Source organism: Cupressus sempervirens, chromosome 3 (genome assembly GCF_028749045.1).
Source record: "Cupressus sempervirens isolate cs-2001-9-10 chromosome 3, ASM2874904v1, whole genome shotgun sequence".
NCBI lineage: Eukaryota > Viridiplantae > Streptophyta > Pinopsida > Cupressales > Cupressaceae > Cupressus > Cupressus sempervirens.
Window position 1 is genome coordinate 137,213,534 of NC_143120.1, and position 72,089 is coordinate 137,285,622.

The 72,089-nt window shown below is 35.3% G+C and overlaps 1 protein-coding gene across 4 annotated transcripts; it reads right to left on the minus strand.

Annotated features, from left to right (window-relative positions):
* Nucleotides 1-11,806: 11,806 nt before the first annotated feature.
* Nucleotides 11,807-51,976, minus strand: LOC149565134 (uncharacterized). 4 transcript variants are annotated; one of them, XM_089818681.1, is made up of 14 exons: nucleotides 51,145-51,976; nucleotides 48,944-49,201; nucleotides 48,438-48,680; nucleotides 47,926-48,129; nucleotides 45,981-47,578; nucleotides 27,472-27,545; nucleotides 27,240-27,321; nucleotides 27,012-27,143; nucleotides 26,816-26,910; nucleotides 13,492-13,652; nucleotides 12,752-13,335; nucleotides 12,607-12,678; nucleotides 12,438-12,513; nucleotides 11,807-12,292 (listed from the first exon to the last, which is right to left on the minus strand). In XM_089818681.1, exons 1-11 carry the CDS (start codon nucleotides 51,583-51,585, stop codon nucleotides 13,081-13,083), a joined length of 3,543 nt encoding a protein of 1,180 aa, XP_089674807.1. In that variant the 5' UTR covers nucleotides 51,586-51,976; the 3' UTR covers nucleotides 11,807-12,292; nucleotides 12,438-12,513; nucleotides 12,607-12,678; nucleotides 12,752-13,080. The 4 variants fall into 4 exon arrangements, with proteins under 4 accessions (XP_089674807.1, XP_089674808.1, XP_089674806.1 ...); XM_089818682.1 differs by lacking the exon at nucleotides 12,438-12,513 and having other exon boundaries at nucleotides 13,492-13,589; XM_089818680.1 differs by lacking the exon at nucleotides 12,438-12,513.
* Nucleotides 51,977-72,089: the final 20,113 nt, after the last annotated feature.

Sequence of the window (72,089 nt, forward strand, 5' to 3'; positions counted from 1 at the left end):
GCACACATAGTTATTCTCCCTCTACATGTTGACACTAAACAAATCACTCCTAAGGATTATAAATAAAGGAGGTCATGATGGGTAGACCCACGGTAGACACTGTTAAAGTGATTATTACTACGGGGATGAAAGAGGTGTTTAGACATATGGACCAAGATGAGTCTGTGTTGATTGCATTGCAAAAACAAAACAAGCTTTTAAGAGGATATTTGCATGGATTTGTGGGCTTTATAGACCTGGATAATCCAGAGTTCACTCTTTCTAGGACATTAGAGAGGGAAAAAGGGGGAATGTACAATTAGACCCATTTTTGGAGGCATGTCAGCAATGGTGTGACAATTTTGAGGAGAAAGGTGTACAAATAATACAGGGGAACTTGAACATGTTGCACCATATTCAATCGAGAGTGGATAAGTTGGTATCCATAGTGAACAAGGATTTTGGATAAATGGATGAGGTACATACCTAGGCTAAAGACCTACATGCGCTCAAATCAATAAAAGGCCAAAGGTATCATACGCTTATGGAAGTATTCACCATTGAGGAGCTTGATAAGTTGGACGACTGGATAGAGAATATATCCACCAGCAATAAAGTCATGGAGAGTCTACATGCATATATTCAAAAAATAAGAGACCAAACTCAAGAGAAAATTTTGGAAGCAAAAAACCATTACAATGTTGGTTGCCTTGAGATTTTTTAAGATGAGTCAAAGACTAACTTCAATACGATGCAATCAATAGTCCAACAATTTTGAGGAACCTTTGAAGATGCTTCATCAGATGAAGATATTAGGCAAGCATTCAAGACTAAAGAGGTATTGTTGTAGCTAGACACTAAACTCGAGGATTTTGCGAAAATTCGAATAGAAGTCAGCAACTATTGCAAATTAGTAAAGGATAAATATGGAGCTTTGGATTTTCCAGAAGCTACCCAAGTGACAGAGATAAAAGAAAATTTTAAGAGCAAACATCCAGACATTGTTTTGGTATAAAGGGGAATAAAACCCAAATGCTGGAAATTGAGTTTTGACACTTTGGAAAAATTTAGATTTTTGGAACCTGTCATGCAGGTGCGCATGCGCGCTATTCACAGAGGTGTGTCAATAGTTTTGAAAAAGAAGTAGTGCACTAACAATTAACTATCATTTTCCTAATTTAGAGCATTCCATGCACCAAAAACACATTGTGATAGTAGTTCAATTCCCAAAAATGCTTAGAGAAGGCCGAGCTTCTATTTTTAGAGCTTCCAAAGACTCCCAAATTATCTTACAACTTCTTTCTTCTTATCTACTTCTTCTTTTATGGTTTTAATTCATGTAAAGGCTCATGCACACATTAATTGATATAAACAAGGGTGGAGACCTACTTCGAACCATTTAGAGAGTCAATTGATACATTATTAGATTTATTTTATTAGTTTTTAGCATGAGTTGCATTTTAAGAACTCTCTTTCCTGACACAATTGGAGGAGATGATTTCTTATAAATACATGGATGTAATATGTACTCTAGGCCGTTATTTTGATGCAATAATATATGTTATTGGTGCTCTTATTCTGAGTGTAGTTATTTTTGTTGTAGTGTGTTATTTTTGTAAATGTATGTTCATGAGTAATAATGGAGCCAATTGTTTTATTGTGTTGTTATGATTGTACAACCTTTTAGTTCTAGTGTTTGTCTCATGTTAACAAATTTTGCTGACTTACCGAGTTGGAGAAAATATCACTTATTGTTCCTGCATAGCTTCTTGTCTCGCATGAGAACACTTTCTATGGCCTTATGATTTGATGAGAAGTGAAACATCTTTTGGTTATTATTGAGTTCCCATCGAGGATTGCATCAGTATAATTGAGGAAGTGTTGCTCCTATTTTCATTGGTTTCCTGCCCAATATTTTTGACAATTTAACTTGCAGATGTGTTGTTACCATGGTTTATGTTCATTAGGATTTTCCCTTTTAAGGTATTTTCTTTAATCTCTCATCATCTTATTTTTGTTATTTTCTTTCCTAACACTTGTTTAAAATAGGAATTCATATAATTGCATCAATAAAATGCATTCATCATAAAATAGAAAATGCCAAAAATATCTCTTTTGTGGTTACTTTTCAAATAGCAAATCGAACATTTTATCTGAAATCGTTTGAACCAGCAAAGGTCTCCTCGTGAACATACACATTTATCTTCAATTGAGCGGATTCGAATAGGTCGCAAGATTACTCAGAACCTTGGAGTTGATCCTAGATTAGCTTTTCAAGAGAGGAGTTTGAAAGGATTCATGTCGTTAAGCATCGTGCAAAATGATAGATCAACATTTTACAATTAACAAATATACTAAACTTCCAAAAGAGGTTGCATAGAGAATGAGGGTTGTAATTAGTCGCTTACAATACATATGCCCAAAGGTCTATCAAAAGCACACAACCAACAACCCATCAATTAGGGTGGAAAGAGGCCATCGATATCACACAACTAGGACATACAAGAAAGGGGATTTTGAAAGTCTCCTAAACCTTGGCATTCCTTAGCAAAAAGATACCCAAGATCTTCCAATAAAAACTAGTATCATCCCTATAGTATGATGTAGGAGCATCTTGGGTCTTGGAACAATCTTGCATTAACCAAAAACATATCTTGTTTTCTATACCCACCTATTGTTCATGAAGTTGTTGTTGTTGCTTTTTGTATCATTGCATGCAAAGTTAATATCTTGTCGAGGACTTATTTTCTTATCTTCATCCTAAGTGCACAAGCCCTAGTCTTTTGTATATCTTGAGTTTTATCATTTTTTGTGGTCTTTGTTTCATGTGTTTCTCTTCCTGCAAAGTGTGTTGTTTCTTTTGGTGTGGTTTTCCAAGTCATGTTAGTGTGTTATGAGGTAGGAGCAGACTCTTTGAATGTGTGTGGATCTGCCTTCGAGTGTGCATCGCTTTATATTTTTGTTTTCTTTGGTTTGGTTTACCTTTCCAAGGTTAGACCTATAATATAGTTAAATGCTTGACTAGCTGACTTGTGGCTTAGCTAGCTATATAAGAAGCTTGGTTAGAGGTAATTCATCATTAGTAGTAGGAGGATATCAAAGAAGAAGATAGGAATGCGAGTTTGGATTCTTATTTCATAATTTCATTGTATATGGCCTTAACCCGGAAGGCCTCACAATCGGGTATATTGTTCAATTTCTTCTAATAATTACTCTAGTATAGCGTCTAGTTGTCAAGCCTTATGTTCAATGTGTTTCTTACAAATAACATCCAAGTAAAAGCCTAGAATCTTGTTCTATGTACATTGGTTTGTATGTTGCTTCTGTGTGTATCTCCAAGCAGAGGATGTTTGTAGGCCTAAATTGAGCTTACTCTGCTTAAGTTTTCCAGTTCCCTATGTCATAGTAAATCCATTCCATCTTAATGAAATTATTATCCACCTCAATAGATAAGAAGCTAACCTCTATAGGAATTTGAAGTGAAGGGATTGACAGAAGAGAGAGCCAATCATTGTTCCAACCTTTCTAGTAACTATAGTAAGAAGAGCACATGAAGTTATGAGCATCCTCTTTCACAAAGTATGTCTCCACCTCCATAGGGAAAACTTCCACCTCTATAAGAACCATGGAAGAGAAAGAAGAAAAAGGCATGTGGAAAATCCTCATGAAAGCCATCCGAACACAACCTAAAACAACGGTGTTAAGAACCCCAAAATTTTGCACTAAACCATAACCAAAAACAACCAAAGCCAAGGTCATGATCTTAAAAATTATCAATAGTTAGCTGACTACCGAGAAAAACAAGACCACTATCCATACCAACATAAATGTACAAAAGAAAAGGCAAAAAGATCAAAACTTAACACCTAGTTCAAAGAAGTCTCCATTATTAACATTGGGAGTCATCACTAAGCAAGACCCAACAAGTCATATGAAAGATTTATCCCTTCCCCAAAATAATTGAAGGGAAAAAGGTAACCCTTCCACTTCACAAAACATAGTAACTTCACAATACATAGGCACTAAATAGCACAAAATATATCAAAGGCCAAAGGGGCATAAAAACATATGCCCAAAAACGGCCTTCCACTAAAAATCTCAGAGAGACCAATAGGGATTTATCCACACACTACAAAGAATCTTGAAGTAGGAAAGAAAACATATCTCTCAAACGATAGACCAAGAAAGAAACCCTAATGTTTACACATTCAAAATCTCTCCCTGTCAAGAAGGCCACTACAACTTTGGCACATTGTGAGATCCCTTAATCATCATCAAAGGATACCAACAAATTAGGTCTTTGACTAAACAGAGAATATCATAGTCAAACAACAAGAGTCCACTTCCAACATGTTTCCCAAAAAAACACAAGGTTGGCCAATAGACCACTAGCAAGCGCCAAACTTAATCCCACAACAAAACCCCTAATAGCTTCTCCAAGGGCCTATTTGGAAATGGGAATACAAGTGGAATATGCATATGTATATTCTTAAAATTTTGAATTCTTTGTTTGGATGCACCAAATCGGAATTGGAATAGGAATAAAATTGGAATATGTATTCCAATTTTGGCCCATAAATGAGCATTTGTTATTCCACCTAAATAGGTGGAATTGGAATACGTATTCCTATTCCAATTTTTTTAATTTTAGAAAACATAAATTGTTGAGTACGTGAATTCTACATCAAATTATGGGTGAACCAAACAAGAATAGGAATACGTAACCCTATTTTCTATTCAAGAATAAGTATTGTAGATTAAGTTTTTATATTCCCATAGCCAAACAGGCCCCAAGCTATTTGAAAACCACAAACAACAACCTAATAGCAAGCCTAACAAACTCCAAAGAATATAGAGAAAAGGCCCACTAAGGATGCCAAAGGACCAATCTGAAGACAACCAAGTTGAGATACGTCAAAATGTCCACAAGAACAAAGGCACACCAAAGGGAACAGAGGAGGTTGTTGGTTCCAACCCCACGAACTACAAAAATCCTTGATATGAGAATTAACGCACATAAGTCATCCACACATCCCAAAAAGGCCTACGAAAAACAAGATCACAACCCTCAAGGAATCTTAGCTCCCACAAAGAGAAGTATCCAAACTCAAACTGCTCAAATTACTTAAAGCTCCAATAGTAATGACCCGCTATAGGTCTACAATCAAAACCTCACTCCAACAAAACAAAACAACTACTCCAAAAACTAGGATGATGGCTCAAGTATAAGGGAGAGGCCATATCAAGGAAAGCCTTAAGGGGTAAACAAAACCCTACAAATAGCCACTCATAAGAAAGGGTGGGTCAAATGACCAACTAGCCCCAAACTCAAAGCTCCAACAATCACACAAACGTAAAGGCATAGCTTGTTCATAAAAGGGAGATCATCATTAATAACAAGTCCCCATAAGGTGCACAACAAGACACATGGGGAAGATGCTAGTGATCCAAATAGCAATAGGGACCAAAAAAAGAAGCCTCAAGCTCACTATAAAAAGTATTGCTCCAAACAAGGTATGCTAGAGATGAAGCACAACAAAAATGAGTCAAACTTGCATAAATCCACTCATATCATCATCTTCATCCCCATCCTCCCCTATGCAACATCAATAATTGAAAAAATTATGCGGTTCCTATTCACACTAATCATCGTGTTCAAGCTCGCAAACTTAGTACAATTTTTTTTTAATAAGTAGCAAGTGGGTGATGGCCTGTGTTACAAAGCACATACAAATCCAAGGCCCACTGAATAGGCCAACAACGGCACAAAGGTCACACAAAGTACAAAGGGTGTTGACAAAAAATAAAACTAAAGCAAGAAGGCAAAAATGTAATATCCCCACTTTTAGGATTAGACAGGGACAAGTAATAACTACAAAAATAATTGGTAAAATCCTAACAAGTCCAAATTAAGGATAAAAATGGTAAAACCCTAATAAGTCCAAATTGTTTTATCATTAATTTCATGTGTCATGTATTTATTATATGAATCTTAAGAAGTTATTTAAATCTCTCTAATTCTCTAAGCTTAACATTCATAATGAATGTTCTCCACCAAGCATGCTTTGATCATATCATGACATTCATACAAAATGCCCTCTACCAAGTGTACTTAGATCATGCCAAGACATTCACAATGAATGCCCCCCACCAAATATACTTGGAATATCATGACATTTACAATGAATTGCCTCCACCAAGTGTACTTCGATCGTATCATAACATTCACAAAGAATGCCCTTCATCAAGTTATACTTGGATCATATCATCACATTCACACTAAATGTCCTCCACCAAGTTATACTTTGATCATATCATCAAATTCACAACGAATGTCCATTATACTTGGATCATAAAGATTAGATCCATTCAATATGATCTAAAACATTATATTATTTATTTATTCCATAAAAGTATATGTTTCATATAGAAATATACATAAATAACATATATATTCAATAAATATATTCATTAATATATATAACATATATGTTATTTCTCATCATTACATAAATCACCATTTTCTATATTCATTAAACATAGTTATTCAGCCTTATATAAAAATTAAATATTTTATTCATATAAAAATAAGATAACAAACTTGATTTAGAATATAGAAAATATTTCTTTGGAACTTACCTTTTTATACTCCCACTTATGATACTATTGCATTCATTCAACTCGCTTTTTCAATTAAACTGACCAATCAGATAATAAAATTTTAAAAGTTAAATTAACTTTAAATGTTTACATTTTTTCTTCTTCTTTCAAAATTTTATAATTCACAATTTCCATCAATCCTATTGGCCTATGTAATTTTGGTAGAGATAAAAATCAATTTGCCTCAACTAAAAATACAAAATATATGTCATATCATGTCATTAATGACACTTTACGTCATGCATTAATAACAATTTTATATCATTCAATTTTTTGTGATCGGTAATTTTATCTCATTCATAATAACAGCGTATCTTTCTATAATTTGACTAATTACATTTTTTATTGAAAATATTATTTTAACTACATTTTTACAATATTAGAATAGAATATAATTAAGTTAATAAATATCGTTTATTAACATATTATTTAACGTGACAAATTTTTTAACTAATAGAAAATAAATTATATTAATAATAATCAATGAGTTTTTAATATAGATAGTATCAATTTTATATTAAATGATCTAACATAATTTTCACATTTTTTTAGAACTTGTTTAATTTTTTAAATTTTAAAAAGATTTAAAATTAATAATGCTACTTATTAGAAAAATAAGATGGTTCTTTAAAGGCTTGCTCACATGCACATCATGCTAAATTATCACAATCCAACTAACATTAATTATTGAAGACAACGACAAAGTTGAAGATGGGAGAATAATTTCAATAATAGTAAAACGTATGACTTGTTTAAATATAAAAGTTCTAAGAAGCCCCCAAAACAAAACACACACAATTTTCTCCAGTCAAATCACAAAGGCCATACGTTTTTGAAAATCCAAATGCATTGCACTATTAGCGACGTACTAGTTTAATTTATCTTCATTTACTCAAGGCTACCTTTTATAACTTCATAGAAATGGTATTAACTCTTTATGAATTTCTCTAATACTTTTAATAAACTCCAATGTGTGCCATTCATTTAAAAAACTGATTTTTATCCTCCATGATAATTGTAAATATGCATTAGCAATATTAAAACTTGAATAATAACTGATTTTTTCCTTCCTTTTTTTCCGTGTGTGTGTACACACACACACACACAAAAACGATGTGACTATTTCTAGTAGAATATAAAGGTAATTAATAATATTTAGATCATTTTAGTCAATTTTATTTAATTTGAAGTACTATATAATACGAGAGTTAGATATATTTATTTTGATGTTTACTTATTAATTATAGATATTATCAAATAATATCTCGAAAATTGTTATTGGCTAATATTATTTATTCACAATAATCATAAGGAATTAAATATATATTAGAACAATATATGTTTTTATGTGTCAATATAGGGTTATGACAATCCTTCCCTCCCAAAATTACTTGTCCTTGAACAATTCTAATTTTTACATGAAAATTTTATTTTCTGTAGTTATTAGAAAGCAATTTCAATATTAACTATGTGCTTATGTGATTTTCTTAAGGCAATCTCATAATGGATACAATAGCATGTGTTGATATATATGAAAACACAAATCATACATGTTAAATTTATTTTTATTGAATTGTTCCTTGGTTTATCTTTTCACCTTGCAGGATAGCAGGATCATGCTCTGATACCACTGTAGTGTCCCCAATAATAGGATTGAACATGGGCAAGTAATAACTTCAAAAATAATTGGTAAAACCAAAACAAGTCTAAGCTATTTTATCCTTAATTGCATGTGTCAAGTATTTATTATATGGATCTTAAGAAGTTACTTAAATCTCTCTCTAATTATCCAACGAATTTTCTCCACCAAGCACACTTCAATCACATCATGACATTCATACAAAATACCCTCCACCAAGTGTACTTGGATCGTATCATGACATTCACAACAAATGCCCTCCACCTAGTTAGATCATATCATGACATTCATAACAAATGCCCTCCACCTAGTTAGATCATATCATGACATTCACAACAACTCCACCCAGTTATACTTTGATCATAAAAATTAGATCTATTTCATATCCAAAATATATATTATGATCTAAAACATTATATTAATTATTTATTCCATAAAAATATGTGTTTCCTATACAAATATACATAAATAACATATATATTCAATAAATAAATTCATAAATATAGATATAACATATATATTCAATAAATGTATTCATAAATATAACATATTCAATAAATATGTGTTGTCTTATCATAACAGAAATCACCATTTTCTATATTCAATAAACATAGTTCTTCACCTTTACATAAAAATGAAATATTATATTTCATATAAAAATAAAATAACAAACTTGATCTAGGTATTAGAAAATATCCATACCTTTAGAACTTGCAATTTTATACTACCGCTAATATTTAATTTATATACCTTCACTCAAGACTCCCTATTATAACTTTTTAGAAATGGTTTTCGCTCATGCATTCTCTTAAGTGCTATTAACAAACTCCCACGTGTGCACTTTTTCTTTTTCTTTTCTTTTAAATGATTTTTTTAGTTCCTCCATGGTAACTTAATATGTATTTCCTCCATGGTAACTTAATATGTATTTGGTAGGGCTTGGCTGTTTACCAATCCAAAAAAAAATACTTAATATGCATTTACAATATTAAAATTTGAATAATAACTAATATATATCCCTTAATTATTTTGAAACAATGCCACCGTTTTTATTAGATTTTAAAGGTAATTAATAATCCTTTAATATTTAGATTATTTTAGTCAATTTTATTTAATTTGAAGTACTATGCGATATCTTAGTTAGATTAATTTATTTTGATGTTTATGTATTAATGAAAGATATTATCATTTAGATAATATTTTCAATATTATTATTGGGTAATATTATTTATTCAAGACACTGATAAGGATTTAAATATATATTTAGAAGAATATATATTTTTATGTGTCAATGTAGGGTTATGACAACACGAATACAAAGCAAGCCAAATATCACACCATAAGGCAAGGCAAGTGACAACATAAAGAAGACCCACAAAAAAGGGTCAAACTCACTCCATAAGAGAAGGGAGGCATCACTCCCTAACTCGCTTTTGAACAACTGTCCAAGCGATGATAGTCTTTAGGTTCCCTAACAAAGGAGACACCAAAAGGGTAAATTGACAACACTGCTGCCCGATTGTTGAAGAAGTCATGCCATGTTGACAAGACCACGGTGCAAGGCCATCGAAGAAGAGGGATCAGAAGTGCTCGCCAGGGTCGAGGACCAACACAAATAGGGTCAGTGGCAACAGAAGGAAGACCTAGAAGAGCAGGGGACGCAGCCATTGCAACCGGGTCATGAACAACAATAGGTGCCACAACCAGAGCATCCACAAGGGTAACATCTTCATCGGCAATATGGGAACCACTAGAGGACTCCGAGAGGGAGTCGTCAGCATCAACAATCAAGTGGTTGGAACAAGCATATCCTTCCACTAAGTAGTAGTTCCTTTGAAGGTCACAATCTAAAGCTAAATGACCGATAGCAAAGCAACGACAACTGTAGAAGGAGAAGCCCTCGTAGTCTAGCACTTGTGTACATAGTCAATCCCTAGCCATGAGCACCGCATCACCAAGAAGTGGCTAAGACAAGTTCAAGTCAAACAAACTATGGGTGAAAGTAGTAAGGCCCAATGCTACCATTACATCATCAGCCTTCAAAAACCGCCCAACTGAGTTCCCAACAGCCTCATAGCAAGACATCTCCCAAAAATGCACTCGAAGATTAGGAAGGCGAACCCATACCGAACACACACTTAAGTAGTTCAATAAGAGGGTTGAAAGAAAGTGTCCACGGTTTGGCATAAAGGAAATGATCCCCCAAACCCACATCTTGCTCACATAAGATCTTGATCTTCAAAAGAAGAAAAGATAGTAATAATGAAAACCTTAGCACGAAGGTAAGGTAAAAATCATCAAAGACAAAGGGTTTCCAACTATTAGTTACCCAACAGTGAAGATCCGACAGAGAAAGCCAAAGACCTGCAAAAATCCCCACCAACCCATGTTGTTGGTAGCAGTCAATATTCTCCACCACGTCAGGGCCACAAACCACCACGGGTGAGGTCTTGACTCTTGGCACTGGAAATGGGATGAGCTTTTATCCTTTAAGGGTCAGTAGAAGCAGACTTAGCAGTATGAGCATAACTCTAGTTAAATCCGGCAGAAGATTTTGGGAGGCGAGGCCCTCCCAACTTAACATTAGGCCCAAGGCCACCACCAGCAGCCATCTAAGAACCCCTGCAGAAGGAACGACGGAGTCCCTAGGGGCATGGACCAAAGGGGTAGTAAAAACGTCTAGAATGCCAGGGCAGGGCGGGGGCAATGAGCCCACCTTGCCACCACTGAACAAAGCCATAGTGCAACCAGCATTGAAGCAGCCTTGCAAGAAATGGGGGCAGAAGCCCTAATCGCAGCGGCAGCGACAGTGGCAACAGATATTATTGTATTAAGTTTGATGTTATGTATTAAGTTTTTGTAAGATTTATGATTAATGTTTCATCAATCTTCTGGTATGAATATTTAACATTTTTCTATATTTTTTAAAAAGTTTCTTGTTCTTATTAATTGTCCCCTGTTGTCCTCTAAAAACATGGCCCAAAGAAATACATCTACACCGGAAACGTGTCCATCTTACCATCTCTGTCCTCAAAACTAGAGAGACAACTGGGATGTCCTACCTTAATTAGAAAAAAAAATTCTCATAGTATCATCCATCAAGGAAAATTTTGATGGGAGCAACAATAGTGTTGACATGAGATACAATGTTCTTGTCTATTGCCACACCTTTGAAACACAATACATCAATTTTCCTGGAGAAATAGACCATTTTATGCTTTACTGGATTTAGAGTTCATTTTGTGTTTTATCACCATATATGGTACCAAAATCAAATAGAACATACTCCCGAATGGTAGATGGTAGTAGGAAAGCATACGTTTAAAATTAGTTGCTAAGCCCTTATTTGAAGTCCAATTGTTTTTGTTTTTCTAGGTACGGCTAGCTGTGGGAAGTTTTATAGTCTGAAAAAAACAAAGTTGGAATTGGATTTTGAAACTTCGATAGAAGGTAATATAACTCACAAATATCCAACCAATCAAACCATGGGTTTGTTACTCTGCTGTCTCTCAATCTGACACAAAGCTATAGCATAAATTTATGATTATTTGCAATTTAATTTCTACAAGAGTAAAGCAAAATACTGGTCCAGTTTAGAGGAATGATGAACCATCATACAAAATCAGACTTATCCTTGATTAGACTCCCTCCATCTGATGCTGTTTACTTACTATTTATAACTAAATAAAATCAAAGAAAAAAGTAATGAAATACAGCTAAAAGAATTATCTACAGCCACTGAAAATTTACAGGCTACTGACAACTAGGGATACAACAGAAAAATCCCCTTGATTAGTTAAAATATGTAAACTAGGAAACCTCCAGTGGCTATGGTACAATAAGTACATGAAGAGACAATAAAAATGCTTGGTATGAATATCCCTGGTTACTACAAGAATAAGGCTGACAAAAGCAAGGCAGTAGACTTCTACAGTGGTTTCCAGGGCTCTCAATGTTTGACAGCAGAAATCCTTCAGAATCTGATCTTTATGGAAAAGAATGGAACTTTCCTACCTGCCAAACAATATAATTCGTTAGCATGTACCAAATTTCAAAAGCCTTTCCTGTAATATAGTGGAGGTTGTCAAAGCCAGAATCAAGTAATAAATTGGAATTTTGAAATTATAATTTTGTCCATGACCATGTTAAGAGCAAATGCCTTGGATGAAAATGTAACACCACAATTCATTCAACAGCCATTAAATCCAGAACTCTAATTGGATTATTTTGCACCTCTGCAAGAATATCAAGGTATCAAATGTATGCACTTTTTTCCAAAGGACATAACCAAGGAGAAGTTAAAATCTTAGTAATCTTGAGAAACATACTTCAACCATGGAGAGAAATTCTATTTCTCTGAGCATCAAACTGCTTGTTGACTGATGAAACGACAAAAATTCCTGCAAGAAGAGCCTGATTAACCCAAAAGAATCTGCAAGAAACTTTTGAAGTACATAAAAAAAAATCACACACCTCAATCCAGACAAGACCAAACCCCGGCATCACTGAGTTGGATAACAATCGTCAATTGGCATCACTGACTTGTAAGACAATCGTTGATTGATATATACAAATGACCATTCCAAAGAATTACATTCGTGAAGATCTGGCATCAAAGGGATACTTCAACAAACCCAAATATACAACTCTTCCGGCAGTTCAAAGATTTTGCTTACTGCCCACCCTAAATATGCATAGGTATAAACAAGAAATGCGCAGCAATCACAAGAAGGTGAAATCCAAGCCCGTTATGACACAGAAATGATGATAAGACACTCAAGACCAGCAACACGATCATAGAATTACATGATATTTTTTACACATAAAGGATGCATTGTAGCTTCCATATAAACAGCCCTCAGCAAGGTGATAAACTTCAGCAATGTGTCTTCTGTAAATCCTTTCAGCTTCCAGGCAACGCAACCTAAGTCATTTTTATATGCTTCGGTACTGTCATTGGATTGGAAAACTCTGTTATCTGTGACATGTTGAAATTTCCCATAGCTGATGTTGCTAAACACTAATGTTACAGACCAACATTGCTCAGATTCAATGACCTGTGGAGCACATAAAATCATGCCATGCCAAGAGAAAACTAATTATAAGGCCAATCAGATATTTCTCCTATCTAATAAAAATAGGTTGCAATACTAATTAGCAAAAATTACAATTTACAGTACACAAAGCTTCCATTTGAGGCAAACAATACTCACCAATTCTAAGATGCTGCATACAGAAGACCATGCTTCAAGAACAAAATAAGGCTCTGAAATTACAGCCTCCTCTGAGACAGATCCAAACTGCACCAAATCTTCAACACACAAGAATATATAATCGGTAGTCAAGATGAGTGACCTTGCGAACCATGCACTACCTGTATATTTCCAAGCAGGACCCAAAAGATTTACTTATAACTAAAATAAGCAAATTGAACAAAAGAATACCAACAAGGAAAAATACACAGAGAAGAAGAAGTGCCTACTTATATCTAAAGCAGAATTCAAAAGTTCATCCAACTAATCTTTTACACTATATTTTTTCTGTAGATAGAAATTTAATTTTCAACCTTCATAACAAAAAAATTCATCCAAATTGCTTTAGTTTTTAGAAAAAAGTACATCCAAGTACTGTTGAAATTTCAAGAACAGTGGACAAAAACTGACACTACTGAAATAATGTGTGCTTTCTTGAACACTCAGAGCCATGAATGCATTAGACATTCATCCAAGATTGTTTCTAGAGATCTGTGACCATGTTTGAAAATTGACAATGTACCGCACACGTGTCTTTATGTAATTTTATGAGAAACAAAATGCCTGGGGGGTAAATGCATGTGTTTCTGTAATATATTTAAATTTGCAAGTGTAGCAATGAATACTTTACACTCTTATGGTCACCCAGACCCTCTGTTTTGCACCACTTTGCAGGATTGTTTTCAGTTTGGTTCACCACAGAACTCAAACTCAGATTTCTCATCAGAAATAGAATTCAGTCCCAACCAAGAAAATTCTCAGAACCTAAATTTGCTGTTGCTCTATCATGTTCAAAATTGTAGGTACAGATTTGACCCAGGACATTTCTGCTGCTGCAAGATTGACACATATTCAAAATAGAACTTTTGACTTGGTCCCAAGCTGACCTCTTTCCAACTAATTGTTGTGTGTTGACTCCTCCAAGACTTTCATATTGTTTTCCTGGGACATGTATAGAAGAACATCACTCCTGGATCATTTTTAAAATTTTAAGATTGTCACTTTATGTTCAAAACTACCCTCACTCGGAATCAGTCATGACAAGCATTGTCATTCAAAATCAATCTCGCCCTTGTCATCATGGCACACTACATCAACTATCCCTATTGCATCACCTCTTTGAAAAAATCAAATTTCTAGGTGTTTGCATCATCTTATTACTTTCTCTTCCAATTTCAGAGCAAATCTTTGAATCAATCAAAAAAGCTATGCTTGACCGAATTTAAGGGGTAGGATGTTTTAGGGGATGGGAAAGTGCTTCCACTACAGGTACGATTCAAAGCCAAATTTTTGGGGACAGCTATTAAAAAAATACGAATCTTTAAATATAAATAGAATTCAAATATGCATAGCATTGATTATCCATTCACCATAGACATTTCAGAAGCCCAATACAATGAATACATAGCAAATTAACGAGATTCAAATACTTTCATTGTTAAAATATAGCATACATATAGCAAAATTGCCCAAAGGCTCCAAGTTCCATGCATGAGATTAAAATGGCATAAAGAGAAGTCTAACTAAAATGCTTAACAGTAAACAACTATGTTACCCCAAGTTTCCAGGAAGGGGGCGGCTATATAGATATAGGGAAATTTTAAAATATACACCGAAATTTGCAAATATACATGTCATTCATATGAAACTAAGCACAAAGCATGTCATTTAAACATCATAGAACCTTAGCATACAACATTTGAATGCCATGTAAGAAAATAATAACTGATTTAGTACTCAATATATATTAAAATTGAACTTTGGCCTATTATGCATTCATAAAACAGTTTCAATTGTCCATACGCATATCAATATGTGAACAAAAAAATAAGTTTGACCACCTGCAGATTCTAGATTTTTTGTCCACCAGTAGCACTAATCTGAGAGGAGCACGCAGACATCTGCGGTTGGCTTTATTTAATCCATGATTTTTCCCGCAGACCCAGCATTTTGTCTTTTTTGTTGACTCAGAATCTAAGTTTGCAGCAGTTATTTGGTTTTAGCGTTGTTCTTGATTTTTTGGGGCCCTTCAAAGATCACCTGTCCAGCTCAGCACTAAAGGACAAAGATCATTCCAGCACCCAATGCCTTTTTGTCCACACCAGCCGTTTGCTGGACACCATGTTTGGGAGACCAGTAGTTTTTGGCAGCTACTGGGTCTATTTTCTGGCTATTACAGACGGTCAAGATTTTGTCTTCCAGCAGCACGCAAAGCTTGGATTTTATTTTCAATTTTTCCTGGTCCTTTTTTTCGGTCCACATCATCAAGAAGGCCTGCAGTCCAGCAAACATCCATTTTCCTGAGCTGCACTTTGTTATTTCAGCCCACCTCAGTTTCTTTTGGTCTGCAAAATCAGGGCGCTCAAGAAAGGGTTTTCACTTTTCTGAGGCTATATTTCAGAAATAGCTTTTTTGTTCAACCCCTAATCCAATATTTTTTGGATTTCTATTTATAGTTTTTGCTCCTGATAACCCAATTTAGGGTTTTCCAACAAAAAAAAAGAGTTTTATAATCAAATTATCCTGAAAAATTATCTGATGGGTTTTTTAATTTTTCCCCTTAAAAAATTCTGGGAGGGTTTTAATAATTTTTCCTTAAAAACTATCTAGTGGATTTTCATAAATCTTTCCCTTAAAACATTTCTATATTCTCCAACTTGTATCTCTGCTTCTGTTTGATATTGATTGTTTTTTTCCCTCAAAAATCATGTTTGGTTTTGGTCAATTTTTTTGTAATAAGCAAAGTTCACATAGGATATTATTTCAAGAGTTTTACCGTTTTTCTCCGAAAACACAATGATTTGTACTCTTCGAATCATGGTATTCTGCAATCAATTTTGGGATATTGTGGTCCTCTGCAATAGTTTGGAGGGTTCCACAACTATTCTCAGTGTGCAACTTTGTTTCCAAGGAATGACAATTCAATTATCCAACATCAGACTGGGTGTTTCATGATCATTTCAGGTCAATGGTTTTGCCGATTCTGGGAGGGTCAATGGAAGAGTTTGTGGCAGGCTCTACTCTCACACCAGCAATTCATCCTGAACAAGGGGACCACCTTCTCTCTTTATTTTCTAGCTACTCTTGGTCATTGACATTTTGCAGATCCAAGGAGGGTCTCAACAACAACAAGATGTTCTGAAGTATTTGTGACTATAAGATTTGTATTGTCTTCTGCAAGGTAGTTGATAGACCACTAAGGGAGGGTATTAGAATATTTTTAATAATTTTAGTGTCTCTCTATATTTAGCTAGTTCTAGTTAATGGTCATTTCGACTTTCATAATTTAGTTTGTTTATTCAATTCTTTATTTAAAAGTTTTTATTTAGACAACCTTGTTTTTTTGTTCACACTATAATGAAAGTTTGTAGCTCTATTTAAGAGTTCATTGTTAATGCAATACTATTCTGTTTTTCCGTTCATTAAGATTCAAACAATTTCATTTGAATCCCCTTTTATAGTCCTCCAAAACTGAACAAAAGGCCCATTTGATTTTAAAAAGGTGAAAAAATAGAACACTTTTACAAATTACAACATGCGTAGAGAAAGACCAAAAAAGCTCATGAGAGTAGAGTAAGGCTATGTCATTTCTGCAAGAAAGGCTACAGGACCAGCTACACAAGTTTATTCTCATCTTTTGTCAAAGTGAACTATGGACAAAATATTGTGAGAAAACAACCCTACCCAATAAGGTTAACGTGCCTAGGTTGCAAATGGATGAAGGGTCAAGGAACAAGGGAATTCTAATGGAAACTATACAATCTAACATGTCATCTACGCAAACCATAGATCTTGGAAGTGTGTTCTACTTCTGCCAAGGCAAATTAAAGAACTACAACTATTGTAGGGTTTTAAAACATAATTACAAGAAATGCTTGAGTCTTCCATTACTATTCTATCTGTGCCATAGCATTGGCGTGTTCTCTCTATTTCAAACAAATGTTCAAATATGTAATCGTTGTTGATTTATTATTTGACTCATAGAGAAAACAAGCTTGCCCTTTTACACTCCTCTAAAACTAAGCAAAAGGCCCATTTGATTTTAAAAGGGTGAAAGAAAAGAAAACTTTTGCAAATAAAGGCTAGGCTGTATCATTTATGCAAGAAAGGCTATAGGAGCTGCTACACAAGTTTATTCTCATATTTTGTCTAAGTGGACTATGGATAAAATGTTGTGAGAAAACAAACCTAGCCATGAAGGTTAAGGTGCCTAGGTTGCACATGGATGAGAAACAAGGGAATTCTAATGGAAACCTAACATGACGTCCACACAAAGCATAGATGTTTGAAGTCTAGGGGGAATGTGTTCTAGTTCCACCAAGGGAAAGAAAAGAACTACAACTATAGTAGGTTTTTAATGCATAATTAGAAGAGGTGCTTGAGTCTTCCATCAATACTTTTCTATCCATGCCATAGCATTGGCATGTTCTCTCTATTTCAAACAAATATTCAAAGATGTGATCTTGTAGATCTATTATTTGTTCCCTATAGAAAACAAGCTAGACATCACCCTCCTTAGAGAAAAATCCAAGGAAACTATATTGATTGAAAAAACAAGGGAATCTTGGATTAGGGCAGTTGCTCTAATACCATGGTTGGGTGAACCAATATCAAACATTAACCACTCATAAATATTATTATCATGTGTTCAACTGACTCTTATTTTGGAGCTATCCGTTGTTCAACTAGCCTCTAATATTGTACAAGTGGTGGCCAATTCATTTTGTGCATGTAAGTTAGTTGGTTTGGTTATATGGATAGATGCTTAAGACATTAGAATGTTCATTTGCAACCATCAAACTAAGCTTTCTTTGAGCCCTTTTCAAGGAAAGAATTCCTCAACATCATTGCTACTAGATGTGCTAGCTACTTCATGTTGCATCCCAGTTTTCTCTTAATTATTAAATGTTCCTTTATAATCATTGAGGTTTCGTGTGAATTTGAGTGATTGGTTAAATTAGATATTCGTTATGGTTCATGTGAAAATGAATTGTTGGTTATCTTTTATGATTTCATGGGAAATTCAAATAATGAGTTAATCGTAATGATGATATATGAATTGGAAATGGTTGACTAATATGAATATATGCTATAACAATCTTGGTCTCATAAAATGATGAGAAATATGTTATTACCATGATAAATTTCTCTTGCAAGTATGCAACAAAAGAGGGGGAAGCATTGCCAGAAAAGGAATTGGGCATGAGAGCACCACTTGTCATTGAATTAGCAAGTATGGGTCCTAAACCAGCATGGCCAAGGAAAACGGATTAGGCAAACAAGGATATACTAAGTGAACACCATGAGATAACTGGGTCAACACATTTAATAAGATAATAAAAATATTCACTTGAGCATGAACGAACTAAGAACCATTGCAATATATTTTTAATAAAGTAACCTACCATTATATAAAACATAAGGAGTAAAGTCATTATTTTCCATCTTATGTCAAAGTTTTGATTATTACTTCCATCCTATAGCAATGTTTTATTATAGATTCCACCTTTGGGTAAATGTTATAATATTATTATTATTTGTTCCATCGGGCCTTTATTTAATTTCCAACAGCCATATTTCTTTATATTCTTTATCGAGTCTTTATATTTGCGATGGCCAAATTAATATTAGGAAGTTGCCATATGTTTTACTGATGGCTTTTGGTTGTAACTCATATTGCCACCTTCTTCCTTCTAGCTCGTGAATGAGCATGCAATCAAAGAGACAAAGCTCTTTATATGCGATGACTTCTGATGCCAAACAATCACAAATTCATCCCTCATGCATATTGTATCTACAAATACCATACGTTCTTGCATTCCATTTCTTGTTCACAGTCGCCTATCCTTTGCCAATCCATGACCACATAACTATTTGGTTACAATTTTGTGCATCATTATTTGTGAATACATTAACACAATAGAGTGCAACATCATTTGCAATAACCTTTCATACAGTGTCGTGGGTCAATAATAGACTTGTTTTGCAAATAGCAATAAGTGCTACGGGTTGTACCAGACATATTAGCTTCCACCAGCACAAGAAGGCGATAATACTTTTCCAAGTCATGCAATTTTTCTATATTTCTATTCTTTACAATTTGCCATGTTTGGTTCACGGATTTGAGCGAGAATTGAGATTTGGAATCCTCAAAAATTTCTAATCCAATGTTTGGGTCTGCAAAATAGGAATTGGAATTTGGAGAAACATGGATTCGGTATCCCAATTTGACCCCCAAAACAAGAATTCCTTCACCCCTCAAAATACTTGTTATTTGGAATTCCCATTTTAAATCCCATGTTTTGAAAATGAGGATTTCAACTAAAGTGAACTTTAATTGGGTTTGACATCTGGATGCCCATTTGGGAGCACCTATTTTTGCACATATATTTGAAATTTAATTGAGTTGTAACCGAGAGCGAGAGAGAGAGAGAGAGAGAGGCATTTCAAGAAATGATACCCTTTGCATCTACTTCGAGCACCCTTTGAATGTCATTTATAAAAATTAGCAAGCGCCACTTGAATAAATTAGAAAGATTATTGCACAAATTCATATGAACACAAATTTTTTAAATTGGGGAAAAATTTTGACTATTCACCTGCTAATATAATTGGATTAAATAAAATAACTAGTACCGCACATATCTAATTTATTTTGGCTTTCTTTTTAACTTTTTCCTAAATTTTTATTTTGCAATGAGCATCAACATTTTTAGTATGTGTGGAGTTGGAAGCATCATGAACAGGTCGTTGAACAAATTGAAGATATGAATCGCCTTTCTCACTATAACTTTTATATTCATTTTATGAACCATATATCCATATTTTGAACCAAATGGACTTGGAATATCAAATATTTTTGTGTTTGAACCAAAGTCCCTAAATAAATTCTAGAAACTGTAATATGGATTTCAAGTTCCAAAATCCCAAATCAAGGATTTTAGATTCCAATTCCTAAATCATATTCCAGTAACCAAACAGGCCCTAAGGGGCTCGAAAATCTGAATTGAAAGAAAAGCATTTAAAATGTATATAAGGTCCAACTCCAAATGGAGTGTCATTTTACTTAAGTATGACTGTGCAAACATGCATAAAAGTTTTGATAATTTGTTACCTTCATAAATAGTTTTCCTTTTAGAACTTGGTTATAGAGATCTAAGCAGTGCAATGCTTATACAAGGGCATCTTCTATGTCCTCTAAGATAAGAAATAGCACGCTCAGGAAGAGTCAAGAAAACAATTATTAAGCATCATGAATTTTTTACATTAATGCTTGCCATAGCCCAAGTTGGGCAGGAAGTATTTGGCCATGATTATACATTGTTTTACACAGCCATATTGAGATTCATCGAGGATGACTAGCAAGGTCGAGAGGACGGGTGTGAATAGCAAATGTACAGAGGGTTACCCCTGCATAATAAGAGGAAGAAATTTGTAAAAAATTACAAACAAACAATATAAATAACCTAACAAACTAGGTCATGGTAGTCCAATGTATAGGTCTTGTTTGTCAAGTCTAGCGATGGGTGATTGGGTACATAGTGCCCACACAGATACTTGGCTAAGGTAGGTTTGTGGGATGCTTGTTGCTGCGATCACTAGAGGTTAGTGTTGCTAATAATTGGTAGATTGATTGATTGAAGGTATCCATAGCCTAGCCAACTAACTATCTGACACTCTTAACACCAGGATGCTCAGTGATAGGACAATGGTGTTCCAAGCCTAATCCCAGAGTAGGGAGGGCCTTTCTCAATTGAGATTGTGTGGAGATACTTAAGAATCCACAGTTGGGAGGTTAAGCCAATGCTTTTCCTCTCCATTAGAGGTCACGACTTGCACAAGACAGAGATATGATTTGCATTCAAGTTATCTTCTTTTAACAAGTATTTTACTTTTATGTTTTTGCAAGTTCAGTTGAAGATATGTTTAGACGGTTAATATGGTTAAAGTAGATACTCTCTTTACAACTGACTAGGATTCAATTAATCTGTTATAATTGTAGACCCCTTTCATTGAATATGTGAAATAGTTGTTATAACCGTCTTTCATTTGATTATGAAAAGTAATGTATATTTTATTTATAATTAAATTGTTATGGAAAAATAGCTTGTTAGAGTAATGGCTAGTTATGATGGCAGTTATAAATATTGTATTTGTTGAATGAATGCTTCTTTAATCTGCTATAGCCATTCTACTATTTCATTGAACATCTACATAGCTATAACAACTGCCTTCTCATGCTCATGAATATGAAAAGGTAGATGTGTTCAATGATATGATAGTTGTTAGTTAAGGTTAGGAAAAATGGGATGTTACACTTCATTTGTTAGACATAATATCTAAGGTGTAGAAGCCTTAAAATTAATGGTAGTTGAATTGTATTGAGGTAGATGGTCAAAGGCAAGCATGGCTGAAGGAAAAGGTACGAAACAAAAAATCCTTGACATTGATAGGTTGTCCAAAAGGAGGTAAGAATTGTTGATTTTATTATTGAATTTTTCATAATTAAATTTAATAATGTTTCTAACCTATGAATTATTTTTAGTCTTTGTTAAACCATTCACTCTTTTTCATTTTGGGACAATGTTTTTAAAAGTTTTAATCTTTGTAACTTGCTTGCACTTGTAGATATGTTTGCCCTTTCATTTATCAAATTCTTATACTCACAAGACTTGACCTCCACATGCTAAATTTTTACCTGGACTCAAACTCAACACAAACTCGAACAAGACCCAAGAAAGACTTTCAAGGATTTAAATTATCAATCTTTCTATATATAAATACAATCTTTAGCCAGTTTAATTTTCCAATCATATTGTCCACTAGATCTCACTAGAGACCATATTAATTCATGAGCAACTATTGATCTAGAATTGATAATATTTATTTTATCAAAATGTGAATTATAAACTTGTACAATAGTAAGAATTGAATGAAATGCTTGTTTAATTTATTTTATACAACGGATGCATCTAGGACTAGATAACGAACGCTATACGAGCTTCTTACTGTGAGAATATTTTATATTGAAAAAGTTTATTATGTAGATTACAAAATAAAGGTCTTTTGGGAAAAACAAAATTGAATTGTCTTTATAAATTTAAAATATTATTTCTTAGTTACCCGGGTTCGTTGTTTTGCCCCCAGAACCTTGCCCGAGTTCGAACCAATTCGAAATACTAGTGTGGTTCGGCACAAGTTCGAATAGGGTTCAATTTTCTTGGGGCTGGTTCAAACCCACAGTCCAAGAATTCAAACCCAAGCAAATTTCAGCTGCCCAAATTGAATTTGGTGTGAACCGACAGACAAATTTCATGGCATTTTTATAACTAATTTGATATTGTTTTGAGTTCCACAACCCTAAAAAGTGAATGTAAATAGGCTATTTTGGCTTCTAACATCATTTATGGTGTGCAAATAGGTGATTTTGTGAGCAAATAAGTGATTGAGCAAAAGTAAGTTTGTGCAAGGTGGAGTTGGAAGATTGGATTGTTAGCTATATTGAACTTGCTGTTATGATTCATGAATTATGAATTAATTTTCATGTTTTGAATCTTTGATGTTGAACTTGAAAAACAAAATATATGACAGTACGAAGTTGATTCATGATGCTATGATCACAATTTACATGTTTAAAGTTTATGCTTATGGTGTTTTTGTGGTTTAAATGACTAAATCATATGATTGTATGATACTCTATGCTTCTAGGCTTCATAAATATGTATATATATTTAATTTTATAATTTTTACATGTTTTTGTACAAACGAATCCATAACCCTTTCCAAAATTTCGAACTCGAACCGGTAACTAAGTATTATTTGAAGTGTTGCCATCTATCAATGTAGACTCTAGCAATAAGGCAGTTTGATTTAGCAAATAATTTATCAATAAGTATGTAAGACTATGATAGATAATAAAGATTGGTGTTTAAACTTTAAGTTAGACTTTATTATTATATGTCAAATTGAGATTACGAATGATAAAATATAGGAGGGTTATTTATAGACTTGGTATGAAAGTCTAGAATTGGAATAAAAGTAGAAAGTAAAATCTTCTACAAACAAAGATATTTTATTTCTATTATTACTTTTGATTTGTTTTAAGAACTAGCTTTTCATCAAGCTCTTCTGTTAAAATTCCTGAAGGTTTCTGTCACCAGAAATCATTTAGCAAATCCAAGCATGCCTGATTTTCTACAAACGGTTGCAGATAGGAGCACTACAGCATACAGATGAGAAGCAGTCAATAATGTCAGATGTACCCAAATGGGAAACAATTTTCTCAATAAGCCTGCAGCTGCAATTCCAGCCAGCATGAAAACGGCAGCAGAATGAATCACACTTGCAAAAATATGCCTATACAAATATTTTAGCAAACTAGTAATAAATATTTCCCGTCTCTTATATCCCCGGCTAAACTAAAGACTAGGAAATATCAACGGCAAGTATTAATAGCTTCAGAAATATATTTGCCATGGGTGATAGAAAACTTATCACACCAATTATCAAAAGCGCACACACATATATATATATATATATATATATATATATATAAAGTGAAAACTCCTGATTAAACATAATATAAATCAAACATCGCAGATTTTATTGTTCTTGCCATCTAAATGGGGTCCGCCTTCAGCATCAATGGCTTAAAACAAGTCAACTGGAAATATTCTCATACTTACTTCTAAATCAATAATAAACTTCTGCAAATCTCTTATTTAATAGACCTTATCTCAAATATGATTCCAAAGAAAACTTTACAATCCACCCCTTGAAAGAACTGGCTTTTTGTCAGGCCCTTCTGTTAAATTCCTAAAGGTTTCCGTCGCCGGAAATCATGAATCACTAACAAATCCAAGCATGCCTGATTTCCTCCATCCACCCTCCTTATAAAAATATCCAAGAAAAATCTAGAACATTAGGCTGACTTGCCCAACCTACAAAGTGACATCTATTTATGTTTTATTATTTTATTGTTATTCAATTAAATTAATTAATATTAAGACAACATTTAAATATTTCCTTTAATTTTGACAACTTAATTAAATCAATTTAATTAATAACACCTTAAATATTGGGAACATTACAAGCTACACATAAGGAATGTGTTCATCTTATGAGCAGAATTTATCTCTCTTCTGGCACAAATAATTTACCCATGTTGTGCAAAAGACCATCTAAGAGGTACAAAATAAACTGTGCCTTAAGGTCATCATGCTTAACTGAAGTTGTTGATCTATGCACTTTACAAAGACTATTAGCAGTCTAGAAAGCACATTGACGAACCTATCATTTGCCCCATGGTTAATACATTGATCACTTAATGGAACTGTTGCAAGAATCCCACGCGTTTGTAGGGCCCAACTGCTTCAAAAAATGGTTTACACTCGCAGATGTTTCTACATCATGCTCCTATTGTGTTGTTGATTTGCATTGATTGGTGTGCTCAGAACTGATGAATTTCAATCGTTGAGTTGGTGTTCTTCAGGTTCTTGGTCAACTTGCTGATGCAACGTGTTGAGAATGATCAAAAAGTGATTATTGGATGATTAGCATGTTCGAGGATAATATTAATGGTTCAAGCTATATCTTAGTCAACATGTATTGGTTCAAGTTAAATATTGTATCAAAATGATTGTAATTTTGTAATTTAGGTGGTGAGAGTTTAGTCAACCTTGTTTATTTCTTCAAATTTGATGATATGTATGAATGTAATGATCTTGTGATCAACTGGGTGTGTGAGAGAGGCCAGAGTATGTAAGATCTGCAATTGAGGCAGAGATCTAAATGTTGTATTTGTCCTTCAATGAAACTAACCTGGAAACATGTCGAAGATGCTATCATCCAGTTCATGACTTGTGGATTGTAATCCATATGAATTTCTAAGGTTGGGGGCCTTCCCTACTGTATTTGAGCAGTGAGCTCTAGGCAGGGTGCCTGAATGCATGTGCATTCCCATTATAATACCTTTACCAGGGTATAGTGCCTTTAACAAAGTACATCATCTTTTGGGTTCATCCTCACCGTGGGTTTTCCCCTAACAGGGTTTTCCATGCAAAAAATCTTGGTGGTATGTGTTCATGTTGTCCTGTGGACCTTTGGTTGCATACTTGACTATCTTATATGTGGTTTAAGATCTGCAAGTTGTTTAAGTTTGTGAAGTTTGGAAACAACTGATTCACACCTCCCCCCTCAATTGTGTGTGCTGCCCTATTTCTATCAGAAATAGAAGCTAGTTCATCTATACATGATCCTCCATAATTAAGTGTAACAGAACAAAGAGGGGCTTGTCTACATATAGTTTTCCAGACATATAACCCAGATTCATCAACCCCAGGTAAGAGATATCAATTTACAGCATGGGATCACACATGCAACTCACTCACCCATTCATTAAGTTCAATCATAATCCTCTATGCCATCAGAGCAAATGCACCCACAGCATATCTTCGAACATATCTTTTATGTTCAAAAAGCACAGGGACACATAAAAGATAATCTGGTTCATCTATATATGTATCCTCCATGACTGGGTGTGAGAAAGCAAAATGGAGCTTGTCTACAAATAGTGTTTTAACCTAAAATCCAAGTCATCAACCCCCAGATTAAAGATAGAAAATAAAAAGCATAGCAGCACAAATGCAGCCGACTCACTGATACAGGAAATTCAATGCCTCAAGGAGTATTCAACATTAGAGAAGAAGACTCTCACAGCATCTCTTGGTGGGCGAATAGCAAGTCAAGACATTAAGAACTCTTCTCATGTACAAACTCATATAGAATACTCAGTTTCCATTTACATATTCGTCTCTCTATTTGTGTCAAGTATTATGCTCTTCATCCATTTATAAGTCAGTTCTACAACTTCATTTATATTACAATATTTATAACATTTTCTATCCATTTATAACACAAGTTCCAGCAACTGAGAGATGTCCCTCCCCAAATATTCCTGTAATTTAGATTGATCTTGCAAGTACTGCACAAAGACTGTTTGGCATACAAGCTTGAAGCTACCATGCAAACAATACTATGACTTCCAAATTTCTTACATCAATTACAATTCCATTCATAGTTCTACCAAACAAAGCAGCTTTAAGAACATTTTCAATTGATACTGTAGCATCAGACATTCTTGGCAAGAAAATTTATAAATTATGATGATTCTAGAGTGCATACAATGTTGCTTGCAAGGTACCATTCATTGTTACTACCAAACATGAATATCTTCACGTGCTTGATTGTAGCTATCAAATAAATTAAAATTAGTTAGAAGATCTACCTTTTTCAAATAAGAGCATCGAATACGATATTATATTCAATCTGACACCTCCAAGAGCAAACTTTTCAAAAAGTTCAATTTGCATGTGCTCCCAACTGTTTCATGTGTTCCAAAAACATATTAAGAAACACAAATGTACCTTAAAATTTACACGACTTGAAAAAGGCTGAAGATAAGAAACTGAAAAATGGCTAACCTTTGCAAAGGAAATTTGGAAATTTCAACACCTGTGCTAAGATGGTAATTTTCAAGCATGTCAAGTAGCTCTCCTGACTTAACTATATTTCGAGTTAGAAACAGGTAAGATGCCGCACAACCAAAATTAACCCTGTTTCAGCCACACTACAATTAAGCAATAAGTTGAAAGAAAAATGCAAACCTGCTGGAATGAAGGGTTCCATAATAAACAGGTTGAGTGGAATACCTTAGAGCCTGCAAACCAACTCCAACAAGAATATTACTGATATCTTGGAGGCCATGGCTCCCCAACACTTGCAAAGCAGTGCCTGTAATTTTATTTACCATAAATGTTAACAAAACAAATAGATGTTATTCAATAAATCAACCCCTAGCACCAAATTCAAGACATAAATCCAACAATAAATGGTAGAGACCAAAACAGTTGTTGATGATTATCATATCAAAAAAAACCTTACCTAACTGGCTTAGACCTGAAGACATTAGTACTATATACAATTTTCTTTCACTACTCAACAACACTGCGACTTGTCTGCAATCAGAAAGAATTAAGATCAGTAATAGAAAGTAATCTTCCACAGCCTAATTGCTTGCTTGTCTACATTATTATCAATTCAACCTACTAGACAAATTCTAAAACAGAAAAAATTTGAAACAAGTACATGAATATCCAATCTGCAACAAATGAGTTTTATCCAAAAGCATATTACTCCAAAGAGGACATTCAGAAGGAAAGTTTCCTGCGATTAATAGGAAAACCTTGAATAGCATAAGAGATCCTCACAGCTACAGAAAAAATTTCCAGACAGCTTTTACATGAAAGCAGACCATTCAAAGTCACTTCTGTGTTGCTGGCAGCATTTATAACATAAATTTATGTTTTTGTCCTATACATCAATCACATATATTGCTACTCATGAGCTTCATAATTTACTTTCAACCCAGCTAACCATTCGGATTACACCATAGAGATCAAATTTCTGCAGACCAGAATCTTCTGCAGCTGTATAATATTAAATTATATATTTTCATTTTGGTTAGGCTGTCTATATATCCAGAACCCACCTCAGGGAAGATTTGCTTTTATGCCTACTTTGCAATAGAGAGTATTCCAGTACAAGGGATTGAGCTTAATTGGTTAAATCATTAAGTTCTCATTTTGGAGACCCAAGTAATCTCAAATGGAAATCTAATACGGAATTCTAAGTTGTGACTTGGTTTTCCATAGTTGACTTCTAGTGTGGAGGTGGATTCTAAATAAATTAATTTCCAAATTACGACTCTTGGCCTTCCATATGTGGTTTCTAGTGCGGTGCTTGAAAGCAGCTTGTATTGGTCTCCAAGTTGTCCTCACCAGAACTCACAATGGATTTATGTTGATGATCATATGAAGAGAAAATTTTAAAACCTTCCTAATATGAAAATAGAAAGAATTTCTAACGGTTGCCTCCATACATGTATTCAGGTATAGATTTTGGAGGCAGACCAATCTCGCATCCCAGGTAGATCTGTGGTGTTCTATTAAACAACCCAGAAAAAGAGAAAAGTATACCTATCTTTAAACCTGTTAAACACTAAAGCAAATAACAAAATAACTATGCAAACCTGTGTTATGCTTTTTCAGAAATATTGATGTTTCCAAATATTTTGCCAGTTCAAACCTAAAATTAAATTGTATGTCTGTTGCATACTAAAATGAATTATCTATCCAAAGATGAGTTCCATAATTTCACTCTGAAGGTGGAAACTACCAAAATACATCTACACACAGCAGCTTATCTAATAAATCCAGGGCACAAAAATGAAAAAGCATAAAGAAAGATGGTACTACTTGTAATGTCCCTTTCCATAGAATTTGGACATTACTTGTAATTTCACAATTCAAGCAATATATAACAAGTTGCTGATAACAAAATCCTATTATATGCTGCTTAATTCCAAATGCATATGCTATTTACAATTGACAATGACTGGTAATTGTATGAAGCTTAGTTCCAAATACATGTGCCACTTCATAATGATGATAATTGCATAACAATCACATATATGACAGCGGTGTCTGATATGCAAATAAATATGTGCTCAATAACCTGGTAATGTTTTCTCTGATATACAATGGATCACATGCAAATATGCACAATGTCTTGGTACAATTAAAATGTTGTTTATTGTACAGGCTGTATCTGATGTAAATTTGATTCAGAAGGATGTTGTCTCTGACTATACTTTATAGCACTTGCACTGGTGGTTGCCAAAGGCAATCCAATGCTCTAAATAGAGCAATCCACAAAGGGATATGTTTATATTATGTTCTCAATTCAACAATGATGTCTTTTGCAAATGATTCAAACTCCAATAAATATGTGCACGATGCATAGAAGACTCACGATGGAATAGTCACCACTTATCACCATAACTATAATAATGAAGTCACCTTGCCTCTTATCACTGTAGTAATCATAATGATTATTACAGTAATCACTTATAGATTACCTTATGCAATGAAAGACGATTGTAAGCATAGCGCAATCTGCATGAGAATATGCTAGGTGTGTATACAATGCAATGATGATAATATGATGCAAGGTGATTATGAAGATATGATGCAATGTGATTATGATAATATGCATATGCTGCAATGCAGTTGTGATAATATGATGCTCCATGACATCATGATGTATTCCTAGCATGATGTGGTCATATGCAGGGCCGATGAATGAGTTGGTGTGATAATGTTTATGGATACAAGTACATCAATCTGGACATATTTATGTACAGCATAATTATACTACTCTTGTATGTATATGTATGACAGTGAGGGCTGTGATGCATATATATATGGTGGAATGTATAATGGTGTCATGGATGGATGCATGCAAGATGATGGCATTAGCATATGCAGCTTACTAACTAAATGCAATGCACATCATGATGACGGTCACAAGATGATGGTTGCTACAACCGATCATCAAGTCATCATCATATAGCCCATAAGCTATGGTGGTGTTTACAAGCGATCAGCCATGGCCACTTGCAGATAACATCGTAGCCATTTTGTCTACACGGTGGATAGATGTCTTAGTAATTGTCAAGCTCCATCTATCATTACACGTTTATTGCTGTACTATGTGAAAATACAGATCATGTAAAAGAGACAAGATATGTTCATTCCTTGCCTAACTCAATTATTTCATAATGTTGGGATATCACAGTATCCCCTATTTTAAAAATGCTTCCCACAAGCATTTGACTTCTCTGATCTTACGGACAACTTCTTTCTTCTCTGCCTTGTATGAAGAGGATCTCCTTAAGTCTAGAGAGGGAGCTGCATTGCCCTATTTTGTAGAGGATGTCCTCTAGTGAGTAGGAGGATTGTGAGATTTCATCAGCTTGGGGGATTGAGGTTTTGTCAGCTTTTAACCCATATAAGGCATGTCTCTTGTCATGTATCTTGAATTTAAAGGTCTGTTGGTTAACATCTTGTTTAAAAGGCCCTATGTGCTTCATCCACGGGAGTCCAAGGATCATTTCTATGCTTCCAAGATTGAGAATGTGGAGCTTACTCATATAACAATAGTCTCCCATCTTCAGAGTAAGTGTGAGGGTTATAATGTCACTTCTTATGGATGCCCCATTTGCCATTTTTATGTCAATGCTCTTGTATTTGTAACCACATATGTAATGATTATCAACCCATATTTGGCTGACGAAATTGTGTAGATCCATTGTCTAGAAGTACTTTTATGTCATCCCCATCAATTTGTCCAATTGTGTGTGGATCCACTCTCTAGAACTACCCAACCCTTTAGGGGTTTTGTAGACCAACCATGAAGAGCACAACTAAGCATTGCTCAGATATATTTGTAACCAATACAGAGATTTGTTGGAATTTGGTGATATATTCTTCTATTGATCCTTTATGTTTGACTTGGGTCAACTCTTTGAACTGTAGTTCAGGATCCTTGTCAAACCTTTCTATTAACCTTTCAATGAATTCTACACAAGAGGTGACTTTGGAGTGCCCCATGGTTATCATTCTATAATAACACCATTCGTCTACTACCCCATCAAGACAGGAGGGTTGCATACTTTATGGCTTCTTTCATCACAACATTCAGTAGAAAGCTAAGTCACAATATTCAGCAAACAGCAAGCATGACATTCGAAAATTGCCAAATTTCAGAAATTCCTAAAGTATTCGATGCAAATTTGCCATAAATTCATACACAAAAAATGGACTTTATTTCCATGGCCCTAAAAAATAGAAAATGCCGTATTGAAAATTTTGCACGGTTTCCTAGGTTTTCAAACCAATTTTTTTTCTACAAATTATAGGAGAGGCGGATTTGCAGGTTTGAGTGTGGTTTGAAGAGACCAAGAGAGGTGAATCAAACAAACACCTGCAACATTTAAAGGATCTTTGCTCGTGCTATTTGCAACAATCATTCTCCTGCTGTGTCGTGTGAGGCTCCAACAACTTTAGCATCCACACTATGTGAGGCTCCTACAACTCAAGTTTAGCACCTGCGATGTGTGAGTCTCCTGCAACTCAACTTTAGTGTGCACGTCGTGTGATCATCCAGATTCTATTTTTTTTATTTTAGATTTGTTTTAACTTTTAAGACTTCTATATAGTTTATAGTTTGAACATTGAAAGTTCATATTAAATCTAATAATATGATAATATAGTTTATAGTTTGTTGTCATATAATAGTTGTTTAAATTTTAAAACATTAGAGTCAATAATTAATTAGATATTAATTTTTTTATTTTTTGGTCGGCAATAATATTTTATTTATTCGTATAAAAACTTACCTAGATACATATATAAGCAAGAGAAATTAGCCTTTCCACATCTTTACATCTTATGTCATCTTGATCTACACACGTATCCTTCTATCCTATTCACATATTGCCCCATGAATCAGGCTATACATATTACAAATTACAAATTCAACCTTGACAGGATTATATGCGAAACCCTTAGAAATTCCTGCCATCTGCCCTTCTTCAGCTCTGTCCAAAAGCTGCATCATTTTTCACTTTCTCCACTCGCTTGACCACTTTATCGTTGGCAAATTCTTCCATTGATAGTCCTCTGTTGCTTCGTATTCTATAAGTCTCCATCAAAATTCATCCTATAGCTTTTTAACTATAATTTTGCAAGCTGCCCACCTTCCGCTATATCCTTCGACATTCTTTTACCCGAGGCATGTCCTTTGAAACTACTTTAAAAACCCAAAATTTAAAACCATTGCTCTGTTTTTATCGATGAAAAAAGCAAAAAGCACAAGCAAAATTTGGTCACCCCTTCCATTTATACTTCCACCTTTATGTGGAACAGAACCCTCACCACCCTTCTTATCTTCCTGTTTCTTGCAGTTCTCCGACTTCTTGGATGAAATACCAAAAACCTAGTCACCTTTTGTCCCTCCCTTTCTTTAAAAATGCGGATCTCCTCCACCAACCTAAGCCATTCCACTCTTATCTTTGCCTTATAAGCTTCCTTGTCCACCCCAGTTGGCCACCACATGAAGCCAAATTTTCCTCGTGCTTCCCCTTCCTCTTCATTTTCAAAGCACTCATTGTAGTTGAAGCCCTACCCCAACCATGCCCATTCCAACAGAGAGTCAATCCCAACAATCTGATCTTTGGAGAATAGTGACTTCATCACCCATTCCACTTCCTCTTCTGAAAACGCTAATTCCAGTCCCCACGCCATCACTATTGCTGCTATATCCACATTGATTTTCCAATGGTGGCTTGAATTTTGGAACAATTCCCCCACTGTTCCCTTAACCGCCTCCAAGATGCCTTGTGATGGGCATTGAAGCAGCAGCCACAGCCTCTAATTTTGAACCGGGCCATAGAGTGCCTTCTATTGTCGAGTCATCCTGAAGGTGAAGGTAGCTTCAATCTTCTTTCTCTAAATTTCCTTTTCTGTCACTTTCACCAAATCTGCACTTTACTTTTCAAGGTTGTTAAACTTTACCTTTTCGGCTACTATATTTATAGCATATCAATTAACTCACTTTTTTGCACTTTTTCCCATTTACCAAGTACCTTAATCATTTCATCCTTTGCTTTTGGCCCATCTTTTCATTATGCAAGCAATTATTGCAAATCACCGAAATCTTCCTTCCTTTACTTTATTCTAACAGTCCTTTAAAAAATTATCCTCCACTTAATTTAAACTTGATTTCTTTTTTCCTTCATTCATCACCCAACGACTACACCATTCAAAACACCCCGATCCCGCCACCAAACAATTTGCCGCCAACTTTGAAAGCTGATCTGCTTCCCTGTTAACCTCTCGAAAAACATGACACACTTTAAAATCCTCCAACAATTTTAGCTCCACATTGAAAATTATCAAAAAAAATTCTAAGGGCCAAGCAGAAATCATGTTACTTCTTATCACTTGCACCACCACCATGGAGTAGAGCCTTGCCAATTTCTTTACTTTTGCATCACCACAACACTTATCGAATCTTCCTTCCATAAAACACACATTCCACCTAAAGCTCCTTCTGCAATTACCCATTCGCTTTGCCACTTCCCAAATTTCCTTTTAACACCTACTAACATCATCTACTTTTATCTTTGTTTCTTGAATAAGAACCACATTCGGTCTCGCATGATCTAGGCCTCTCTTGATCAAGCAAAACTTGCCAAGGGCATCACAGCCCCTGACATTCCACGAAAGGATCTTGATCCCTTTCGGGAAGGGTTTTTCCCCCTTCACATCTTCGACTTACTTTGGCCTCTTGCACTTCCTGCAATTTGAATCAAAGCATTGAGTGTTCTCCTTCCTCTCTTTTGACTTTCCCCCACCTGAACTTTGTGACTCTTTCTTTCTGATTTTGCTAGGGTCCTTTTTGCTTTCAAAGCCATCATCTCCTCCAAACCAAGGTAATCTTCCTCCAGCATATCTTCCATTTCCATTGCTTCCTCATTCAAGCTCTCATTAGAGCTTGAGCCTCTAGAGGCCCCCTTCAAATTTCTGCTTGGGGAGAATTCAATGTCTTTGAAGACCTCAACCTCACATCTATCTTTGTCCTCTTCTATAACATACCTATAGTCTTCTTCTTATTCATTGCCCCTATGCACTTGCACGGCCATTCCAACCCCACCATCTTCACAATAGACCTCTCTTCTAAGATTTTGGGATTCCTCTCTAGTAACTAATTATAGCGAGTCTTGTCTCAACCTTAAGTCTTCCCTTTGTTCTCTACCCCCCCTCCACTGCACATCCAAACTACACTTTTCCCTCCAAAACTTTATTTTGAACTATAGCTTCACCTTTTTTCTCTGCCTAGCTTTCCTATTGTGTATTCCTAAACATTGTCTCTCCATATAACTCCCCCTGCTCATTCACCATTTTTTCACCCCCTTCCTTTTCACTATCTCTAAAATTGTTCTCTAGTTTTCGAAATCATAATGCTTTCTATTTCAGCAGCAGTCCCTCGAGCTTTTCTCTCTCCTATCCTACACCCCTACTTTTGCTTCAGCCAGCACTACCACCCTATTTAGTAACCTTTCATCCTCCTTTCCCTTTTGTCGTCCCTCTTGCTTACACTTTTCTAATTCGTGGTCCTCACATAGGCAATGTTCACACACCATCAGACCTTCTTCCATTGACAAAGGTTGCCTCCAAACCTCCCTTTCAGAAAAACCTCAATCATTTCTAGTATAGGATGACAATAATTCCACATTATGCATATTCTTGGGAACATTTGTAAAGTTTCCTTATCAACCATTTCCACAACCTTCACAAATGTCCCCAATTTATTGCCCATCTTCTGATAATAGTGCTCATTCCAACATTCCTGAGGAAGGTTTCTCAAGCCCACCCATATAGGAAATTGCTTTATTATTTCGTTTGTGGGATCAAAGTTTGGTACCCATGCTTTCATATAAAAACCAAACCCTTCTAGGAAATACAGTCCCCCATTTAAAATTCAGTCCCTATCTTGTGCCAGCTCCATTGTTACCATACAAAACCCATTCTTCAAAGTTTTGAAGTCTTTCACCCTTCCCCACTTTTCATCACACCAGTTTTTTAGCTTCCCTGTTGCAGGCCATGGTCCTCCCCACTTTAAAAAGAAAGCATTATTTTCCAATAAATTCCTCTTCTCCTTCATAGCACCTTGTTCTAAAACTACCTTTTCCACTGTGCGTCTTATCATTTATTGGTCCTCAATCAGCTATTTCTCATGGTTCTCCACTGCTTGTGGTTTCCTCATACGCTTTGCAATCTCTTCAAAATCCACTTTTCCCCTAGATTAAGGGATGTGAATCCTGCATAGGATGGCTCCTCTGTCCATAGAAACGATTCCTTTCTCCTTCATTTTGTCAGCTCCCCCCCTTTTGTTGTTCCACTTTTTTCCACTGAGCCCTCTTTTGAAAATTTCTTCCTTCCCCCTACCATCTCCCATTTCTGTTACCCCAGTAGTTCAGACCTTATGCCTTTTAAACAGTTCAGACCTTATGCCTTTTGAACAGTTCAAACCTTCCAAGATGCTGAAAACTTCTGCCTTGTTTACTGTAACCACCCCCATTCCTGCTCGAGAACCCTGCTCTCCACCGTTTAGCCATTTTTTGATGTTAATTAATATTTTTATTTTGACTTATTTTATAACTTTTTATTAAAATTTAATAAATAATGTATCATATTATATTATGTTTTATAGATTTATATGTCAAATAATGTAATTATAAAAGTATTAAATGTTGAGCTTTAACATGTTTAATTTTAATATGTAATATGATATTGATTTATTTTACATTAACGTATTTAAATTAAGATTTAACTAATTAAATTAGGCAAGATCCTACAATGCATCAGTAAATTGCAAGCCTCTCATTGGGGAGGTCTTGGGTTTGAATCTACTCAAGATTAACACATAATAATAATTAATCTAACAATAATAATAAAATGAATAATAAATAATCTAGGATTCAGTCAATTATCTATTCAAAAAAAAAGATTTGACTCATTGAATTATTATTTTTTTAAGTTCAAAATAATTAATGTGTCATCATGTTTATAAAGTTTTTGAATCTATTTAACAATTTTAATTATTTTGATAATTTTTACTCTTTCCGAACATCATTCAAATTTTATAGTTGCCGAACTCAAATTCAAATTCAAACCTTGTGACTCTGTGTGTGCGTGTGTGTGTCATTTTCCCTTCACCATCAACTTTCACTGTGTAGTTCTTCATGGTCTTCAAGTGCATGAAAGTAGTACTCTTGTAGAGCTAGGTCTCATGTTACGCTCCTGCCCATTTAAGCACATTGTAGCTTTAAAAAAAAAAAATTTAGGAGATAGATTGATGGAAATTCAAACAGGGATGCCCTTATAAATAATCCTAGGGGATGAAATAAATGGAAAGTTCAAATGGGACCGACATTGTAAAAAATTTTAGGTGATGAAATTAATGGAAGTTCAAATGGAACTTACCTTATAAATAATCCTAGGCACTGAAATTAATGGAAATTAAAAAGGTCTGATTAGATTAAAAGCAAATAATTTAAGAGGAGGCCGACTGGAATTAAATGTCAAGAGGCAAACCAAGTTTAGGTGGAGGAAACTGATTCTAGAGTTATTGCCCATTATGAAAGGATGCAACCCATCTCATCCTTAATAAAAGTGATTATGAAAGGGCAGCAGTTGCATGTGATGCATCTGTTCAGTTTTGTGACTCTTCTCACAATGGAGGATAGAAAAGGAGAGTCTCATTTGAGGAAAGCTTGATATGAATTGGAAAAACAAAAATGGAAATTAAGATAAAAAGCAGAAATAATATTATCTTCATCAATCATCCAGCATACCAAATCTGCAACAAATTGAAAGCTACAAGCCTATGAAATGCTTAACAAAACAAAATTCTTCCCAAGACCAAATTCAAGCTTAAACAGGCAAGCCACATGCTTATCCCCAAAGGACATGAAAAAATGGCCATTCAAAGAATTTACCTGAGGAAATTGCATTCTTTAGTAAAAGAAGAAACTACTTTTTTTTTTGCAAGCTTGATACTAGGGATTCTTGAGGTAGAAATCTATTACAAGCACACCGTTTCTCTTCCAATTTTCCAATGCTCCATTCATGGGTTTCAAGAAAGACAAGCATTCTTTCCAAGTGGGCTTTTTCACCCATAATGGAGAGGTAAAAGTTGTCTTTTCAGAACAATTATTTCTACGAATGAATATTTCAAATTACATATTTTCCAAAAAGATATTTCACTATCATTCTAATCAAAATGCTTATAGGGGGAAAAAACTTTTATAATTACTAATTTAACTAAAGAGGTATAGGTAATCAACTAAACATCTGCACAAGAGTCCCAAGATTACCGACTCAACAATATGTATGGGGTAGGATGAGAAGGTCAATGTATGCATGTCATTCTTCTCCACATCCTGCTGTTGGTCAAATACATGTAAATATATTTGGCACGCTAAAGATGGAGAATCAAATATAACCATACACATTATGGCCGAAACAACACATAATGGCAAATATGGACGTCTAATCTAGCAAGGCAACTAGCCATTTATCAATCTGATTTTAGCATGATTAACTTTAACTCTTTCATAGCAATCATAGAACATTACAGCAAGGCAAGTCAAGACTTAACACATGGTTGGCATCACATCAATGGACAAAGCACAACACCAAACCTATTTTAGACATACAAAGGAAGCTGTTAAACAAACAACCATAAGGTGTAACAGTCACAAGAAATATAGAGCAACTCAAAAAAATGTAAAACCTTGGAAGATGGATGCTATAAAGCATTGCTTTTGCACATTCCAGTGACTGTAATTAAAAACATAATAGAATTGCAGTCTTTACTCCTCTCCAAATGCATATAGGAACTCACACATTCCAATGCATGGTTCTACAAAGTGTACAACTCATATGTAAGTACACTCAAAATAGAGTTTTCATCATAACACATAGTTTTACACATCCACATCACAGGGATATGAAGACATTGTTCACATTGGTACATTGATGCTTCACGGTCACATAATAGTATCAAGTAACCAAAAACTAGCGCCAAGTGATCAAAGATCCATTATCCAGCTGATGGTCTCAGGCCAGATACACAAGTGCCCCCTACATACATTTCCAAATCATAACTTGCATCTTGTTTGTATATGGGGATCAGCCAAAAAGAGAGAGTTGTTCAAGAGAATGTGTGTCACCACGAAGGTAAATGAATGAGATTGCTACCCCGTAACAGTCCACATATCCTCCCGTCAATAGTTTATCATCTTGTGCATTTCAGCAGAGATTGTTCTATGCATACATGTAGGAATATTACTACAACACCAGCACAACACTTGCAAACACAAAAAGTCTATCATAGCCACCGCAATTTAAAAATAATTAAAATAAAGGAAATTTCAGTTCCAACAGTAATCTATATTCAAGGTCGTACCAACCAAATGATTATTACGAAGTAATTGGAAAATATTTGCCTATTACTAACAGTGATCAAGAGATCAATTTATACAAGAGACTGAACGATGTTTCCTTAAGAAACAATTGTAAAGAATAGAAACATTCTATTCTAAAAACAGAAAACTAAATATTAGAAACATTCTAATATTTACAGAAGATTGCAATAAATAACCATTAGATACTAAACAGAGATAATAGAAACTATCTATTAACGTTATAATGATTTTGTGGAATAGTAACAATAATTTTAAGGAAAGATGTCTAAATGTGGTCTTGTCTGATTGTCATTATTTATGACTTGATTTATTATAATACTTATATCGAATGGACATTATCCTTGGTCTTTAATTTTATTTTTCCTCAAAGGTTCCCAATTACATTTAATATTAGATCCACCTTTATGCAATTTCATTATTAATATCTACTTTGGTAACTATCTAATTTAAACATTGATACATTAATTTTATGTCTTCATTTCCAAATTCTAGCATAAGATTGGAGCATAGTAATGACTCAACAATATAAAATACTTATCACTTTATGCCCTTTAACTTCCTTTTAATGTTGACATTTTAATTGTTGCCTTCCTTTTATATTTCTTATACTCCTTACGTACCATTTAAGACCCCTAACTTAATTCCTTTGCTGACATCATAAACTCCTCTCCACATTATTTATATCTCCCATCATTATCTCCATTTATTTCCACATACTCCTTATTGACCTTTATGGGCCACCTCTATACTCCATTGCCCTTACAATTTATTTTGTTAGTATTCGCTGCCGTTTTTCATGGATTCTACTCCCCTTTATTTATATATATTTGCACTATGGTGGTTAGATGGATTGGGCATTTGAATGAACCGTCGCTTTCTTTCATATGAATCGTGCCCATTCCAAAGTGGGGTGTCGGGATTTAGTTTTCTTAGTATTATTTTACAATTATTAAATATAATAATAATGTTGGTAAACTATCATAGGAAATTCGCATTAGGATAATGTTTGAATTATAAACTATTAATAACCAGTCTTGAATTATGTATATTATTAATTTGAATACAATTTATATTGATAGTTGGATCGTATAAGAAAATATTTCATGTTATTAATCTGTTAATTATATTATGAATATAGATTTATACATTTGTGGAAGATATTCTTAAATTTATTATGATCATTAAATATTTCCTGTTAATAAGAATGAATGGTCTTGTGGCAATCTAGTACTCATGGTCGCGCAATCATGATATATATACATGCCATTTATAATCATTTAGGCATATACATATATACATACATACATACATATATACATACATACATACACATACATACATACATATATATATATATATATATATATATGTTTTAATAGTATTAATAATTATGAGATAATAATGTTTTGATTAACATATTAATATATATCAAACCATATTATCATTGTACATTTACTTTATATATATATATATATATATATATATATATATATATATATATATATATATATATATATTGTTGATATCCATTTCAAGAGGGGTCCTGACAGTCCACCCTTCCTTAAATTGCTTGCTTGTCCTCAAGCAATTACAATTTATAGAGTTTTTAACATTCGAAGTTAATACATATGTGAAGTATACAAATACATGAAGAGACAACGAAAACACGAAGTAGACACATGAATGCATGAAGACACAAAGAAGATATGAAGCGCACACATTAATGCGTGAAGATATGATATAGACATTGAGTATACATGTTAAAACTTTGTTTGTTTTCTTTGTACAATTTGAAATAAGAAAAGGTTAAGGAAATGTTTTAACAATTTTGACCGATACTGCACTCCTTTTCGCTATTTGGATATTGAAAGTTTTTGAAGATGTGTCTTTTAGCAACTTTCCTTTATCTAGTAGTACAATAGGGTGCCCTTGTAGTTCTCCCCCCATTACAGACTTTCTCCCACCTACCTAAATCTATAGTGGATGGTAGATTTACATCAACTCAAGTTTGGACACGATCTACATGGAGTTCCCATATTGGGATTCTCTTGCCCATAGTTACACTGCCCTGGGCGATGGGGGTACGATGGAACGAGGAGACAAATTTTCATGACGGGGGGATAGAGAGGCCTTAATTTGGGGGCAGTCGGGTGACAATGGTGAGGGACCAAGGGGGTTGTATATACTATAGATATGGTACTTAAAATGTTAGTTATGAAAAGACGTATTGCAATAGAAGATATAAAGATGTAAAAGAGTAAATACTTGAACATTGCATTGAATTAAAACATCAAACATTGAACATAAATAGTCAAATCCCATGTTACAATGCTCTTGCCCCAATGCAAGCAATTTACTCCTCCCCCTATGCAGACTCCCTAAGGTACATGCTTTATTGTGCAATGGATAGTAGATTTACAGCTACTCAAGTTTGGGCACAATCTACTTGGGATTCTCTTACCCCAAAGTGAGCGATTTACTCTCTTTAAATCCGAGCTTCTAAGCTCGCAAATTGTATTTCAGTTGTATATGGCTGCAACCAAGTAGGACTTATGCCTGGCATGTTGTAAGTAGATTGTCTCAACATAACTGCATTTGGAATCAATATACATCTTGTGTATACTTCCATATTTGTGTTGACTTCCATGTGTATACTCTATTAAGGTGGCTGGTGAATGTTCTTGGGTTAATTTCTCCATCCCACCATGCGTCAATTTGCATCATGGAGTGTGAGCAGAATCATTGATGCAAAAAAACAATCACACAATTGAATACAAAAACAAAGACATCAACACTATTTAAGTTTCAAATTTCTGAATTTATGTGGTATGATTTCATTGATGACATCTCATGAATGCACATATGAGAAACAGCATATTGTTCCTATGTAGCTAAATAACTGGACATCTACTAGTAATCTGCAGACAGAATTGTGTGCAACTTTCATGAGGCCTCTGTTTTGATTTTGAGATCTCTATGCTTTTCTAAATATGTATTAGAATGATAAATAAAAAATCATAGTCATGTGTTGATACAACAAGATTGGCAACCCATAGGAGGAAGAAATGTTGTTCACATTTAATTTTTACCAAGGAAGATGATTGTGATGGATGATGTAAAACCACATAAGATGGCCACCTTCTTTAAAATCATTCTCTACTGACAATAGATAATATGATTTCAACAAGTTACACCCATCTTACCAGACCAAGAGTGTCTTTAAAAGAAACTTAATCATTAAATATTTCTACCTATTTTCTATGTGAGCTCGGTTGCATGCCCATGTGAGGCTTTCTTACAAACCTGCTGCGTTAAAACCTTTATCTTAGAGGCCTTTTTGTGCATATAAATTCATATCTTGACATTATATACTTGTAAATGAGTCCATTCAGCTTCCGACGCATGTCTCAATGTTTGCAATTATTTTGCGCATCACATCTTTGGGTAAAAATTTCTAGTTTAAGCCCACATTACCAAGTCCCCCACCTTGAGCCCTCCAACTGGGTTTGAATATGAACCTAGTACAGTTTGTTAGTGGGTGCATGTTGGGTGTGGACTATGTTGCGTCTAGGTTCACATATCCGCGAAACTATGTGCACCAAGCATGCACCCAAATGCACCCACTAATAACCCCAAGCGCAACTGTGAGAACCCATCGCCAAAACTTGATTTTAAAAAAAAAAAATTGCCCTAAAATGCCATAACATGAGGCCTTCAATCAAACACACTTATGTGCACCAAGCATGCACCCAGATGCACCCACTAATAACCCCAAGCGCACTTGTGCGAACCCATCACCAAAACTTGATTTTAAAACATTTATTTACCTTAAAATGCCCTAATATGAGGCCTTCAACCAAACACACTTTCATTTCATTTTTACCTCTCATTTTTCTCTCACAATATTTGCTCACCAATTGGCACTTTGGAGTGAAGTGACAGTATTCAAAAAAGATCGATTATGGAGTGCCAAATTGCTTCCACAAAGCAGATTTAAGTGTTTAAGTTATGCATTTAAACCTTGTTCCTTAGTCTTTTGATAGACTTTTTCAGGTTTTTAACGGATTTTAAGTTTTTTAAAGATTGTGAATAAGTTTTGAAGTATGCTTTTTTATAGGTTGCAACAATGAGTAGTCAAAGCTCAATGGGTGGTGAGGGAAGTCAAAAATTTAAAATTGATAAACAGTCCTCTTTATGGAGACATAATAAAACAATTTCACTACTTTGAGGTGGGGGTTTCCTTGGAAATGTAATTTCCCCAATATAATAGCTCCTATTACCAAGTGAAATTTCATGGATAAAGAGATTAATATGTGTGAGAACAAAAGGCCCGATAAGAAGGGGTTGTCAGCTGCACAAAAAGCACCACTTATAAAAGAGCAGTAAGAAGCTGACAGATTGGTTGCAAAAGGAAAACAAAGTGGTTACAGTTCTGGGAAAAAAGCAATAGCACCACCCTCTCAGCCAGTTACAGCCTCTAAGTATCCCTTCTCCTGTGCCCTCTATGTAGTATGAAGATGTAGAATTACAAATCTCCACCCGCAAGTGAGGTCCATTACAGAAGGCATTTGAAAATAAGGCAAGAATTATTGTTGATGAAAAAATTGCAGGTTGAAGGGAGATGGTGTCAGCAATAAATAATGCACCTCCTGGTTATGCAAGTCCTGGATTTGGAAAGGCACGTACCACCTTATTGCAAAAAGAGAGAAAATTTGTAGAGGCCCAACTAAAACCAATTAGATATTCTTCACACAAGTGTATCTATTGTTTCTGGTGGATGGAAAGATTGCAAAAACTATGTATTGATCAATGTTATTAAGGTGTCCCTCAAGGGGGCAACTTTTTTTGTGGCAGTTGACTATGAAGGATAAGTGAAAGATGAAAAGTTTATTTCTAGGATTCTCATTGACTCCATACAGGCGGCGGGCCATGAAAATGTTGTCCAAGTAATTATAGACAATGCAAAGGTTTGCAGGGTTCAATGTTTTTAAGGGCAGTTGACCATGAAGTATAAGTGAACGATGCAGAGTTTATTTCTAGGCTTATCATTGACTCCATACAGGCGGCAGGCCATCAAAATGTTGTCTAAGTAATTATAGACAATGCAAAGGTTTGCAGGGTTGTAAGTGCTTTGGTAGAGGCTAGCTATGACCACATCTTTTGGACACCATGCACCATACACACTCAATTTGGTGATGCAAGCAATTGGCACCCAAATACCATGAGGTTGAGGAGATTTAAATGTTTGTGACTAACCACCATATGACACAAGCAATTTTTCGAACATTTTCAAAATTAGAATTATTGAACGTAAATTTTAAAATTAAATTTATTTAGTTTCATTTATCACTTTGTCATATTTTACTGTTTACATAATTGAATAAAAATAAATTTTGTTATTTACATATTTTAAATGTGTTATTAACTTACTATTAACATGTTCTTAAGTTGTTGAGAGTCGGTTTGCATCCCATACAGTTGTTCTGAGATAACTTGTGAAGGTGAAAGAAGCATTGGGGCAAATGGTTATTAGCAAAAAATGGAGTATTTGGAAGTAATCAAAATTCAAATAGGGCTCAAAAGGTGAAGGCATTGATATTGGATGACGATTGGTGGGTTCATGTGGATTATGTATTGAAATTCATCAAGCATGTCATGTCTATACTTCAGTTTGCTAATACAGATGAGCCATTCTTAAGGGACGTCTATGATAGCATGGACACAATGTTGGAGAAAATAAAATTAGTAATACAGAGGAGAGAATGGTCCTAAAGACACTTTTTACAAAAGGGTGGAAGACATTGTTCTACATCATTGGAACAAGATGACCACACTATTGCACCTCCTTATATATGCTCTATCTCCCAAGTACTATAGCTCAAAAGTACTTGCTATCCAAGGCTTGGATACCAATTTGGGCTTCCTGCTTGTAGAGGCAGAACTGGAAGCAAGCGGAGGCAGCCGGAAGCAAGCAAAGGCCACTCCCAACCCACCTCCAACTGGCTGGGAGTGGCTTCCAGCCATCTTCCAAGCGCATCCAGGCACCCTCCAATAGCCTTTGCGAGCCGAGACAGTTGAAAAACCTTTTTTTTGGCCTCTTAAAAACACATTATTAACACATGGAAAAGCATTTTCCAACCTATTTTTTGCTCCTAAACCTAAACCAGCCATAAAAGAGGCCCATTCAACCACTCCTCATCTCATTTGGTCTCCATTTTAGCATTTTAGCATTTTGAACGCAAGGTGATTATTTTTTAAGAGGATTGTTCGCAAGGGAAAAGATAGCTTCCAAAAATGAGTTTTAAGCGTCTAAGGTAAGCATTTGATCCCATTCTTGAGTTCTTTAATAAATTTTTTTAAGTTTGTGAAGAATTTTTCAATATTTTTCTTTTTTTTTTTTTAAAGAAAAATACAGAAATAAGTTTAGCTATCTAATTTAGTAGTTTTGTATCATCTTTTTTGCACTTCTATGCTTGATTTTTACAGGTTTTTTTTAATTTAAATTTATTTAGTTTCTTATTATAGGGATATCAAGAAATTAGATTGTATTGTGCAAGAATGGCCGCCAATGGTAGTTAAGGCTCAGTGGGGGGGCAAAGAGTCGATAGTTTTGAAATTTGATGTAGGATCTCCTTTATGGAGACATACCACAAGAATCTCACAGGTTTCTATAGGTGGCTCATATACTTGAAGTGCAATTATTGTCAAAGTAACAAAGGCAAACCATTCAATAGCTTATATTCCTGGGTCAAACTTCATTTTAAGAACCCTGCTAGTAAAGGATTTGCAATGTGCAAAGGCACAGAAGGGAAAAGGTTATCTAATGCACAAATAGCTTCATTTGTAAAAGAACAAGAAGCAACAAAGAAGTGTGCCAGCTTATCATTCAACTATAGTGAGAAAATGGCATAGAAGGAGAGGTTTTGCAGACACAAGAACATTAGACTGCAAAGGCTAATATAAAGTTGGGGCAGCATCTGTAGTGGCAATACTCTAGAATTGTCACCAAAAATTGAACATTGAAGCAAATGTATGCAGCTACAATCAATACTGAACAAACGTAAACATAGACAGGGTATAATTATGTAAGCGGAACTATTCGGCAGCCATAATGAAATAATGAAGTGAGCCAAAGGTCATGAACAGTATATTTTAGACGATTAAATCAGTAAGTTCACAATACAAGATAATAATGACAATAGTTAGGAAAACATGTAGGACCATAAAACAGGAAACTTATAAAAAATTACTTTACTGCCTTGGGAGTCACTTATTAAACAAAGTCAGTCAGGCATCAAAGTTTTCTCTATCACACCATTAGTCCGCAAAGTTACCAGCAAAGAGTAATACACAAAAAGTTGGATAAATTATTTATGTGCTCCGTAAATCAAAAACAGATCAAATAACTACCAATGAACATATGGACCTTGAACTGGTGTTGACAGAGTAATATTGATAAGTCAAATACAAAAATTATAAAGCATTATGAGATTACCTCTCACAGGGATCATCTTCCCACAGACGGACACAATTGCATGAGACATAATACACACATCTCTCTGATACCCTGGAATCTGCAACTTTGTGATGAAAGTAGAACTCTAGAGAATTGTGAGGCTTCACATCTAATGAATTACTGTTGCAATCAGAAATTTCTGCACAATTTGTACATAGATCATTCACTCTGTATGAAGAGTTTGCTGTATGCGGTTTGTTTTGTTCTGAATTAACCAGTACATCATCCTTCGAAACCAATAGTCTCATACCATTTCTGACGCTGCCAGAAGAAAAGTTAGAGGAATTGTCAGTTTGCTCAGATTTTCCATCTAAAGTTATGCCTGCATGTAGAAGTACCACCCTTCTTTTCTTCTTTCTTATGCTTTTTTTCTCCGTTGTCGGTGACAAAACTTCAGCAGCAGACTGAGAAAGCCCTCCAACCTCCGCATCTCCCAAAATGTCATCTGTGTATGATGTTTTGTCATATAACATTTTTGAGTTTTCCACTCCATTTGAATGTGGGTGCCCATAAGCAAGGGTAGGTTGATCCTTGACCAATTGGCTCTGATAACTTCTTGCATTTTCCTCTTTGACATCCTCAAACACTGTATCAAACTCAATGTCTGTAATGTCTCTTTCTATATTTAATGAAAAAGTAGGTTGACAATCAATAGAACATGAGGAATCAGATAAATATAATTCATCTTGACTTGTGTCACTGTCTGAAGATGAAGCCATAGAATATGATTCAAGAGAAAGCTGCATAAATTCTTCCTCTAGGTTCTGCCTACGGTGTAGTATGTCTTTCTTGTAGTGAGGGGGGGAGCTGTGACAATAAGAAGAGGAACGGGATTCCAGTATTTCATCTATAGCCTTTAGAGAGTTCAAGCTTTTATCCAAACTATTTTCTTCATCTGTTAGATTACCATGTAAAGATGAGATTGCATTTCCTCTTGTCAACTTTTCCATAGAGTCATATGCAAGACCATTCAACACTTCCTGTGAGACTTCAGCTTCTCTGATTTCTGACTGTGGATCAGCAGGCAACAAAGTTCCATTACATACCAAGGACTCAAACAAAGCTCTTCCCTTTAGAGAATTTTTTTCCAGAATGGAATTTGATTCTACCGTTTCCGCCAGTTTATCACCATTGTTTGTTTTATCTACCATCCGTAGTGACTCGGAATCATGAAAATTTTGCTCACCGTGATCTGTTGGCTCTTTTATACCCACTAATTTTTCACTAGAGTAATCATTCTCTCTATTTGACAGGTTTCTGTTTTCCATAGAAACCTCTTCATTCCTGAAATTATAATGTACACCCCAAAGGTGATCCTTTATATCATCATTAGTCTGGTCTAACAAGTTTGTTATTTCCTGGAAACATGTGATTGAATTTTCTCGCTTGAGAAATTCTATCCTACTCAACAAATCCAAGGCACTTGTTCTAATATTCTCACCCACGTCAGTTTTGTCCCTTCTCTGACTTTCACTATCACAAGTAGATGAACAAGATTCATCCTGTTCAATACCTTCTAAATGCACATAACTCTTATTTTCCGAATCCTCTATCCAAGCCAGACGAGATAATTTTGTCTACAGGATGTAAAAGTTGAAAAGCAAACAAAAGGTTAGCAAATAAAAGAAAAATGCCATACAGTACTCTATACAGCAAATTCACACTAAGAATGTATTTTTAAAGATAATATTGCATATTAACTACATTGAAAGTAATACCCAGATTACGAACATTAAAGAAAATGGAGTTTGGGAATGGAAAGGACACATTAATTCAGAGTGAATGGTAAAACCTTTAATGAACAATATGAATTAAACAGTAGCCAAATTGTCATTGCTTTGGCATCACCGCATAATCATTGTTGCTGAATATAGCAATGACAATTGCAGTAGGAAAAAAATGTGTTTATTCTGCATAAACTTACCTTAGCCTTATGTTTGAGACCGTCAGAGTGACTGGTTTCACACGACTTCAAAGATTTTCTCAGCTTGCTACTGCTGTCTGACTGAGTTTCACATTTTGCAGGTGCATAGAACCCGTGACCAGTTTGTTGCTTCTGTCTTCTAGCCACAATGATCTTTGCTGTCCATGCCTCCCTCCCACTGATCGCTTTTTCATCTAATATCAACTAGGGTAGCGACCAAACAGCAAGTTACACCTCTCAAGTAATCCTGGTGTTATTCAGTTGATGCATGACACACTTGAATATATAATCATGATTAATTTTTAACCACACATTGCAGAAGATGAAGAATACTCAGTTGAAATGGCTCTTTGTATTAAGTGTTAGGAGAATGGAACTTAAAGAATAAAGGATTGAGTCCAAGAAAGCGAGGAGGAACATTTTGGTAAGTGAAGGAAGCCATCATGCTTGCCAAAAGAGATGAATAATCTTAGAAGATGCAACATTAATGAAAATTAAGGGTATTAACTTACTTTGCGTGGATTAGGAAAGAAGCTGAAAACTTGTTGTCGATAAAGTCGAACAAAACTTATAGGATTGCCATCCAGCCAAAGGCTTTCCAAAGAAGGAAGACTTGCAAGCAACTCGATCTCCACAAAATTGGATATCATGTTAAATGATAGATCAAGTCCTTCTAGAGTGAATAAGTTTTCAATCCCGCGCAAGGTTGTCAATGCATTATTTCTAAGAATAAGCTTGTGGATCCCAGAAGTAACCTGCTTCAATGAAAACGATGGTTGTAAAGAGCAGAAGTAATAAAATATAAATGCAAGCCAAAGAAAAGCTCCATGCTTCCCTTGCTACAATGTTCCCTAATTTTGGCACCTCTGAACGTACACAAACAAATAAGATGAATACAGGTATGGAACCAAAGCTGCCAGAAGTCTATATTCTGCTACTACAAGGATATGTTCTGACTGGTGGAAAATATTCAGATTTCCAAAAACCAAAGCAATAAAATAATTTTCATCCAACCCACCTCATTCAATGATGAAATTGTGCGGATATGGTTGAATCCCAGATCTAAATGCTTCAATTTTGTACATTTTCGCAAATTGGCAATTTTGGCAAAGCGGTTTCGACTCAAATCCAGAATTTCAACAACAGGAAGCAATTGCAAAGATTCATCCATGAGAACCATGGTGTTCCCAGCACAAGATACGAAGGACAGTCGAGTCCATACAGGGCAATCCTGTATATCCACAATCCTTCCTGCAAAAATATGCCTGAGGGCATCCTGTAAACAGAAATGAATAATCAAATAAATCAAAATCAGCACTAGCAAGCATAAAAGCCATCCATGAAATCGCACCTCTAGAATGTTGAATACTTTAAAATCCAGAAATCTATGTATTACAGGCCAATGCATAAGATAATCCTAGAAATCAATACCACTTTTCATTATTTTTTTCAAGTTCAGTAAAATCTCCATAATTTGTATTAAACTTGCCAAAAAAATCTAGTAACCCCAAGAAATTTAAGATAACAATTTTTATAAGATCTCGTCAGCTAATGACCACATGTAGAGTTTTATACAAAATGTTCCCATAAAATATGAAGTAGCTGGCAAATCAAAGCATTTTAAATTCTCTGCAAACGAGGCAATTTGGGAAAAAAAACAGCCCATACAAAATTCTTATCGCCCACTAAATGTTTTGACGTGACATAACACTGCATAGTCATAAATCATAAAATTAAGATGGTTCAATGAGCCATCAAGAAATGATGAAGGATTTGAGTCACTAATTTTGAAAAGTAAAGTAAATTGGAATCATCAATCATTAAATTGATAACTACCAAAGGGTTGTGGTATCACTGTAAAAGGATCGCTCATTAATTTTGAAAAATAGAAACATAGCTACATCAGTATTCATCAAGTTGGTTAGGCTCAAATGCCACTACTGCAGTAGGGAAGCCCTTAACACTGAGCCATTTTACGGAAGTTGTACAAAACTGAGTTATGAGCAACATAAGTTGTGGCTTCTTGAAAATGACGTGTACCTGGAAGCACATGACTTCAGTACACAATCTAAAAACATAAGCCTCCAAAAATCAACAATCGATGAATTGCAACATGATTGAATTACAATGAAACTTATAAGAAATATCTTACTGTAGAATTTTAGCAAGTGCAATTTTGAGTTAAGTACTGCAACACACTCCTTGAATTGTAAAGGCCCAAAGAGTCGCAATATAACATCACATAGTTCAATAAAAAGAGCAGTCCAAGCGTGGAGTTTTAAGGTATGGACAAGTGTAGTTGTGTAGCATTGAAAGTGAGGTAATTAGTGTAAAATCTGGTTTCAAATCCCGATAATGCAATAAGTTGGATTACAATTTGAAGAACATGAGAGGCCAGTTATGAAGTCCCGAGTATGAATGCATGGAGTAACGGGGCACTGAAAACAGCGTGCATCCATATGTATGTGAACTAGATTCAAAACCGTGCACTGCAATAAGGGGCCACACAAAATTGAGAACATGTCACAAACGTTGTGAAGTATTGAAATATGAACTACTGTAGCTGTGGAGGATTAAAAATGGGGCACAAGTGTAAGTGTGACCTAAGTTCAAACCTCTACACCACGATAAGATGGCAACATTCAGGAGTAAATATCAAAAAGATTGAAACTTAATGAAAAAAGAATAGGTGAAATTGTTAAGCATTGATATCAGAAATGGGGCACATCCGTAAGCGTGATCTAAATTCAAAACCCCCTACCACAGCAATCGAAAGGATAGTAAAGCAAGGAAATATGAGTTAGTGGACTTGTAGAAGCATTAAACGATGGGACTTATCTATATGCGGGTTGGGAAGTAGGGTGTGGGGTACCGAAAATGGGGTTCGTAGGTCAAAATGTGGCGCCTAACCCTCTGAGATGGGATGGTAATACGAGTAAGAGGAATCGTGGAAGCATTAGAAAAGCAGCATATCTGTTAGCGCGGGAACTAATTTCAAATCCCCAAACCGCGTCACAGCGGCCGAAACCAGGAAAACCTGCCAAGAGGTCTGTTTAGAAATGAATATGGATATGAGGTTGTCGTCTGTTACAATTGATATAGAAGAATAGCAAAAGGTGAGGTTGCGAAGCAGTAAAAAAAGGGTTGATGCATCCACGGGCGATTAACCTTCTGATTAAGGAAAAGAAAAGCCATTCAATTGCAATTGGATGAACTCACCGTAGAATTGTGGCAAATGAGTTTCTCCAAAGTGTGTCGGAGGTCCAAGAGGCCTCTGGCAGCAGAGGTGGAGAGGTCGCATCCCCGGAGTTCCAAAACCCTCAAGCGGGCAAAGAGCGAAAGAGGGAGTGGTGTAGGATCTCTGCAGGGATGCGGCAGAACAGAGACCACCTTGAGAGACGTCAAGAGCAACAGCACACGGCGGAGCTGCTCCAGCGCTCTGTGATCCCCCAAATCCGCAATGTACGCGCGCAGGTAATCGACGGGTGCTCCTGTCCGCAGCCTCTCAAGCTCTTGCAGCGCCTCCAGCCTAGAGTGCACATAATGCAACCCTACCGGATTCAGCTTCAATACCATACTACCATCCAGCAATGACCCAGCATTCTTCTCCACGAATTTCACCAACAGCTCCACATACCGATCGCCTGTCACGATCGCCATTACTCCTCATCTGCTTCTGACTCTGACTCGTCCATTAAATTCACAAATGATCAGATTTTAGATCCAATTCTCCCCGGAGAAGACATTTTTTCCCCAATTCACCGAAAAAGAAGAAGAATTATGTGGGGTTTGCTTTGATTCACGCCAAGTTTTGTAAGAAAGAGAATAGAGATGGGTTATTGAATTAATTCTCTGTGGCGGTGAAGAAGAATAATCTTCAGCAGTTGCAGAGTCGGGGATTTTGTTTTCGAGCGTTTTGACGGGCTATGATTGGGAAGATGATAGGAAGAAAAGGGAGGGAGGAAAAATGACACGTAAGGATGAGGAACTCCTCCTTTGGAGGTTTCTTTGCCTGCGTGTCGCCGCGGGGACTTCGTGGATTTTCCATATTAAATTGGGAAAACGCGCTGTGAGATCATATGTTGCGGTGAAGACCGTTCAAATTTGTTTTTAGCCCGGATGATGATCATTAATGAACTTTAGAAGCAAATATACTCAAATGGTCTTCTTCAATTTGGAAAAACAATTGAACTTTCATTTTCAAATTTATGTACAGTAGGAGAAAATCAAAACTGGTAAAATTTGGAAATAGTTAAACATTCATAACGGGGAAAATTTTAGCAAATGGAATCTTTCTAAATGCCATTGGAAAATGAGTGAAGTATATTGTTAGACATGTTATTCGATTTGGTGGAGGAGGGATGGAATAAGACAAATGTATGGTTACAATCATTGAAAATCTAAAGCAAAAACATTTATTAATTAAGAATAAATAGGTCATATTATAAATATGAGAAAGTTGAGATGTAATAATAATAATAATAAATATATCATACAAGATAATTGTATTTGAAAAGGATATGTTAGATTAAAGCATGTATTTCTAATATTTTAAGTTGAAACATGTGTATTATTGAGTTTATTTTATTTTTTTAAATTTAATATTCTCATAACTAATACAAGTCAATTACTATACAATCTTGTGATAATTCTTCAAGCTATAGCATAATTAGCATTTTACTTATAACTCATATTCTATAAATGAACTAAATACCTCCATTAATTTATCCTATAATTTCCAATCTTAATATCAAATAATTTAAGAGAATATAAATCAACCAACATTTCCCTCATAAATTATAATTTGTGATATTATTATAGTACTACCAAGTCTACTTCATTCCACTATTTAAGTATATTGATAAACTCTTTTTTAATTTGTAAGATGATAAAATAATGTATATAATTGTGTAAATCATTCTCTCATTTGTATAGATGGATTAATATTAAATTGTTTATGTTAGCTAATTATTTAGACTATATCTAGGATGTTCACTAAATAGAAGTATGAGTTTCCTACAAGATTAAGCTTATCACTTTAATTAAAACATATTTTATTATAAAATTTCTTCCAAAATTAAAATTCTCTTGAACTGAGAGTCACTTGTAGTGCAACGATGAATTGACATTGATTACTTTGGGGAAGTCATTAGTTCAAAACCTCGCATTGTCAATATTAAAAAAAAAAAATTAAAAATTTTTTTTTTAAAAACCAATAAGTATGACCTCCAATATTAATAATTTGAAAATTCACACATAATTTAAGTTCTTATTCTTGGTTGTAGCAATTGGACTATGAAACTCTTCCTTTTCGTTGTCGTCTTTATCAAGAATATGGTCATTTGCAGCGGAGATGTCCAAGGAACAAGACTCAGGAATCCCAGTCGTCACAGCCTGTGAGCAATCCTCCTGAGATAGATAAAAGGAAGAGCATTTCTCCTTATGAGGTAGGTGCTTATGATGGCTTTGTTCTAGTTAGGGCTCAAAATCAGAACAGGGGTCAAAAGAGGCCTTTTAAAGAAAGGCATGATGATACCTTTAACAGATTTGAGGTTCTAGATGAGCTCAACCAACAAGAGGTGAACTCGGGTTTGATTAATTAGGATCATGGGCTTGTGGACTTAGCTCAAGACGATCTTGTTATTGATTCTACTATGGATCCACTAGCGGATGAGTGTCAGTAATTGGATGCAGATCAGCAAAGGGAGACTTTCGAGGTGCAGGAACCCTCGATCATTGTTACAACAGCAGGTGTGGATTCTCCATCTATTGGGCAACACATTGGTTCAAGCTTGGCAGTGAAAATTAAGCCTCCTCCCAAACTGGGCATTCTACAGAAAGATATCAAGAAGGTTGAGGCAGAAAAATTTGTTAAACCTAGCCAAAAAAAAGATGTGGAAAATATTAAATTATCTAGTGAAAATTTGGTGGAGTCGGGGGCAGTTAAGCCTCTGGATTCTATTTTTTCATGCCTCTTGAAATGATTGTTCTGTCATGGAATGTGTGGGGCTTGAACAGCGGCCCTAGACAAAAAGCAGTTCATGAGTTAGTCAGAAGGCAAGGTCTTGATGTTGTTTTTTTGCAAGAAACTAAGTTATTTATTGAGAGTATGCAAGGTCTAAAGCCTAGGTTGTGGAGAAGTGGGGAGTGCCAATGCATTGGGGCTCATGGTGCTTCTGAGGGTTTGGCTTGTTTATGGAATCCTCAAAAAATCTAGCCTCTTTGGTGGATTTCCTCTAAATCCTCTATGTCTATGATTGCTACTAGCCTAGAGATAGGGGACGTCATATTATTGTCTAATATTTATGCTCCTAATGATTTCCAGGGTAAACAAGCTTTGTGGTCCCACATTAGGTTGATTCGTAGCATGTTGCCTTTTCATCCTTGGATCTTGGCTAGAGAGTTCAATGCTATTTGTGAGTTGGCTGAGAAGTGGGGTGGTACTGGAAGATTGGAGCCTTCTACACTACTACTTCGAGACAATATCAATACCTTGAATCTTGTGGATATTAAACCTAGCAATGGTTAGTTCACCTGGAACAACCGTCGAAGTGGAGAGTTCTATATTGCAAAAAGGTTAGACCGGTTTCTAGTTTCTTGTTACTAGATTGGAGGGATGTGGTCATCTTGCTCTGAGATCTTGGATTGGAGAGGATCGGACCATTGGCCTATTAAACTTTCTACAGAGTCAACTTGGGTGCTTCGGAAGCCTTCTTTTAGGTTCCAACTTATGTAGCTTTAGGACTCATCTTTGAATGATTTGGTCTCTAATTGGTGGAAGAAAGGTAGACTAGCCTATGGCACCTCAATGTATATCTTTGCTAAGCTTCTTCAATATGTTAAATTTGAGCTCAAATGATGGAATTGTTTGCATTGTGGGAATGTCTTCCATGAAAAGGCAGGAGCCTAGGCTGATCTGAATGATATCTCAAGAAGGATAAAGGAGGAGTGGGTAATAGATGAATTGCTTTAGGACGAGGCTTGAGCTATGAAATTGCTGGAAGAATGGGAATTGCGAGAGGAAATGTATTGGAAATGGAAGGCACAAATTGAGTGGCTTCAAGGAGGGGACAAAAATACAACTTTTTTCTTCAACTCTATGAAAGTTAGGAAACATGGTAACTTTATCTCTGGGTTGGTGAATGATAGGGGAGAGCATCTTTCTTCCTTTTCGGAAATATTTAGGGAGTCAGTGCAATACTTTGAATCTCTCTTTAGAAAGGACTCGCAAAGGGGGTCTCCTGAGGAAGCGCAAGTTCTTTCATGTATCCCCTCTCTTGTGACTAAAGATATGAATTAACAGCTCATGAGGGATATCTCGCTTGAGGAGCTTGACAGGGTTGTTTTTAATATGAAGAAAGGGAAGACACCAGATCGAAACAGTTACCCAATTGAGTTTTTTCAAGATTTTTAGGATATCGTCAAATTTGATCTCATGAATGTGGTTCATGAGTCTCAACAAAATAAGCAGATTTTAAGGGCTCTAAATGCTACTTTTCTTGCTCTTATCCCCAAGAATGAGGGGGTTGATAGGTTGAGCCAATTTCAGCCCATCTCTTTATGCAGTGTTATCTACAAAATTATTTCTAAACTTATTGCAGACAGGTTGAAGAAGGGGCTTGTTGATTTGATCTCCAAGGAGCAAATTGGTTTTATAACTGGTAGGCAAATTCTGGATGGGATTGTTATTACAACTGAGGTCATCCATTCTATGGCCAGATCAAAAGAAAAGGCGATGTTTATCAAACTGGACATGGCCAAGGCTTATGACAAAGTTAGGTGGTCCTTCCTGCGACAGGTTCTTAGTGCTTTTGGCTTTGCAGAAGATTGGATTCAATGGGTTTGGAGTTGTGTAACTTTAGTTTCTTTCTCAATGCTTATTAATGGGAGTCATTCTGAGCTTTTGGGGGCTTCAAAGGGGCTTCAAAGGGAGGCCCTCTCTCCCCTTATTTGTTTATTCTTTTGGCTGAAGGCTTGGGGAGATGGATTAAATGAAATGTGGAGTCTGGTTTTATTCAAGGCTAGAGGTGGGGTGGAGCCTTACCCCTGCAGACTCACTTGCAATTTGTAGATGATATTGCTTTAATGGGGATGGCTACAATAAGGGAAGTATCTAATCTTCAAAGGGTCTTGGATGTGTACCTATTTGCTTTAGGATAGCAAATTAATGAGGGAAAATCTTCCATCTACTTTTTCAATACTTCGAGCCCTATTCAGCAAAGGATTACTCATGCACTTTGAGATTTCAGATCAAGAATCTTCCATTGAAGTATCTTGGCATTCCCATCTCGGTGAGTAGGCTTCTCACGGAGTCTTGGAAAATTATTTTGGAAAATTTTTAGGTGAAAGTTAATCACTGGACTCATCGTTGGTTATCCTCTATTGGTCGTGTCCAGTTGATTAAGTCAGTTGTGCAGGCTTTGCCCATTTATAGATGCATGCTCCAGGTTGCTCCTATGGGCTTTCTTAAGGATCTAAATTCTGTGGTGCGCCAATTTTTATGGGTTGGCTTCTTGGAGACCTCCAAATGGAGTTTGGTTAGATGGGAAGTGGTGTACAATCCGAATCAATATGGGGGACTAGGCTTGAGGCAGTCAGCTTTGACTGGGGAGGCGTTGGCTGCTAAACTTTACTAGCGGTGGTATAATGAGCACGATAAGAGTTGGGTGATGGTTTTTTCTTAGAAGTATCTCCTAGGGATCCCTCATCTTGATATTTCTAGGTAGCCATTTGGGGGGAAAGGATCTGTGATTTGGGATACTCTTAAGAAAGGGGCTAAGCTTATTAAGGATGGATTATTTTGGATCTGCAAGAGAGGGACGGAGGCCCAACTCTGGTTAGATTCTTGGGATGGATATCCCCCAATCACTTCTTAGTTTCCTAACCTTGTGATTCTTTGTTAGCAGTTTCTAGAGGCTGGTTGGTTACAGGTGAGTGACTTTAAGTCCTTTTTCCCCTGTGATCAGATGGAAATGGTTAAATGGAAGTCCCCAGATGAATTGTCAATTGCTAATTTATAGGAGGAATGTGTTGTGCTCCAAAATATCGTTTCTAGTAGAAGATGTTGTTGTCTAAAGGAGAATGATGTGCTTTCCTAGTCTCCCAATCCTAAGGGGACCTACACAGTAGCCTCTGGGTACAATAGGTCGATGTCTCATAAGATGGTTTTGCCTATAATGCAGTGGTGGAAGACGGTCTGGAACAAGCTATCTTGGCCAAAATGTAACTATTTTATTTGGATGTTGGCTTGGAATAAGTGTTTAACTTGGGATAATATTTAGAAGAGAGGAATCCACGACCCTTCTATTTGTGTTATGTGTGGGGCTAATGAGGAGGACTCTACCCATTTATTCTTTCGTTGCTCTTTCACCCTACAACTTTGGCATTTTTGGTGGGGTGTTTGGACAACTCCTTGTGTCCATGCTTCCTCCTTGATTGAGTTTTGGCAGGGGATGGGTTGGCCCCCTTCTATGGCTTCCTTTCTGTAGGAGGTGTGGTTTGTGGGGCCTATGTTCTTATTGTGGCAAATTTGGTTGGAATCGAAGGATTTTTCATGGAGAACACAGACTAGTGCAACAAATTTGGTAGAGGTTATTGGGCATGGTTCAAGAGATAGTGGAGGCTAAGTGTGAAGTGGAATTACCTTTGGGGAAACGAATACAGAGTTGGTGGAGAGATTTGGGCCTTTGGGGTCTTCTTTGGCCTTAACCAGGGCTAAGAGATGGTGTCGTAAGAAGCAAAAAATTGACAGGGTTGGAAAATGGTAGCTTCCCGCCCTATGGGGTCTTGAAGATCAATATTGATGGATCTTCAAGGGGCAATCCGGGTCTAACTGGTATCGGTGAGATTGGTAGAGATTCTCTGAGCTCAGTGATTTTTATCTTTTCGATCTATGATGGAATTCAGATCATTAACCTAGTCAAAGGGTTGGCTATTCTTGCCACTCTTGAGAAAGCTCACGCTTTAGGGTGTAGAAGAATAGTTTGTGAATCTGATTCCCAAGTGTTGATCAACCTGCTTATTGAATAGAAAGTGGCTGATGTTAATTGGCAGTTGGCTAGGATTGTGCAACAAAATTTACAAATTAATTCTTTGATGGAAATGGTGACTTTTGCTCATATTCCAAGGGAGTGGAATGGGGCAGCTGATTGTTTGGCAAAATGGGCTTCCGAGCATGCTGGGGGATGGAGAATTGAGGAATGGGAGTTGGTTCCTCAGGAGCTCTGTCTTAACTTAAGGAGCATTCTTGATGAGGACAAGGTTGAGAATGATGACAGATGATGGTGTTGGCTATTTTATCTTTGTTTGGGGTTGTGCTTTTATTTCTCCTTGGGACCTTAGGTCCTTGATCTCTTTGTATTAGTGCTTTATGATCTTTAATAAAGTTTTTAACCCTTTATTTCTTTTTCTTTTTTTTTAAATCTCTTGAACTTAGTACCAGATTTACAAAATCTTCATTGCACCTTGCTAACATCTTTCTCTTTTAGTAGCAAAAATATCTCCTACTTATCTACATTTTTCCTTTTAAACTCCTTACAAATGCCAAAGAAAGTGCCTATATTCTTTATCAAATAAAAGGTAGTAGAGAGCACATGTGTTGATTTTATAATGTGGGGAATAATATGCCAATAAAAAATCAAGGTCTAAAACATAAGTATTATACATTCTCATATCATTTAATCCCAATAATGTCAATTCTAAGTATCTTTTAAATTAATTGTATCTACCCTGTAGCACATCAAATTTTTTTGGTTGGATTAGAAAGCTCTCATTGGAAATAATACTTGCATAGCAAACATATTATATATACAAAACTTAAAAACCCCTCAAACCCCCTCAAAGAGAAGCCTATTTTACAAAGACATCTCAAAAGGATTAATATAAAACTCCATATACATATAACCACCAAAATATTGACATTCCTTGATCTCATTATTGGAATATGTAGTGTCGTAAAAGAGAGGAAAAAAAACTATTTAACAATTAAAATCTTGTACAGAGACCTTAAAAATTTGTCAAAGAATATTAACATGGTAGCCAAGTGAAAATTATTGCCCCTTTAAATATCCTTGTCTAATATCTTCTAAACACAAATGTAGAGGCCTTAATTTATGATAGAGAATCCAGCTTGACATTTTTACAACCATTTTTTGTCACAGTCTCCTTAGATTGCTTTATAGAGAACTCTTATATTATGGTTTTGAGTCACCAAGTAGAATTTCATCTCATGACACAAATGAAAAGAGCTTATTTTTTCTCTTCTTTTTTATTTGTTGGTCGGTCCCAATCTTAGTACCTATGTGATTTTCTACTTTGTTATAGTGATATAGTCAGTCATTTATGGAGTAAATTCTCTAGTTGTTTCCCTTAGTGCACTGAACAAACAAGAGAAGGTTGGGACAGACATAAGGCGGGGTGAGAAAGGGAGCCAACAAAGTTGAGGACTGGGCGATTTCACAACTCAGAATCTAATTTTTGGAGCTTGACCTAATAGAGCCTTCCTTAAAGAAGGAACAATCAATGGAAAATTTGAGATATTATTGTTATTTTTGAATTAAAAAATAATTAAACCTTTGGAAAAAATAAGAGTAGCTAAACAAAATAATAATTATTATTAGAAATTAATTAAAAATAAAACTATACAATTTTTTCCCCAAGCTTTAAAGCTTCAATAATCACTGATAACATGAATAATAAAGAGCAATTTATATAAATAAAACTTTTTAAAATTAAAGAATTATCATATATATAAATCAATGATTTTGAGATCTATCGACAATAAGGTCAAGGGTTGTGCAAGGAGGCTTTTCGCGGGGAAAGACAAAGTTTTGGTGGCCGAGGGATGGCAAGAGGGGTGGTAATCTTCCTTGGCCTCCTATGAAAATGGGCTTGGGAGCCTCTGAAAAGGGGCATGGGTTGTGGTGCAAGAAATCTAATAGAAAATGAGGCAGAGAGGTCAAAGGAATCAAAATGGGGAGAAGCTAGGATTTTCAAGGGGAGTAGATAGACAACCGTAGGTGAGGACAATTAGAAGTGGATTTCCAAACAGTATGATAAAATAAAATAAATGATAGTTTTTCAGCTAGAGATAATAGACAAAAGGGTTGCAAACATACAGATGGATTCACACAACTAGATAGATAATGTTAGAACTTTGAGGGAAATGACTTTCTTTCTAAAACAGGGTGAAGGGTCGATAGTCTGTCCAAGAATATGTAAATGGATCAACGATAACTGGGTTGAGCACTTTATTTTTAAATCTCTGGCAAATAGTTTTTTCTTAGTTAATGCCTGGGAGAAACACAAGAAGAAACATGTTATGTTTGATGGCCCATTTATGATCGAAAGGATTAGATTTTATGTTAGAATTGAGTTCCTAGTTTTAACCCAGAGCAAGCTATAATATAAGAAGTCTTTATTTGGGTAAGGCTTTTCAATCTTCCTCGTGAATATTGGCATGAGAAGATTGTTAAATAGATAGGGAATAGTTTCAGTAAGTTCATTTATATAGATGAAGCAATCGATCAAAAGGACTTTAGCTTATATGCACACATTTGTATTGCATAGAAACCCCATCCTCTATTACTCAAACTTCAGAAGGCTTCTAGTAGCAAGAGATAAAGGTGGAAGAGATTATAGAAAAGTGTGAGAAATACAAAAGATAGAGTCATGGGAAGGAGGTGTTTTCCTTAAAGGATAAGGGCAAAGGGAAAGAATAAAGTTTAGGAAAAACTCTCCTTGCAAGAGCATTTAATGACAATTGTCCAAAGGAGGGACAATTGAGATTAATCGAGGAAGGTGTTGAAGTGTTTTAGAGAGGATGCAGGTCAAGGAGTGAATAATGTGGAGGTGGTAGAAGTTGATGATGGTCATAATGTAGTAGCAAAAAAGGAGAGATATCCTCTACATTGTTCTCAAAAGGTAGCAGTACAGACTATGGACCAAATAAATCTAGCAAAGGGAGGTAGCATGGGTGCAAAGATTAACACCAACACTAAAGTCGATTTGGAGACTTTAATGATTTTAAAGGATTTTGTAGTAGTGAGTCCTAGTGAGGGATTAGTTTTGGATATTCCACAAGGTGCCTCTCCAAATAGTGGGACACAACCATGTCAGGAGAGAGGTGTTCATATCAGTACCTTAGGCTTTGAAAATATTTTTGTGGTTAATACATTTTATTTAGAGTGCCAACTTACAACTAGTAGCTTAAAGGAGTTTCTAATTTTGAGTCAAGAGGGAAACAAGTTCAAAGAAATGGTATGCAAAGATATTCAAGTTTCTCCACCAAAGGTAGAAATTCTGCAAGAAATTAATTCTAAGGAAACCAGGTTATCATTTGTTTAAGTTTGAGCATATGTGGTTGAGGGAGGAAAGCTTGTATGAGATGATCATGGATTGGTGGTATATGACCCCAGTAGTGAAAGTGAACAAAAGTTCTAAGTTCTTTAACAAGTTGCAGCATGTCAAGAAGTTGTTAAGGATTTGGAATACATATCACTTTAAGAATATCTTTAAGGAGAAGGGGATTATCGAGGGACAACTAGCGGCATTGAATAACAACGTAATCAAAAAGGGAATGGATGGGATAGATTAAAAAATAGAGAAGGACCTTAAGTGTGAGTATAGGGAGTTTTTAGCTGTTGGGATTTGATAGATCCAAAACAATATAAGAATAAACAGTTATATGTAGAAACAAAAGAAGAAAACACAAAGAACGCATATAACAAATAGTTTTGACGTGGTTCACCTAAAGCCTGGGCTACATCCACCTACATAGCCTTCAACCTTTCTATTATCTAGTAAAATTGTATACCAACATTACAATGCATTATGCATTTCAGTCACTTATAGCAATGTTTTAGGGAAATCTCTAAAATTGGTCATTTTAGGGTTTTACAACATCGACACCCACTACATGGTTAGTCACCACAATATCAACAAGAAGTTGTATAGACTGTGAGTCGACAATACTATTGTAATTATGAAATAATTAATTATCTTATTATAATTAATTGGGAAAGCCTCGAGGTCAACTCAAGGAATCATTTTGAAGATAAGGTATAAAGAAAAGATGGCTTCATTGTTTGGAAAAAGGGTGTGAAGTGTGAAATATTTAAGTAAGTGTGAATTGTTGGAAATATTAGATAGGCAAGGTTACTGAGAGGGGAGGGGTGAATCAAGAACCAGTAAATCTTAATCTTATTTCACGAATTAATCCTTCATATATATTCTGATCTAATTGCATGCATGAAAGAATGAAAGTAGTAAAACATTCATAATACTTTGACACAAGATATGGTGACCCAGAAACCTTCCAGATAGAAAGTAAAACTAGGGTGGGGATGATACCTACAAGCTTTAGTACTATAGTATATAGTTGGTCGGTTAAGGCTTACAATTGATCACTTATGATGATATGCTCTGCTAGGAGCAATAAGGACTGCTAGGTCCACCTTGTGAAATGATTTACAAAACATACAATGAAGTATGCGCTCGGTAAAGAGATTTGCAAAAGATTGTTAAGTCTACCCTGTTAAAGGATTTAATTGATACACCTATTAGGATGAAACAGTGGTTGATCTTTGATCTGCAACTCTGATTTGTTGGTAGAGATTCCTTTGAAATGTTAATATCACCTTGTTGTGATAGATAAATATTTGTTGTCCCTTATACTACTTGTAGCCTTCTTAATTCGCACTTCATCTCTTTATATTCACTTCTTTACTTACTTCCATACTGCTTTGGATATGATAGAATACATTACATATATACCAATCTAAAACACAATTCATTAAAGTTGGCTACAACATAGATTTCCATCAAAGATCACAAAGTTGACACAACTATTGGCACTAGAGTTCTAAAGACAAACTCAGTGAGGTTTTGATAATCGACAACCATTGTCAACACTCGACATAATCATGCTCTCAGTACACATAGAAGCTCAGTTAATACTAATCACTTCCAAGTAGCTTGAACTTAGTCAACACTTGTGACTTGGTGAATACTGTAGAACTTAGCATATAAACTAAATCACTTGGTTGAAACTCGTTGGCTTGGTCAACACTAGTTTCACATCACTGACATTGTGAGCTTAGTAGATACTAGAGACCATTGTTGACACTGTGCAACTCGGTTAATATTGTGAAGCTCGGTTTGCACTGTCACTGATCAACTCGATAAATATTGTTCGGTGTGAATTGAATGTAGATTTTGAAACTTGGTAGCAACTATAGAACTCGGTAACAACTATTTTACTCTGTGGTAACTATCTTATTCGACAATAAGTGTAGCACTCGGTTAACACTACAAATTGAAAGATAAGCTTGACAACAACTTAACCAACTGACTAAGTGTGAGTCACTAATAAACAAACTTGATCTTAATGTCAACAAACTCCCCCTTTGGCATTAGTGACAAAAACACTTACCAATCCAAAGCTAAATTCTTAGAATTTCAAATCCAAAACATTCTTTAATCTCCATCCTATATCTTCAACTCGGTAACATACTTTTGTTTTTTAGATTTTCCAAAATTGCTTTTGTAAAAGATGTTTTTTGATTATCTATACATGTATTTGTATAATATTATTTTGTTCTCCCATACATATATCACATATTATACTTCTCCTCAATATATATACATATTTCTCCCCATTATATATATATATATATATATATATATATATATATCATCTTCTCCCCCTTTTTGACATAAATGCCAAAGGTGTATACTACATGTTAATCCCAAAATATGACAGAAAGTCAAAATGTACCTTCAAAATCAATGCCATTGTTTTGTCCCTGTTTTCTTGTAAACCTTGCTTACACGCAATGCAATCTATATTTATGCTGATAACTCCATCACGTGATCAACTATAGAGAAGTTATTGTCATGGATGAGTGTCTTGGAATGTACAATGTGTTTATTCAATGCACCCATGTTTAGAAGAATCAAGCCTTGGATGTCTACAAATGTGGCCCTGATCTTGGTTTCTTCCCTTAATAATTCTGCTTGCGAATTTGTCAGATATTTGATCTTTGAATAGTGAGCAGAACTATAGTGGGGGGTCTGTGGGTTTTCCATATTAAATTGGGAAAACGCGTTGTGAGATCATTTGTTGTGGTTAATCATCCAGTTTTAAAAAACTTGGCTACCAATCTGAATACAGTTCAAATTTGTTTTTAGCACGGATGATGATCATTAATGAACTTTAGAAGCAAATATACTCAACAATTCTTCTTCAAATTGAAAAAACAATTGAACTTTCTTTTTCAAATTTATGTACAGTAGGAGAAAATATAAACTAATAAAGTTTGGAAATAGTTAAATATTCATAATTGGGAAAATTTTAGAAACTGTAATCTTTCTAAATGCCATTGGAAAATGAGTGAAGTATATTGTTAGACATGTTATTCAATTTGGTGGAGGAGGGATGGAATAAGACAAATATATGGTTACTATCATTGAAAATCTAAGGAAACAAATTTATTAATAACAAATAAATAGGTGATATTATAAATATGAGAAAGCTGAGATATAATAATAATAATAAATATATTACACAATATAATTGTATTTGAAAAGGATATGTTAGAGGAAAGCATGTCTCTCTAATATTTTAAGTAGAAACATGTGTATAGTTGAGTATATTTAGTTTTTTAAAATTTAATATTTCATAATGATTAATATAAGTCAATTATTATACAACCTTGTGATAACTCTTCAAGTTAGAACATAATTAGCATTTTACTTACAACTCATATTTTCTAAATGAACTAAATACCTCCATTAATCAATTATTTTGCCCTATAATTTACAATCTTAATATCAAATAGTTAGGAAAATACAAATCAACCAACATTTCCCTCATAAATTATAATTTGTGATATTATTATAGTACTACTAAATCTACTTCAGTCCACTCCAACAATGTATATTGATAAACTATTTGTCAATTTATAAAATGATAAAATGATTTATATAATTATGTAAATCATTCTCTCATTTGTATAGATTGATTTATATTGAATTGTTTATGTTATTTAGATTATTTAGATTATATCTAGGATGTTCACTAGATAGAAGTATGAGTTTCCTACAAGATTAAGCTTCTCACTTTAATTCAAACATATTTTATTATAAAATTTCTTTCAAAATTAAAATTCTCTTGAACTTAATATCATATCTACAAAATCTTCATTGCACCTTGCTAACATCTTTCTCTTTTTGTAGCAAAATATCTGCTTATCTATATTTTTCCTTTTAAACTCCTTGCAACGCCAAAGAAATTGCCTATATTCTTTATCAAATAAAAGGTAGTAGAGAGCACATGTGTTGAATTTATAATGTGGGGAATAACATGCCAATTAAAAATCAAGGTCTAAAACATAAGTATTATACATTTTCATATCATTTAACCCTAGTGATGTCAATTATAAGTTTCTTTTAAATTAATTGTATCTACCTTGCAGCACATCAAAATTCTTTGGTTGGATTGGAAAATTCTCATTGGAAATAATACTTGCAAAGCAAACATATTATATATACAAAACTAAGAAGGCCCTCAAACCCCCTCTAAGAGAAGCCTATTTTACAAATACATCTCAAAAGGATTAATATAAAACTTCATATACATATTGAAGGATTTGAGCAATACGTAATACAAATCCACAAAGCCCAAAGAATACTTGCATGTAAAAACCTATCACAAAGAAGAAGAAGACAAGAAGAGTCAAGGGTTTGCTCTGAAAATATGCAAATCATATTCTCGTAAATGAAAAAGATGTGAGATAATTACAAATGATCTATCCTTATAAAAGGAGATCTAGACCCGAAAAAGGGTAACCTAAAAGGTAAATGTTATTTAATAATTACTAATTAATTATTAAATGAGAATGCATAAGTGCATAAAGTGAAACCTTAAGAGGGGAGTAAAGTGACTTTAATAAATGAAATGAAATTAATGCTTTAATCTAACACCCCCTTTAAGATGAGCAACAATGTAGCTACAAACAATGCAGAAAGAGCAAGGAAACTACAATGCAATGCTAAAAGCAAACTTGGGTCCAGGCAACAAGTCCTAATAAGGTACCCAATCACAACCAAATCTCTATGAAATAGAGAAATAAAGAAAACCTAGTGGGAAAAACTCTACTCCAAAAAGAGATAGAAAAAGGATGCACAAATGAAACATCTCAAGACCTTAAGTACAATGAAAGCCTCCATCATAGAAGCTTGAGACTTCATAGCCCCCCCGAGAATGGTAGAACTCTTGCGTTGATGAACATACCAAGGTGGCTCCAATTTGAAGGAAACAAAGGCAGTGGACAAGGATGACAAAACCTGCGTGTTGGCATTAAGTTATTATTGCCATTAATGATAACACTTATCTGTATCAGTATAGCTACCGAGCTCATCACTCAGTCTATAATGTATACTGAGCATTCAGTGGTTACCTTATACATTCACACCAAGCTTCGCAGTTCACACTGAGCATTTCAAGTGTTAACCGAGCTTCGCAGTTCACACCGAGCATTCTAAGTGTTAACTGAGCTTCATAATTCACACCGAGCATTCAAATATTAGCTGAGCGGAGTATAGCTACCAAGTAAATGTGTAATCTAGCAGTGTCTATCGAGTTTACAGTGTTCACCGAACTTCACAGCATTTACCGAGTGATGGAAGCACAGTGCCTATCGAGTGATGAAAGCACAGTGCCTACTGAGTGATGAAAGCATAGTGCCTACTGAGTGATAAAAGCACAGTGTCTACCGAGTGATGAAAGCACAATGCCTACCGAGTAATGAAAGCACAGTGCCTACCGAGTGATGCAAGCGCAGTGTTTACCGAGTGATGCAAGCACAGTGTTTACCGAGTGAAAGCAAGGTAAACGAAGGATTCAGTTTTTATTGAGTGACACTACATCTACTGAGTCTCCAATGGTTACTGAGTTTAGAACTACGTCAGGTGATTAGTATGGACCAAGCCTTCACTTCTATCGAGTGCATGACAATGCTGAGTAATGCAGTGGATGTCGAGTATTAGAAGGTCATCGAGTCAGTTTAATGAAATCGAGTTATTTATTGTTTGGCTGACTCAGTAATATTTTGTTCACTTGTGTTTTAGCCGAATTTGCAATATTAATGATTGGAATGGTATATATATGTAATGTATTATATCATTTGTAATGAATGTGATAAGAGTATCAAGATAAGCATGTAATGTTTTCAGAAGAATGAAAGCGAATCAATAGAAGAGAAAAGTATTCAGCAAGGTCTACAAGGAGTAGGAATGATTCATCAGTCACAAAAGGTAATATATGTACTTCAAGGATCTAATCAGCAAATCAAATTTTTAAGTAGATCCATTGTTTCATCCTAATAGGTGAATCAGTTTTGTAAATCCTTTAATAAGGTAGACTTAACAGTCTTTGTATAAATCTCCTAACATAATGCATACTTCAGTGTATGTTTGTAAATCCTCTAACAAGGTGGACCTAACAGTTCTTTGTGCTCCTAATAGGGCAGATCACCAGAAGTGGTCAATGTAAGCCTTAACAAGCCAACTTCATACTACAGTAACAAAGTTTTGTGGGTATCATCCCCACCCCAGTTTTACTTTCTATTTGGAAGGTTTCTAGGTCACCAAATCACTATTTACATATGTTATGGATGTTTTTATTTCTCATATATGTAGTAGATTAGATAAGTGAATGATGAATGGTTAAAGTGCTGAATTTTTTAAAGTTTTGAAGTTATTAATTCACCCCTCCCCTCTCAGTAACCTATCATATCTTGAATATTTCCAAAAATTGTATCAGAGCATTGTGGTTCTCAAGATAAAGTTTGACAACTTGAGCAAAGATCAAGGATAATGAAGATATTCAGACTTGACAAAGCTATTGAAAATGAAAAGCTAGATCTGGAATTGGCCATGGCCCCACTCAAAGAAGCTAAGAAGCATCTTTCTTAATCCCTGAAGAGAAGGAAGGAACTTGCAAGAAAAATGAATGATCATCAATATGTTGAAGAAAAGATTAAAGACCTTTTACCATCAAGCAGTTTAAATGAAGCTAATAAGGCAATTAAGGAACTCCTAGCAAAGAATGGTTCTCTACAGGAAGAAGTAAGAAAGCTTAAAAGAGAACAAGAAATTCAATCAATCAGGCTATGTGAAGTTTTGGAACAGAGAGACAAGGCAAATGAAGACTTAGAGGTAAGAAATAGTCAATCCCTTCAGAATGAAGATCTTGTAAATCAACTATCTAATGCAAATGAAGAAATCATAAATCTAAGATCTGAAAATGAAAATCTGAGGAATGACTTGATCACTGAAAGACAAATCAATGAAAGCTTAAAAAGTGACTTGAGATCTGAAAGACAAATCAATGAAAGTTTGGAAAATGACTTGATCACTGAAAAACAAATCAATGAGAGAATGATGAAATCTCAAGCAGACATGACTCAATTAAATCAGCAAAGTGAGCAAAATCTTCATAGACAAAAAGGCAAAGCTAGACTTGGTTATAAGGAAGAAGGTGAAACCTCCAAACAAGGTGCCCAAAGGAATCAAAGACCTACTTGCAATCATTATGGTAAGCTAGGTCACACATCAAACAAGTGTTGGAGCAATGGAAAAGGTAAATTCAATGGTAAATGCTACAATTGTAGTCAGCATGGTCACAAAGCTAATGAATGCAAGGAGAAACTAAAATTTGAAGGCAATTGTCACAAGTGCAAGAAGCATGGTCACAAGGCATTCCAATGTAGATCCAAATCATTCAATCCAGCTGAACAACTTGTTAAAGCAATCTTTGGATGGGATTACAATACCTGGTGTAGATGTCATTATTGTGGAGAATATGAACACATTGGCAAAGACTACTCAAGGCATCACTTGAGGAAAAAAGACACAACAATAAGATGTTATACATGCACACTGAACTCGATCATATAGCTAAAAACTACATGAATATAGGAAGAGTTGAAGATGAAAAGAAGGCTAAAGCTAAAAACATTCGGAAGCAAATGAGACAACAGTGGAATCCAAAATCTACCGAGCAAGATAGTTCAAGTGATGGCAATGTCACTCAAGAAGTGGGTGACTCCATTATTTCCAATTAGATTCATAAAGGATCTGGAACTGTATCATCAAGCAATATCCAGAGTAGTTCCAAATGCAAGAAAGTGGAATGATCAAATCAGTATTCCAGATACACGAAGATCAAAGAAAACATATCTTTTGCCAAGTTGCATCTACCGAGGGAAGTCGGTTGAAGACCTTACCGAGCTAGGTCGGTAACAACTAAAAGTTTTGTTCTACCACCGAGTTGCAAGCTTCTACCGAGCAAGTAAATGATAGCCTGTCAAACACTATGTCATCTTAGCTACCTCGTACCAAGCATTTATGGCAAAATTTTTGTCAAAAGGGCAGAATTCGATTTCATTCTTCATCGCAATTTTAGAGCTAAAAAATTTCCAGTGATTTCCAAGTGAATTCCAAGCAACTTCAAGCGATTTCGAGCGATTTTAAAGTGCAAAAATTGTTCAAAATTTTCTTACACTTATCAAGCAGCAATGGCATCCGGGAGTAGCAGCAGCACCAAGGGGAAAAGAGGTTTAGAAATGCTGGTAAAGGGCATAGAATGGAAAGTGCCCAACTTCAAGATTGTTTCGGCCGTTGTAGAATCACTCGACCCGAATGGAGCTCAATTGAAAATTCCACCTAAGGTACTTCTTATCAATGATATTCGCACTCATTTCAAATGTTTTGTTCAAGAAATTGGAAAAATAGAGATGGACAATGCCCTAGGAGAAATGTGTGTAGATGGCTCTCTGAAACTCGAATTCAAGCATCTTGAAACCAAAGGTTTGACTCATATCTCACATATGCCTAGAAGCTTTCAAACCAAATGGATTAGGTATATTTTGAGTCGGGTGCACAATGGGCAACTGTGGTTAGAGCAGCCAATGTTAATTACAAACAAGATGATTCATAAAATCATGGGTCTCCCTATACTCAACAAGGCAAAAACTACCAAAACCCTAGGTCAAGAAGAGCTACAGAAGCAAACCCTAGCCGAGTGGGATGGTAGAGGTTTAAAGGTCACCATTGTATCAGATGTCGAACAAAGATTTGACATTCATGTCATTGCCCACAAAATCTATAGCTCTAGTCGACTGAATAGTGTACCTTATGAAGTTGTGGATTTGGCCTTCAAAATTGTGAAGAAAAACCTTGAATTTGATTTGTCAGAATTATTATTGAGACAACTGAATAAAAATATGGATAGTATAAGGACTTCAAAAAATAATCCTTGTAAATTTGGTTCTCTATTGATCTGTTTATTTTTCTATATTCAAAAATTCTTTCCATCAAAAGGAATAGTAGTATGGAGAAAAGACATTCCCATTCTTTATCAGATTAATGAGTTTGTAGCTGAAATGGGTGAAAATTTTGAAAGCATTATGGACAATTATTTTGAAGATTTCAAGGAGAGAATGAATAATAGGTTTCAGATCCCACCAAAATTAGTTGAAGACTACAGAGATGATGTATGTCTTATGGTTGACTGTGATAAAGTGTACATTTAGGCAGTCAGACCCCGAGTTGCATGGGTAAAACCTCTTCCTTATGAGGTAACTATTGATTAGGCCAGGGATATCATTGAAGCACTAGTCAATGAGCCAGTATACCCAAGACAACCAATCTTTGGAACTTATGATGAGGCAAAGGCCAGAATTGAGCTTGAAATCAAGCTACCCCAGGCCATAAGCAAAGGCAAGAGGAAGATAGCCAAATTGAAAACTGCTACCAGTCCTCTTATGCTTACCGAGGGAAAGGTGAAGATGAAGAAGAAGAAGAAGGAGAAGAAGAAAAAGAAGAACAAGAATCTGAAGAGGAACAACCAAAGAAGAAAGGTAAGGTAACTATTACCAAACCTAAGAAAAAGACTGCTACAGTATTCACCAAAAGAACCAGAAAAGGCAAATAGGAACCTATACTGGTCAGGCCTCCACCCACAATCGAGGAAAAGCTTAAACAATTGGAAGAAGGAGTTGGCACCACAAATTTCAAGGCATTGAAATTTTAAACAAGAACTGATGTTGAGAAAATGCAGATTGAGGAACTAGTACTCAACAAGATGGGTAAATGGAAATACTCCCTGGACCAACTTGCCTCTCAAATCTCCAAAGAATTGTTGGAGAGATTGCAACCAAGATGGGAGTTAGCCACCCAGATGGTTAAAGACATATATGAGCAATCTCTAAAGAATCTTCTACCGAGTCTCACTGGAGCAGAAATAAAGGCAGCAATGAAAAACCATGAAGGTAAAATGATGATAAGATTTCACACATGTTTGATCTTAATTAAAGACATTGAGCATGTTGTGAATGATGCAACAAACATGTGGAAAAATATCTATCATCTGCAAAAGCCCAGTGAAGATCTAGTGGAGATCAAGGATGATGATAGCAGTGATGATGATGATTTTGAGAGCACTCTATCCATCACAGTTATTCCAGGAGAGCTGCATGCACTTATGGAAGAAAAAGAGGAAGAAGACAAGGAGGAAGAAGCAAATGAGGAAGAAGAAGATCCAGTTAAAATAGCAGCAGAAGTGATTGCATCCCTTCCTCACTCTCCACCGAAAACTGTTACATCTACTATGGAGACAACTTCTGCAAGTGAGATTGTGAGCATAATTGCCACATCAATTGCTCAATCTTCACCGGCCACCTCTCAGCTCCAAGTATCTAAAACAGAGGTGCCAAGCACTTCATCTACCAAGCTTCCTGTCACTTCTTCAGCTACTGAGCCACCCTCCTCAACTCCTTTATCAACAGTTAGTGCACCAGTAAGTTCCACAATTTTGTTTTCATCAGTTCCAGCTAGTTCTACAGTTTTGTCAGCATTATTTGAATCTATTTTAAATCCAATTAGTTCAGATACTACTATACCTAGTGTATCATTTTTGGGAAGTATTCTAGTTTTTGATCCAACTAATACTTCTATTGGCATTGAATCCTCAAGTCTTATCCCAATTTTTACTGCTAGTCCTTCCATCTCCACTATTTTGTCTATTCCTAAGGTCAAACTAGTCATCACAAAAGTCAAACAAAAGCATCCATTGAGACTTCTGATCACTGGAAAGGAAATTC

Coding starts and splice junctions, on each gene's coding strand:
- LOC149565134 (XM_089818680.1), bottom strand. CDS start 51,585: ATGGCGATCGTGACAGGCGATCGGTATGTGGAGCTGTTGGTGAAATTC. Junction 49,202..51,144: donor TCATTTGCCACAATTCTACG/GTGAGTTCATCC, acceptor TTCTGTTTACAG/GATGCCCTCAGGCATATTTT. Junction 47,579..47,925: donor GTCTCAAACATAAGGCTAAG/GTAAGTTTATGC, acceptor TACATCCTGTAG/ACAAAATTATCTCGTCTGGC.